At 34.2% G+C, this 70,469-nt stretch overlaps 8 protein-coding genes and 1 long non-coding RNA gene across 10 annotated transcripts; 7 read left to right on the top strand and 2 right to left on the bottom strand.

Moving 5' to 3' along the window:
- Positions 1–1,896: 1,896 nt before the first annotated feature.
- On the bottom strand, positions 1,897–5,428 carry LOC146917131 (uncharacterized). Its single transcript, XM_085721827.1, has 5 exons — positions 4,584–5,428; positions 3,169–4,394; positions 2,679–2,764; positions 2,386–2,532; positions 1,897–2,148 (listed from the first exon to the last, which is right to left on the bottom strand). The coding sequence occupies exons 1-5, from the start codon at positions 5,426–5,428 to the stop codon at positions 1,897–1,899; spliced, it is 2,556 nt and encodes an 851-aa protein (XP_085577953.1).
- Positions 5,429–12,225: 6,797 nt separating this feature from the next.
- On the top strand, positions 12,226–18,258 carry LOC146917130 (uncharacterized). The gene is made up of 4 exons (XM_085718922.1): positions 12,226–12,543; positions 12,719–12,878; positions 15,501–16,283; positions 17,239–18,258. Exons 1-4 carry the CDS (start codon positions 12,471–12,473, stop codon positions 17,351–17,353), a joined length of 1,131 nt encoding a protein of 376 aa, XP_085575048.1. The 5' UTR covers positions 12,226–12,470; the 3' UTR covers positions 17,354–18,258.
- A 3,600-nt stretch (positions 18,259–21,858) lies between these two features.
- Positions 21,859–27,086, top strand: LOC146917129 (Cytochrome P450 superfamily protein). Its single transcript, XM_085718921.1, has 10 exons — positions 21,859–22,135; positions 22,730–22,956; positions 23,418–23,742; positions 23,853–24,002; positions 24,667–24,909; positions 25,038–25,121; positions 25,295–25,373; positions 26,033–26,154; positions 26,247–26,374; positions 26,686–27,086. Exons 1-10 carry the CDS (start codon positions 21,890–21,892, stop codon positions 26,792–26,794), a joined length of 1,713 nt encoding a protein of 570 aa, XP_085575047.1. The 5' UTR covers positions 21,859–21,889; the 3' UTR covers positions 26,795–27,086.
- A 6,157-nt stretch (positions 27,087–33,243) lies between these two features.
- LOC146917128 (ankyrin repeat protein) lies at positions 33,244–38,802 on the top strand. Of its 2 annotated transcripts, none has more exons than XM_085718919.1 (6): positions 33,244–33,418; positions 33,533–33,603; positions 36,777–36,825; positions 36,954–37,061; positions 38,091–38,172; positions 38,257–38,802. In XM_085718919.1, exons 1-6 carry the CDS (start codon positions 33,370–33,372, stop codon positions 38,564–38,566), a joined length of 669 nt encoding a protein of 222 aa, XP_085575045.1. In that variant the 5' UTR covers positions 33,244–33,369; the 3' UTR covers positions 38,567–38,802. The 2 variants fall into 2 exon arrangements, with proteins under 2 accessions (XP_085575045.1, XP_085575046.1); XM_085718920.1 differs by having other exon boundaries at positions 36,738–36,825.
- A 7,624-nt stretch (positions 38,803–46,426) lies between these two features.
- LOC146917127 (uncharacterized) lies at positions 46,427–50,090 on the top strand. The gene is made up of 2 exons (XM_085718917.1): positions 46,427–49,168; positions 49,338–50,090. Exons 1-2 carry the CDS (start codon positions 46,537–46,539, stop codon positions 49,751–49,753), a joined length of 3,048 nt encoding a protein of 1,015 aa, XP_085575043.1. The 5' UTR covers positions 46,427–46,536; the 3' UTR covers positions 49,754–50,090.
- Positions 50,091–50,700: 610 nt separating this feature from the next.
- Positions 50,701–55,298, bottom strand: LOC146917126 (centromere protein C-like). Its single transcript, XM_085718918.1, has 11 exons — positions 55,123–55,298; positions 54,414–54,616; positions 54,220–54,308; positions 54,014–54,122; positions 53,749–53,909; positions 52,751–53,601; positions 52,582–52,660; positions 52,225–52,313; positions 51,299–51,404; positions 51,098–51,205; positions 50,701–50,999 (listed from the first exon to the last, which is right to left on the bottom strand). Exons 2-11 carry the CDS (start codon positions 54,578–54,580, stop codon positions 50,875–50,877), a joined length of 1,884 nt encoding a protein of 627 aa, XP_085575044.1. The 5' UTR covers positions 54,581–54,616; positions 55,123–55,298; the 3' UTR covers positions 50,701–50,874.
- Positions 55,299–57,141: 1,843 nt separating this feature from the next.
- LOC146917125 (uncharacterized) lies at positions 57,142–57,840 on the top strand. The gene has a single exon (XM_085721826.1). It carries the CDS (start codon positions 57,142–57,144, stop codon positions 57,838–57,840), a length of 699 nt encoding a protein of 232 aa, XP_085577952.1.
- A 2,132-nt stretch (positions 57,841–59,972) lies between these two features.
- On the top strand, positions 59,973–61,759 carry LOC146917124 (uncharacterized). Its single transcript, XR_015014117.1, has 3 exons — positions 59,973–60,107; positions 60,947–61,149; positions 61,291–61,759. It is a non-coding gene; the product is annotated as an uncharacterized LOC146917124 (long non-coding RNA).
- Positions 61,760–64,966: 3,207 nt separating this feature from the next.
- On the top strand, positions 64,967–69,505 carry LOC146917123 (S-adenosyl-L-methionine-dependent methyltransferases superfamily protein). The gene is made up of 5 exons (XM_085718914.1): positions 64,967–65,252; positions 66,889–67,031; positions 67,768–67,952; positions 68,839–68,952; positions 69,192–69,505. Exons 1-5 carry the CDS (start codon positions 65,016–65,018, stop codon positions 69,317–69,319), a joined length of 807 nt encoding a protein of 268 aa, XP_085575040.1. The 5' UTR covers positions 64,967–65,015; the 3' UTR covers positions 69,320–69,505.
- The last annotated feature ends 964 nt before the right edge of the window (positions 69,506–70,469 follow it).

Here is a 70,469-nt window from a genome sequence, read left to right as displayed (position 1 = left end):
GAAGTAATAAAAATGGAAACAAATAAAAACATAAAGTAAAAAAAGAAACTAAATGAAGGGAATTAATAAAAATAGAGATGACATAAATAAAATAAAAGAATGCAAAACGGTCCCTTTCAGTAACCAAATGATGTATTTTAAAATACCTCTCTGCCGAAATTCCGTCTGAGACGACGAAATTACTCGGCGTTCAAAATACGAACAAAACATAAAAACCAAGAAAAGTGGTCAAAGTTTGGGGTATGACATGTGTAAATTCCAAAGTGAATGAATGAATAAATGTATGCATGAGAAAGATCACATATGGTATAGTTAAGTTGTAACATGTGACTAGAAGTCCATATACCTATTTAAAAATGTATGCTCATGCATTTCATAGTAAACGTGACCACCAGAGAGGAGTCACGAGGTGCACACCGGAGAGGTGGCACGGGGTGTGTTTTAAAACCACCTTATCCCGTAGTGGATCATCGAGTCTGATAGATGAGTAGATACTCATCTCCTTAGTGGAGTTGCCACAACCCTCTGCGGAGCGGTATTAATTCCGGAATCATATGCATCAGCATATAGGCATTGCATTAGGAATCGAGTCCTTATAATTTTTAATAGTCTTATTATCTACTTGTTTCCATACGTGGGTTGAAATGAGATCTTCAATCCACGTATAATGTTTGCTCTGTTTATGCTTCATGTATATTTGTTATTTTCGGAAATGGTGACCCTTTCAGTGGATATGTGGGCTATACGCCATTAGATTGTGAAGATTCCAAAGGAAGACGAGCTACCACCGTGGAAGATGGTGATTTCACCTTCACGGATGAGAGAACTATTTCGCCTTGGGGGTTTAACTTAGCTTCGGGATAGATAACGTTCACGAGGGAGGTACTCGAGACCAGTCACATATTTGTTAGGGAGAAAGCTTTGAGTTTAATATCATTAATAGGTCTAGTACCGAAGTTGATTTATTTTATAACTAAAGATCAGCTTTAGGATTCTTTTTATTTTAGTTAATATTTTGGTTAGGAAATTCTCCCTCTGCGTAGGGATGTAATTGTGTCTTGTAAATTATTCCATTGTCAAACAAAGCTCTATATAACTCTGACGTTCTTTTTGAAGAGGGACCTTCAATTTATTTTGTTCTTAAAACTTTTCTTTTGTTCATTAAAAAAAACAGACACAAATTTGGTGCTGAAAAATGGGGCGTTACACATATAAAGGCAAACCAAAACAAAAATACCAAAATTAGAACATATAAAGAGACAAAACCAACAAAGTCCTACAACTTAGAATTGATAATATCCTCAAAATATACTCTTCCACTTTCAACCTCCAATATATATATATATATATATATATATATATATATATATATATATATATATATTATCGAATCAAGCTATACACGACTCAAATTTAACTTAGGTTGTTCGTGAATCAAGAGAGTTAATTGTTGAGTCAGGTTCTAAACTATTCTCGATTGGTTTGATTCATTGTCAACCTTACATGTTATAAGGAAAATATGTGACCTTATGAAATAAAATAATCATGCGAAATTACAAAATTTAAAAATATGAAATTTCTTCCCTTCATTTTTATTCAAGAATCCGGACAATTATTATGAGAAGCCTACCGTTTAAAAGGGAAAAAGAATTAGTTATTGTTCCCTTTATTTTTAGGGAAATGCTAACCGGTGCCCCCGAGGCTCTGGTTAAGGATATGAAAAAGGAAATTATATAGTAGTTAATGCATTGAAATTGTTTTTTTTTTTTTGAAGAAACTAAGCAAAACTTTATTAAAGAAATAGACAGCTCCTCAAGCACAAGGTGTGCTAAAGAAACCGTCCACAATAATTACAACAAAGTTAGGCCACGATCAGCCGAATCAAAGAAAATAAAATTACACAATTGCTTGAATACAACTTAAGGGGTTTAACCTCCAATAGGGATAATCAAAATCGAACAAAACATAGTGCGATTTCAACCACCAATACGTTTGGAGCTTCACCTTTTCTGCAAGAGCCACAAGCTGATCGGACTTGTTGTGGAAAATTCTATTATTACGGTCTTTCCAAACAACAAAAAGTACCGCAATCCAGATAATAGTAAACACAGTCCTTGAATTTTCTGAAAATCCTCCAATACCGCGAAACTGAGAAGAATGAGTGCAAATATTACCATTAAAAACCGAATCAATTCCTAACCAATTTGAAACCAAGAGCCAAATGCGACCGTAAACATCACAGCGAAAAAACAAGTGATCTCTGTCTTCGGTGTCACCACACAAGGCCGCACACATAAGTTGGGACTCATCAATAGCATCACGCCGATACAAATTATCCTTAGTCGGAAGTCTGTTCATGAATAGGCGTCAAACAAAGAGATTTACCTTGAGAGGAACCGCTCTGAGCCACAAGAAACTATCAAAACCTTCATTGAGGTTGGTATCAGTTGCTGTCAAATAAGAATATGCTGATCTAACTGTGTAACACTGAGAAGTATGGAGCTTCCACACCCACCTGTCGATCGTGCCAACCTGCAAAACACAAGAAGACACCCGCCCCACACACTCCAAGACCAGCCCCTCCTCCCATGCATGTAACCTCCTCCGCCATTTCCACGCCTCACCTCTAACCCCCCACCCTAACTTAAACATCTCTGACACCTCTAACCTCCAATCACTTGCCACAATTCCTGACGATCTCTATTATCACACGGGGCATAAATATTGGCCAAGTCGAAGTCAACATTATTAATAAGAAACTTCCCTATAACAATCAAAGAATGAGATAAATTCATCGTCAAACAAATATCCACCACACTAGGATTCCACATCGTAAGAATACCCCTGATGCACCAACTGACGGTTTAAAAGAATAAGCTACATCTTCCAACCCACACAAAGACCGACACAAAACAACATCCACCACCTCTAATTTTGTTTCTTGAATACAAAAAACATCCGGACTCTTCTCTAAAATCAACCTCCTAATCTCCCTCCTCTTTTCCACCATCCCCAAACCACGAATATTAAAAGAAACAATCTTCATCACAAACCCCCACCCCCTCCTTCCCACACCCTACTCCCCCACTCTCTATTTTTTCCCTCCTTCAGCACTCCCACGAGATAACACATGAAAGCTATTTTTACACTTAATGCCAAGAATCTCACCCACATCGGCAATATCTTCCTCCACCCCCTTGACATCACCATGAACTGACACCCAATTTTTCCAATCATTAGAATTAGTAGATGGTCCTGACCCTGCAGACAAAGAGACCCCTTTCTGTTTACCTGAAGATGATTTAGATGTATTCAAGGTCGCCTTTCTTTTTTTAGAACTTTTCAAAGAACGAATCAAAGCATATCTATCTGTTGCCGATAATCTTGCTATTCTTTTTAAACTAGTCAACGATGGAACAACCTTTCTCCTCTTTTTAGAGTGTTGACTACTATCAGAGGCATTACACTGTTTTGACTTCGGTACCTCCTTTTTGCAATCGGCCACAGGTTCTAAAATAGGCCCCCTTTCATTTTTTTGCACCTCAAAATGAACCGTTTTCGGCTGACCTGCCGAAGAATATTGATTCACTGTATCGCTTTGAGCCTTAGAACCTTCATTTGTTTTCAAAGCCCAATCATCTTTCAATTGTCTAACAAGAGCTTCCACCATGGGTTCATCTTCTTGGAAACCTTCAGGAACTGAACACTGTGTATTATTGTCATCTTCACCATCAACCAAACAAGCATCTTCAGCAAAACCAAACTCGACATCTTCAATAATACGAATTGAAAACATCCGCTCACCAATCCACACCTCTTCTGTAACATTAATTTCTTTTAAAGAAGGAGTAGAAATTAATAAACGAGCATAGTCCAGCCTATCCTTGTGTATAGTACAATCATCGAATTTGAGCAGTTGGCCTTGTGTTGAAGCCAACTCCAAAAAGAAAATATCATTCCAGGCATGAAGAGGCACCCCATAACATCTTACCCATGCTCCCCTCTCGTAATTCACAATTGAATCCAACGTCCAAGGTCTACAATCATCCAAGAAATTTCCCATAAAATCAGCCGCCTCTTTAAAAAGAACCATAACATCACCTTCGACACTCGGATGCAATACCACATTATCTCCACCTAAAGAAATAAGCTTGAAATTCACAAAACCCGCATCATCGAAAGATTGTTGAACAACAGACAAACAAAAGCCATTTTTAATTCTTACTAAAATACTTTTGGATGCCCAATTAATATCATCTAAATACGGCATGAATTTACACATCACTTTCTTTTCGACATCCATACCGCTATCAAACTCCTTCTCCACCACCTCTTCAGCCTTCGCGACACCGTTAACAACTGCTCCTCCTACCTTCCGTCCCCCCTTCTCCTTCCTCCCAGAACATTCAATTTCCCCCCACCTTTACCACCAACTCCCTCTCCCTCTCCTCTTGACTTCTAATGGCTGTCTCCTTCACCTTTTCTAACTCTAGTTTACGGTTACCCTTCCTCTCAACCTCCAACTCCCTCTGTTTTTTTCCCACCTTAATTCCACCATTTTTTTTTCTCCCTCATTACTCCACCTTTGATCTCTCTCCACTACTTCCTCCCTCCTCTCTTCCTCCTTCACAAACCGATCAAACTTAGCAACATTTGCAAACAGACGCAAATCCCCAAAATAAACATTGTTAAGTGCTTTGTTTAATTTGGCTACGTCCCGAACTTTCAAAAACTTAACAAAGCCAAACCGTTGTCCATGAATATTACGATACTGAGAAACATAAACATCCGATATAATACCACACAACTCCAAACCCTTCCTTAAATCAACATACATCAACCTATTGGGAAAATTAGTGATATAAAACATTGCTGATACCTGAGTTGAGACAATAGGAGCAATGCCCTTTGCACCTTCATCATTTGCACGAGTTCCAAATTCAGGACGTGATACTGCTGTGTTGTTATGTGATTCCACTGCTGATCGATAGCATTCGTCCTTCTGTTTCGAGCCTGCCTCTCTTGTACAAGAAAACGGACGATCACGACGGTGTGTCAATGACCGCCTACGTACATAGTCATGCAAAACCTTAACCATAGGCAGAACTGAACGCATAAACTCCCTACTGCGTGACCTGCTATCCCAGCTGCGGTTGTTGTACCTCACAAACTCTCCTTCCCGTGACGTGACTGACCCTCCATGTCCGTTGCCTTGCCGCTGTCCGTTCCGTCCGCTCTTTTCCAGTCCCAATGCTTTCCTGCCTCTGTAACTCACCCAAGTCCATTCCCCCTGATCCCCCCCAATTTGTGCCTCCCTGGCATATGGCCCCGCCCCACCCTGAAGACTCTCTGCCGGTAAATGAAGCCGGCGCGGTGGTTTCCGGTTGTAACGGTTGCCACCGCCTCTCTCATCTCGCCAGTCGCTCATCTCTCTCTCGCGTTTTTAATCGCGTTTAAATTGCGTAATTAATTTATAATAAAGTCAAAAGCAGTTTCCTTTTATGGTAATAATTCCCTTTTACGGTATGCTTAATCAGTGCCCCGGGGGCACCGGTTAGCGGGGCCCTTATTTTTATTCAAGAATCCGGACAATTATTATGAGAAACCTACCGTTTAAAAGGGAAAACGAATTAGTTATTGTTCAACGTGGTTAAATAATTTTTCTAGATTTTACACTTTCGAATTTTAAAATTCAGATGTGTGAATAGTTCATTTAACACATCTAGATTTTAAAATAGTTTACACATCAAGATTTTAAAATCTGAATGTATAAAATGCAACCTTTTATATTGCATGTGTGAAGAAGTCTTTAAAATATATCCATATATATCACTAGTAGTTCATATCAAAATCTATCATTACATAGTTTTAGTCACTTGTACGTTTAGGAGGCAGGGGCGGGGCTTAGGGAGGGGTCTACTATGTTTTTCTAGGGATGTTCGCGGTGCGGTTTGGTTCGGTTTTGAGGCTAAAAGTCATCCAAACCGCAAGATAAAAAAGCATGCGGTTCGGTTTGGTTCGATTGACTTTTAAAATACAATCCGAACCAAACCAAACCAATGCGGTTTGGGTTGGATCGGTTGGTGCGGTTTTTTCGGGACGATAGAATTTTTCGTTTCCAACATTAAAAACGTAAAACACAACATATTTTCAACAATGTTTCCGACAATGTTTTTAATTTCATTTCACGTTACATTTTCATTTTCACCAAACAACATAAACCAAATTAAAAATGTGGACAAAAATTAATTCTATTATGTAAGAAATGTAAAATACCAAGATTTTATCATTCTCTAAAAGTTCAAGTAGCACATAAATACATTTTTGAAATAAAAAGCAAAGAAGAAACTTAACAAGAGAAAAAACATGTCATTTTATTAAAGTTTCCATTGAGTTTCTACTAGTATTGATCTAGGTGACATAAATTTTAATTAGTGTTTTTATTATGTTGCGGTTTGGTTTGGTTCGGTTGGTAAAATGAAAACCGCAAACCAAACCAAACCATGCGGTTAAGTAAAAAAGTGATCCGAATACATCCAAACCAAATGCGGTTTTTTGCGGTTTCGGTTTGGGTTGGTTCGGTTTGCGGTTTTTCTATTGGATTGGTTCGGTTTTGAACATCCCTATGTTTTTCTGGTGCAGGGTAAAGGTAGAGGTGTCAAATGGGCTGGCCCGGCCTGGGCCCAAGAGGCCCGACTACATAAATGGGCCAGCCCGGCCCGGCTCAATTATAATTGGGCCGCATATTCTAGAGTCCGGCCCGGCCTGTGTGGGCCATGGGCCAGCCCGATCCGGCCCGTTTATTTTTTACTTTTAAAATTTATTCACTTTTTTAATATATTTTTTTATATGTTAGTCACTCACCACTATTTTTTTTCTAAAATATGATTGGATGAACATAAAAGTGTAAGTAATTTTTACATTAACATTGAATATTAATGAAACTCTATATTATTCATTCAATTAAATCAAATTAATAGTTTATAAACTTTAAAATTTTTAAACTTAAACTAAATTCATTCATTTTTATTAAGTTTATTTATTTAAATAATTTTTTTATTGATAAATTTTAAAATAGTTGATAAAATTTTTAACAAAAAATCAAATTAAATAGTAATAATGGGCCGGCCCAAAGCCCGATGGGCCAGCCCGGCCCCGCCCAATTTTTGTATGGGCCAAATGGGCTTGGGCCAAAAATGCCCGAGTGTGTTTTTGGGCTAGTTTTTAGGCCCGACCCAAAAATATGGGCTTTTGAGCCGGCCCATTTTTGACAGCTCTATGTAAAGGTATTTATTTGTTGTTTCCTATTGCTGCTAGTTTTATTTGTTGTTGTTTGAGTGTTGGTGTAGTCATTTGTATAAACGTTGGTTCTATTGTTTGTTTGTTGAGTGGTGTTGATGTTTTCAACTAGTAGGATATATGGTTTGTGCTCTTTGATTCCTTGATTTGTATTCATGTTCTAAGCTTTGGTATATCCTATACCTTAGATAGTTTTAATCAAATTGCATATCTGAGTTTTAGATTATGCGTGTGTAAAATAGACTTTTTACGATCTCGATGTGTAAAAATCTTGAAAAAAATGCATTTTACACATTCTAATTTTAACATCCGGATGTGTTAAAAATCTTGAAATTGTATTTTGCAATAAGAGGGGTTCGAACCATAAAAAAGATGTGTTCGAATTCTAAAATTTGAATTTGCAATAAGGGGGTCTGCTATGTTTTTCTGGTGCAGGGGTGGAGGAATTGATTTGTTGTTTGAGTGTTCGTATAGTCGTGTATTTAAACGTTGGTTTTATTGTTTGTTGAGTGTTGTTGATGTTTTCAACCGATAAGATGTGGTTTATGTTCTTCGACCTTGTTATCGATTTGTATTCTTGTGCTAAGATTTGGTATGTCTTATGCCTTAGCTAGTTTTAATCAAATAACACATCCGGAGTTGCCATATTTTCAGTTATTACTGTAAGTTGATCAATTGCACCAGAGCTCAAGTTCTCATTGCTCAAGTTTCTCCTTAGATTGATGTTTGTTAATATCTAGGATTTAATCCTTTAAGAATCATTGTCTCCCCCATTTTAAGGTTAATGATTTGGACCTTCTTGTATCTCTCCATGAGGAAATTATGTAACAACATCTTGTCAGCATTTTCACAATTCTGCTGAAAATTGTTGGAGCAATATTTGTTTCTTGCACAAACAATTCAAACATAAAATTAAAATCAAGGATGTAAACACCATATTTGTTATGGGTTCCCTCCCAAAAGCACTTCTTTATTGTCATTATATCGACACTTCAACACCTAAATTAGGATGGATGATATGACAGTAAGAATATGTCATTATCTCTCTTCCTTAAATTTGATAGAAATCTCATGTACTTCACATAACGCAATAATTTGACTATCAACTGCATCAAAATCAGTTGATAATTAAATCAATTTTCAAGTTGAACATGACTGCCAAGTTTAAATGAAATTGGAGGATGTTAGAGGCCACATTGGAAGTATTTGGAGGGCTGAGGGTTAGACAGTTGAAGGAATTTAATTTTGTTTTATTAGGGAAATGGTGTTGGAGGATGCTAGTGGATAGAGGTGGTTTTTGGTATTGAGTTTTAGTCGCCCGTTATGGCGAAGTAGGCGGGAGGTTGAAGGTAGGGGGCCGGAGTTGTTCTTCTTGGTGGTGGTAGGGCTGGACAAACTGGGTCGCCCCGCCCGGAACCGGCCGACCCGCATGAAAATAAAGGGAAATGGGCGAGGCAAAACCGGGTTCACGGGTTGGGCGGTTGGATAAACCTGTTTGTGTTGGTTAATAGTGGACGGTAGTGGGGTGTGTGTATAGCACCGATACAAACCGAACCCGAACCGAAATTGTTTGAACACAGCCCAACACCTACTTGAGCCCACTTAACCCAGCTCAGTAATACATCACCAACCCATTTAACATCATTAACCCTAACACATAACTTCATCTCTCTCAGCGCCGTTGAAGCTTGTTATTTTGCTGCTGCTTCTATTGTTCATGGACCTTCTCTATTTTTGCCGTGTTTACTTGTTGTTTGAGTTGATCCAAACTTGTTGTTGTTGTTGTTATGAGATCCAAATCCAGAACACTGGTTTTTGTTGTGAATACAAAGCATTACATCCAAATTTTCTAGATCTGTTGATTATTTTGAATAAATTTTTGTATACTGTTGAACCAACACAAACCACCCACTCGTCTGCCTAACCCGTCGGAGCCGCAACTGTTAAAACCGAAAAATCCGATGGACGGTAACGGATGGTGATATTCCAACCGTCGGATTAGGCGGATCTGGGTTTTGGGCCCGAAACCCGTCCAACCCCGTCCGCTGTCCAGGCCTAGGTGGTGGGAGGTGACACAGATTACGGATGGGGTGGCGGTGTTGGGGGTGGATTGTTTGAGGAGTGTGTGTCCAGAAGGTGGGGGATGAGGCTAACTCATTGTTTAGGTTTGATAGGTGGTTGGGGGCGGTTCCTCTATGTGTACGTTTTCGGCGGTTGTTTAACTTATATGAAAACAAATCCATTACGGTGGAAAATTTGTTTTCACTTGGTGTGGAGCAGGGGGGCGTGGAAGTGGAGGCGGAGGTTATGAGATTAGGAGGAAGAGATGTTAGAGGAGTGTAGGACTTTACTTCTTGATGTTTCTTTGCATGTTAATTTTTCATATCAGTGGTTGTGGCTTCCTGACCCATTCAGGGGGTTACTCAGTTCGAGGCGCATATCAATTGCTAATGACGAAGGATATTCCTCTTGCGGATTCAGCAGCAGAGTTGATTTGGCATAATCAAGTTCCTTTGAAGGTCTTAGTTTTTGCGTGGCGGCCGCTTCGTGACAGATTGCCCACTAAATCAAATTTGGTAACTCGAGGTGTCATCTCTTCAGAAGCATCTTCGTGTGTATTTGGATGTGGTTTTGTAGAAACGGCGCAACATTTATTTTTAACGTGCTCTACTTTTGCATCTTTATGGCCTCTAGTGCGAGATTGGATCGGTTTTTGTGGTGGTGGACTTCAACATTTTGTCCGATCATTCTTTACAGTTTGTTCACTCAACAGGTGGTGGTAAAGCTAGGCGTTCTTTCCTTCTGGGTTTTATGGAACGAGCGTAATAATCAGTTGTTTAATAATCTTGCAACTCCCATTCCCAGGTTGTTGGATAAAGTTAAATTTTTGTCTTTAGGTTGGATGAAAGCTAAAAAAGCCACCTTTATGTTCGGCACATATAGATGGTGGTTGAGCAATTTTCAATGTTTGGGCATCGACTAATGGTTTCTTATATTGCCTGACTGACTCTGTGTATCTTTAGTAGTCTCTTTGACACACCTTGTACTATTGAGACTGCTTGTGTTGTGGTATTTATATATTCCATTTTTGCTTAACATCACAATTAAATGATGTTGATTGAACGTGGCTACTAACTCAAAAAGAACTTGGAGACTATTATGTGTTTAATGAAAGTCCAAGAGCATAAAGATATATTCCCTCCGGTCTCAAATGTAAGAAAATTTTCACTTTTTAGGTTCATTCAATAATTGATGTATGTGGTCCATATTATAGATCACATACATCAATTATTGAATGAACCTAAAAAGTGAAAATTTTCTTACATTTGAGACCGGAGGGAGTATTTAACCAAGTCAAAAGGTTATATAACCATTTTTTTAAATACGCGACACGATAAAGAAAGTAGTTAAAAAGAGATAAAATTAACCCAATGATAGACTGGATGACAAAAATGTGGTCAAACATCCACTTACTTAAAAATAGAAGGGTCTTGCTAATCAGTCCCCTCAAGACAATGGTTAAGGAAACTATAAATAGAAAATTTGTCTTGAAAATATAAGTTTTGACTTTTGATTAAGTAATAATTACACTGTTTTTTATAAAAAAAAGTTACTTGTTTTGGTTGTTTAACCAATGCTCTGAGCGCACTGTTTAGCATTCTCCAAAATAGAAATATGAAAAACCATGGGCAAGTAGGCAGCCTTACAAATACACGCTTACCCTTAACTAAGTTGTATCAACAAGTTATTATCTTACCAAGTCCTTAACATAATGAAGATTTACTCCGCTTAAAAATAGGGTGATGGTAGTGGATGAATGATATAAAAGTTTATAACTTAGCCGATAAGACAACTTCGGGTTATAACTCAGTCTAGAGGGTAGACGCTTATATTAGTAGTGTTAAACCATGACTTTAAATGATGTAATATGATAGTTAAACTCCTTCAATGTATTGTAATTAAACTCCTTCATATTTTCTTCCCATCATAATTTTCTTCTCCAATCATTGGCTTATTTTCTTTTCTCTTTTTTTTTCCAACCAAATAAAGTGTAAAAAAGATCGAGACATGATAAGTTACTCCAGTTTACTTTTCTGAAAGATTAAAATTGTTTGGGTTAAATATGTTTTTGGCCCCTATAAATATACCAACTTTTCATTTTAGTCCCTCTAAAATTTTCCTTCAACTTTTAGTCCCTATAAAATTTTCAATCGCTACTTTTGGTCCCTCTTTTAAAGTAAACTCATATGTAGAATTTATATTTTTGAATAAAATTTTGCAGAAAAATTCATAATATTATAAGAATCCCTCCCTAAAAAAATTAGAATTTTTTAACAAAACATGAATTTAATATGAATTTCTATATTTTTTACGGTTAAAAATTCATATTTAATTTGTGTTTTGTTAAAAAATTCTAACTTTTTTTGTATTTTTTTTTACAATATTCTACACATTTATGCACAATTTCATTAAAAAATACAAAAAATAACTTAATAATAGGGACTAAAAGTTGAAGGAAAATTTTAGAGGGACTAAAACGAAAAGTTTGTATATTTATAGGGACCAAAAACATATTTAACCCAAATTGTTTTTATTACCCAAGAACACTTGAATTAGATGTTAAAAGATCTCTTCGCTTAACCAAAAGTCATGTGTTTAAATCAAGTTTTTTTTTTTTGGTTACTTTTATGTGTTTAAATCAAGCTTTAGAAATTCAACAATGTTAAATTTTCTGAAGAGAGTTTTGTCATCTATTGTGGTTCTATACACTTGTCGACTCAAAAGATTTGAACTCCAGACTTTACATATATTATGCATTGTCCTTATCAAGTGACCCAAATTTTTTATTTTTATTTTTAAGGGAATTGTTTTTATTTTTATTTTTATTAGAGGACTAAATTGAGTTTTCCCATTTTTTTGAAGGACATAAACCATTCTCCACTTCAGAAATTTTGAAAATCGTGTAAAACGACGAAAAACCATTACCATTTCTACGCCGTTTTGAGATTTGAACAAAGGAACTAAACCTGCAAAACCCTAAACCCTCTTCTCTCTCTCTCTCTCTCTCTCTCTCTCTCTCTCTCTCTCTCTCTCTCTCTCTCTAAGATCATACATGAAAATCGAAGTTGCAGAAAATCACATCGAAGAATAACCTAACAAGTACAACAAACATGAGAAAGAAGCTTCTCATCACACTCTCCTCCTTCCGCAAAATCCACAATTTCACTCCAAAACCCAATCACAGTAACTTCCTTCTTTTTTCTCTCATTCGCATCATTTTTACCTTTTCTTTGTTAATTTCAGTTATTCTTTCGCAATGTAACCATTTCGAATCAACTTTGAAATTGAAAATGAAATTGAAATTTAATTGCGTTAGAAATTATGTGATCATGATTATATCTGTTGTGTTATTTGACAGTGTCTTTTGAGGTTGGATCATCAAAGTTGCAGTGGCGTGGATGGTCACATGCTGCTGCTGCTTGTGTTTCTTCGGAGACTTCAGATACTCGTCCGCGGAAAAACGGGTCGAGGGTTCCTAAACATGAACGGAGAGCTATGGTGGAGTCTTTTGTGAATAAGTATTTTCTATGTTTCTTTTCAAGTTGAAGCTTTTGTTTAATGTTTTATGAAGCTTTTGTTTAATGTTTTACGATGTTTCATGCATTATGCACATTGTGGCATTTTGGCCGTTGTAACATTGACACTCTGATGGAAAAGGTGTGTCTGGTGTCTGACATGTGTCGGTGTCTGACACCAACACATGTGATTACATTCAATTAATTCATTTTTTTCAAGTTTTTACCGGTGTTGACGTGTCAATGTCGTGTTCGTGTAAGGGCTTCATAGATTTTGGCATATGAAATGTATGGTTTGTAATAGAGATAGATGCATGGATTGTTGGCCCATATCAGCTTTGTTTTCTGGTGAAATTAGAATTGGCTAAGTAACATGGATTTGGCATCTTAAGGGTATGTTTGGATGGAGGGTTTTGGAGGGGAGAACTCACTTTTCTCTTTTAATCATGGACATTATAATATTTTTTTTATTATAATTACGGACATTATAATATGGATTTGGCATCTTAAGTATTTTCTATGTGTCTTTTAAAGTAGAAGGTTTTGTTTAATGTATTGTGATGTTTCATACATTATGCACATTGTGGATTTTGGCCTTTGTAACATTGACTCTTTTCTGATGGAAGGTGTGCCCGGTGTCCGAAATTTGTCGGTGTCTGACACCAACATATGTGATTATGTTCAATTAATTCATTTTTTTTTTTCAAATTTTTATCGGTGTTGACGCATTAGTATTGTGTTTGTGTCAATGCTTCATAGAATTTGGCATATGAAATGTATGCATTCTTGGCCTATACCAGCTTTGTTTCCTGGTGAAATTAGAATTGACTAAGTAACATGGATTTGGAATCTTAAGTGTTCGTTTGGTTTCAGAGAACATTTTCTGTTTTTATGTTCAGTTTTGGGTACAAAGATGTCACATGTTTCACTCTGTATCCTGTTCTCAGTTTTCTAAGGGCCTGGTTTTATAAGGGTCTGTTTGATTAGAGGGGAGGGAAGGAGAAGACTTATTTTAGATTTAGTTGTTTGGTTCAATTTATTGGAGGGGAGCTAAAATGCACTTAGAAGAGATTTGGCTCCTATCAAAGCAGAGTAGTTAATAGCGGCGCTATAGCGGCCAATAGCGGCCGCGCGGTGCGGTGCGGTACCGGACCGCTATGCAATAAGCCATGGCGTAGCGTTATGAGATAGCGGCGCAATAGCGGCCGCAACACTGCATAGCGGTTTTGCAGTCTAGCACCGCTATTTCATTTTACGTGAAAATACAAGATTCTCCTTGGTTTTAAAAAAAAAAACAAGGGTATTTTTGTCATTTTTGTCAAACCCTAATAACTTCAGTTTCTCTCTTCCTTCTTTCATTCTTTACGGCGCCTTTCATCTTCTCACCCCAAAACGCATTTCTCGCAAAAAACGGACGATCTGTACATCTTCTCACCGTAAAACGCCGTCGTTGCTTTATATTAGATAATCATCATTGATTTCCAATGCTATGTTATGTTGGAATTATCAGTTCTTTTCTTTAGGATTTAATGTTTTGAATTTTTGTTAAGACTTTTGAATTTTGATATTATGTTGGAGACTTGAAAGCTTTCGTAATGTTTTGAATTTTGGTGGTTTGTAACTTTGAATGATTTTGAGTAAAACATTTCATAAGATTTAGGTGGTTTGTAACTTTGTGTGATTTATGAATGTGTCATGAGATTTGAATGTTATATTTAATTTTATATTAGATATATGTTTGTTTATAATTTATAGTATTATTTATATAATTTGTCCTAAAAGTTATGAAATAGCGGTCATAGCGCTAGGCGCTATCCCGCTATAGCATTTTTGGGGTCGGCCGCTACGCGCCGCTATCTGCTATTAACTACTATGTATCAAAGAATGGAGGAATTCGGAGGGGAGATAGTATTTGTTTAAAACTTGGGCTTAAATACCATTTATTTAATGTGACATCAAATGTTACTTCCATTTCTGCTTTCTTAATGTCCTCAAAAAATAACAGTTGTGTCTTCCTGGAGTGATCTCTGTTCTTTATGTTTTTATAATATATTTTTCTGTCGAGCTACATTGCTATATTTATAGACATTTAACTGACATAATTTACATACGCATATTTGGCCCCCTAAAAAAAACTAACCAAGGGCCGCGACATTATAGCCTGCATGAACAATAATTGAACTGTTTTTATGGTCATTTTTTTTTCTCTTTTCAAATGTGCTTCTTATAGCTAAACCTTTGTCTATGATCAACAATAAAATAGTATGTTTATGTAGCTTCTTTTTAAGTTGTCCTACCTTAGGGTTTCTGTTCATTTAATGGGTTAGTTCATGCTGGGATAACCAATCATGTATTTATTTCCACATTCTTGTGTTGGATTTATTCCTTGCAAGAAGGGTTCTCATTTTTATGTTGTCCTGTTCTGTGATGATGAGCTGAATCTCCCTAATTTTCTAATAGACGTGGAGAAAAGTGTGACATTCTTAAATGCTCCTTCATTATTATCTCTTGAAATAATGTCAACATATTGAAGCTCTCATCAGCTTTGGATTTTGATTAACAAGTAAATGATCTGTGTGGACTCCTGTTATTGTAGAAAGAATTGAATATATTTTCTCTCTGCAGGTATAAATCAGAGAATGCTGGAAAATTGCCAGCAATAAAATATACCCAGAAAGAAGTTGGTGGAAGTTATTATACTGTTCGGGACATCATTCAGGAACTAAAATACAAGTCCAAAGTGAAATCTTTAAATAGCATGGATGAGATATTAGTCGAAAAAGTATTAGATGAAAGTAAACTTAAAACTGCTGAATCTGTGGATGTTTCATATGGAAATATCGAGACTGCCAAAGACAGGCCTATCCAAAATGATTCTCAGTCAGTACTTTTAGATGACAAAGAGGCCGTTAACACTGGTTGTGAGCTTCTTGAAGAAAAGAGAGGGCCACAGACTTCCTCTTGGGAGGGAAGGTTGTCTTATGAAGTCGAAACCATAACTACACCAGTAAGTATTGATAAGAGAAGGGAGCAACCGGCCTTGGAAGACATGTATAGCGAAGCTTCCCATTCTAATTCCGAGGTGACAAATGACGTCAAGAGTGATGAAGCTGTATCTAGTTCCCCTTCTGATTATGTTGCACCTGAAATACACCAGCTGAAAGAAGAAATAGATCAGGTTTCTGCTCCGATAGTTGAAAAATCTGGCAGTAGTTTCAGCAAAGATCAGATTGATGATTCTAAGTCTGTAGATATAAAAAATCATCCAACAAACGAGATTAAAAGTTTTGACAAAGCAGGACTTGAGAGAGAAGTGCAAGATGGTGCACAAGACCTTCCTGGTGTGGATAGTCTACAGCATAAAAAGGAGCAATCTCAAGGGTCTTTGAAATTGGATGAGTCAAAAATGTAAGTCTAATATATTTAGATACCTATAGCTTCATTATTATGATTATTACAGTGTTTTTATTTTTATTTTCATTATCTCTTAAAAAATACCAGCACTAGTGTATATCATTTGAACCCTATGAATAGGGTTTGGTGATGTTACACTTGCATGTAGTTGAGAGTAAGGTTTTGGTGCTGAATTTCTTGAGGGATTAGCTCTCAGCATTTTCTATTTATAATGAAAATATGTACAAAGTAAATCCTATGATTATAGGGATTCAATCTGATCTATATCTAACTAAATTACATAAGAGATATACACAAGCAAATAAGGAATATTTACATAGAAAAAAATTATGAAGACAATATCTCGGTCTATAATTATATTTATTACACATAACTTACAGTAGTTGAGCAGTTAAATATTCCATTTGTGCTCCTGTGTTTGTGCATAAAACTATTGATAAACTATTTCAAAGCACCAAAATAAGTAACTTTTAGTAAATCTTCTTGCTACATTAATATACTCCCTCCGTTTCAAAATGAGTGTCGTTTTAGGTGTTTACACACATATTAAGAAATGCAATGATTAAGAGAAAGAGAATGGTTATTTTACCAAATTATCCTTATTAACTATTGGTTAGTTTCAAAAGTAATACTTTGGAAGTAGTGTGCAGAGTATTAATTGGAGGGTACAATTGAAAAGAAAAAGTTATTATTGCATGGAAACCGAAAGCGACACTCATTTTGAAACAGAGGGAGTATATTATAGCATTTCTTGAGTCTTATTAGAACTAATGTATGTATTCTATCTGGAGTTTGCATTAATGGATGGTTTTTCGTGCAAAGGATATACAACTGTGATTTGCATTAACTTACAAATTACAGATCACTTTATTTCCGGTCATGCCATACTATTCTTTCCAGTAATATTGCTATAGGATATTGAGGTTTCTTTCATTTTCCTAATATCTAGGGATAGCTCTAACAAGAGGGAGAGCAGTGTTGCAGTTGCATCAGACAAATCAACTTTGTGGGGAAATCTGAAGTCATTTGCAGATGGTGTCTTAAACATCTGGAGAAAGTTATGAAGCTTTGTGAACTTCTATGCTGCAGCTTGGAAGCACTTCAATATTTTTGCAACTCTGATGGTATGTGTATGGTTCATGAGATGCATGACTTATTCATTACCTGGCATCCTTCCTGTAAAATCTATTATCTTTCTTGCTATCATTCAACATTTTAGCCAAGTTTCTTCTGTGCTCCTGCTTGCAGTACTTTTTCAAATGGAAAACATTTGAAAGAGTTTCTAGTTCTACTATTCCATTGCCCCCATTTAGGTAAAATCAAAAGCACTTTGATTCCCAATTGAGTAAATTAGCTTCACATTGTAAATGATTTGTGAACAATAGAAAAGGAAATTCAAGATGTTGCAATTTAATCCCCTACTCAAATTGTTTTCATGGATTACAATGTTTACATATGAATTTGAGCTGGTGCGAAAGGTGTGAAGGGTGCAGAGTAGCCAAGGTCGGTTGTCACATCTATTTATGATTTTGCATTTTAGAGAGCATTGGAAGAGTATTCAACTTGAGAGTATAACTGATTTTCAAGGAATGCTATTTTTGTCCCATGGAAATGAAGACTCACATAGAGGAATTGAAGATGGTAGGGTTTTATGAAATGTAATTTTTTGAACTTCCACATAAGGTATAATGGTCACCCGTCATCCGAATTATACTTTATTCCATGCTAACTTGCAAAGCATGTGGTTAGAAACTTAGAATAGAAACTACTGTTATTTTCGGGGTTAAATCAAAAGTTAACATAGATGCTGATGGATATGCTGCTTGTTTTCGTCACTTTGTGCATTCACATTAAAACCTTTGATGTAATTGGCTTCCCATCTGCCATCTCTGAAATGTTTTCAACATTGCCAGATTAGAATGTGATGTCCAACATTTATGTTAGGACTGCCTACCATACGTTCGATCCACATGCTGCTGAATGTGTGCTTTGTATGAATTGGTTAACCTTCTTTTATTTTTTAATAATATACTATCTGGCATAGGGAACAACAATTCAGGTTATAAATGACATGTAAGGCTGGGCATTGTTGAGTTTGCTTCCCTCCCAATGCTATTAATAGCAATGGGATTTACTTTTGTGATGCAATAAATAATAGCATTGAGTTTTGAATGAGAATAAATATATGATGTTCCAAGATCAGGTACATGTTTATGATGATATTCTTTCATGGATATCCATATAGTTGAGTTGAATGAGCTTGTGCAAAGTTTTCGTTTCGTTAATTGCAATGTCATGAAAAAGCTCGTGTCTAATGTGAAATGATGCAGTGGAATGATGTATGGTTATTATTGATTTAATTTCAAATAATTGTTATTTAAATTTATTAAAGGTAAGTGCACTCTTAATTTCCAAAGAAAAGTTGACTTGAGTTATAGTTTTTCATTGCTCTGTGGCACCTAGGTTTCAAGACAATGTTGCCAAGATGAAAGTGTAAATCTGATGATACCTGAATGTAATGAGAGGCTTATATTCTTGTGTCCAACTGTTTGTTGAATTGAATAGTATATTTGTTTAGATTGCGTAGGATGCACACACAATATATATATATATATATATATATATATATATATATATATATATATATATATATATATTCTTTTGTAGCAAACAAAGATGTATGGCTTGTTACAATGTGCATCACTGATTACATCAAGTTGCCTAACCATTTGCAGAGCATATGGTAGTATAAAATAGAAAAATGACAGATATTGGTTGATTTTGTAAGATAACTATAACTCACGTATTTGGTTTATTTTAATTAACTATAAGATGCTTATATTTGATAAAATTAATAAGGTGCCTTTTACATACAATAAACCTGGCAATCCTCAACTATTTTTTTAATGTAAAAGCAATTTCAGTTTTATATCTGATTCTCGTATCTCAGTTTATTTGAATAAGAAGCTGTTCATATTAGCTCTTAACATCAGAATGCTTCTAGAAAAAATTTTAACAGTATTTTATAACTAAGCAGCTTTTCATACGTTTGCTAGTTTATTCCTTCTGGCTGGTGGGAACTGGGAACTAAAAAAAATGCTGAACTGTTTTGGTGTATACAATAAAATAAATATAAAGAGGATGTGAGAATTTGATGCAGAATATCATACAAATATTAGTCTACGAAAATCTTATCCAATCGGTTATCCATATAATAACTGACTAAATATTATTATGGTCTCATTTCCTATGTTTAAGGTAGAATAGAAACCATTTTATATTAAAAATAAGTAGAATTGATAGAGGCATTATATGAAAAGAATTTGTATTTAAATGATAAAATTACTATTATAGAAAAGAAAAAAGAAATAGAATAGAGTGAGAGGATGATATTTCCAGTTTAAACTAAAGAAGACCTTAGAGCTCAAAAAAACATTTACAAAAAGATTTACGTATATTTCTTTCCAAGGCACTAACGAAGTTTGAAGTTAAAATCTTTAGAATTCAATTACATACAAATTCAATATCTGTTTTTTTACTGCTAGACCAAACCCTTAGAATTCTATCACATGTATGTAGATACTAATAAAAGGTGAATTATGATTGGAACAATATATAAACGATAAAATATACTCTCTAATAAAATATACTCTCTAATTTAAATTGGAGTTAGATACATAATTCTTCTAATATGAAAAGAATCCGATATATTCCATCAATACAAGTCAAATATTCAAGAGTGCATGACATTTGATATACTGAAGTGTCGGTTTAAATTTGTCATATTCCTCTTCTCTACATAATGTGTGTCAAGTTTGGCCACCAAATACCAAAAAAAAAAACTTAAAGATCATTAGTGTATGGCATTGAAGCAAGAGTAGTGCTAACAACATTCTCTTTTAATCATTCTCTCTAATACTCACTTCTTTATTGGTTTAAATCATTGTAGATTTACACTTTAAAAATAGAACCCACACCAAGTGGTGAGACATACATTAATTTCATCCAATAAAAGAGCACAGTGTTAGAGAGAATATTTAAAAATGAGTGTTGCTAAGATTCATCTCAAAGCAAACTACATTGATTTGCTGACATATCTGACATTGTTTGCTTGGCTGGTTGTTGCTGGCATTTAAAATAAGGGAAATGTTAACCAGTGCCCCCGGGGCACTGGTTAAGGAAACATATATAGTAATAATGCATTGAAACTTGTGAAGTCAACTCTTTAAAGATTTAAAAAAATATTACTTTTAAACTAAAACTTTCTTTTTTTGGTTTCTTTAACCAGTGCCCCGGGACACCACCGGTTAACACAACCCGTGTGTGTATAATAAATCAGCCAATAAGCCTTCAACATTCGTTTACTTAAAATAATTTACTGCAAAACTTTTTAGGGTGCTGATTCCCGAAAAGAGGCCTTAAAATTGGGATTCTTGTTCATTTAGTGGCTCCATGATAACCCAACTCCTAGTTTCCACTTTCCAATTAGACCCATTATTTGTGACCTAACATAGCAACAGAATGTTTTTCCTCCTGAAATGGATTGTGTTTTACACTTCATCATAAGGATAAAAAAGGGTTTTGTTAACCAGTACCCGTGGCACTGGTTAAAGAATCCAAAAGTAGAAAAATTGTCTTGAAAATATAAACTGTTACTTTTGACTAACTAATTATTACAGCACTTTTTAATAAAATCTTCCGTCTTATAGTTAGCTGCTTAACCAATGCCCCGGAGGCACCGGTTAATATTCTCAAAAAAAAAGAGTAACACATATACCAAAAAATAGGTGGATACTTTTTAAATTTGTAGTCTTATATAGTGTAAGTTTGGTTTGCGGTGAATTTGAGAGTTGCGATGAACTATTGTGATTTTACATAAATTATAAAATGTAGTTTATGTAAAATTACGGCATGTTTTTGACAAATCACCAGAATACCTAAAATGTATTTATGTTGTTTATCTTTATCTATCTTATATTAGCATGTGAAAAATAAGCAAGAGACGACATATCTATGGTTTAATATTTTAGAACTCAATGTGAACGTCTAAACGATACAACTTTTAAGTTATAGTTCAACCGCAACCCTGATATAACTTATCAAATAAACATTGATATGAAGTATATCTGACTATAAAAAAAATTGCAAGGGAGACTGGGAATAATTTTTACTCATCAACCTATTTTTAGCAAATATGAGTAGATCACTCACTTAAAGAGTTTGATCATGTTATTTTTTATTTTTTTTTTGGAGAGTTTGATCATATCTTTGCTCAGTTAATTTGATTAGTAAGTTAAAAAAATTGAGGATTGGATAACTCAACTCGTTGGTTGGAGATAAATGATTAAAAGAGTTGAAGACTAGGATCACCTATTCTAGGTCTTTCCTCCTCAAATGGTAAAATGTGATTGTAGTGTTTGTGATTAAAAGAATTTGATTGTAGTGTTTGTTCAAATATGAAATATATTTTTATTAACAAAAATGTGTGTCCATCACTTGAATAAGACAAATTGTTCAATTCATTACCACATAACTATCTAACGTAAAATGGACAAGTCAAACTCTAGCTAACTTTTCTCTATGACAACCTTTCCTACTTGATGATTATACACCTTATTTTGTGCTCAAAAAATTTGCACTTAAAATATAAAATGCACACCAAAAAAAGTGCTATTTTGGACCAGTTTAAGACACCATTTTCCTTATATATTCAGATTATAACAAAATCATTACAAGGCAGATACTTCAATCTCCTTCTCTTCAAATCAAGCTATAAGCTTATAAGGAATATATACACAAAGTTCTTAATTTTGTGTATGTTTTTACTTCATCAGCAAAACCATAAGGTTATTTTCATTATCACTTTTTTTCCCAAGTGCCTCACACATCATAAAGATTCATAGTATCTATCATTTATTTGTTAAGATTTGATATTTTTGTAAGTGAGATTATGGAAGGGTCATCAAATCTTACATATAGTTGAAATTGTTGTAGGAGTATTATTAGTAGCCAAGTCTTAGATATATGTGATTCTCTTTAGATTGCATATTAAACTAAAAAAAAAATTGGATTGATATTAATTTATTAAAAAAAGTTGTTAGCTTGTGAACTTGTTCCAACTTTTTTCATTTAATTTAAATTTTCTTGTATCTTTATGTGTTCAAATTTGTTTTAGAAAAAAGATTCTGAGAATGATTTATTCATGAATTAGAAGACCAAGTTAACATGGCCCTACTAGATCTTCATAAGGTCAACTAAGCATGTTCACCAGTTACATATAAATTCTTTTATTTATTTATTGTGTTTTTATAATAATAAGTTCACATTTGCATTGAAAAAGTGATTGCCATGTTGTGTAGCACACTATAAATATTTAATTTCTCTGCAAGGTAGAGAGGTGTAATAATCTCTTCTTTTTTTCTCAATTTTATTTGAAACAGAAAATGAGAGAAAATATTTCAGAAACATGGTTAGTGATGATCATTGTGATATTGTTCACTGCAATATTTGCAAAAGTAATTCAAATCAAGAAAAGGAAGGAAGAGAAAAGCATAGGAAGATTGCCACCAGGAAGGAGAGGTTGGCCTTTGATAGGTGACAGTATCAATTGGTACAATGCTGTTGCAAGTTCTCATCCTCCTCAATTTGTTGAAGAAATGGTGCAAAGGTATTTACTAGTAATATAAAATTTGAGTAAATATACAAGTTGGTTCTGAAATTGTAGAGTTGTATCAATTTAGTCCTCACACATTATCAATATTTCAAACTGAATTGAAATTTTGCAATTTTAAAGATAATTTTGGGAATGTCGATAATGCGAGGAACTGAATTGATACAGTTCTATACTTTCAAGGACTAATTTGATAATGCAAGGAATTTGTTAGAAATGCCTTGTAAAAATCATTCTAACCATTGTTTATAGAGGGAGGGACTATAGTACTATATCATAGCAGCATTTGAACAGATCTCTATTGTTCCGCGATATGCTATGAGTATAAAATATTGCCAAATAGAGATTATAGCGGCATTATAGCGCTGTTGTGTCGAGAAATTTAAACAAACTTCTAGTTTTTTCTATCCACAATCACAACGCTGTTTTCTAACAGATAAATCTTCCATTTGGCTTAGGTATGGTAAGATATTTTCATGCAGCCTATTTGGAAAATGGGCAGTGGTGTCATCTGATCCGAGCTTCAATCGTTTTGTAATGCAAAATGAAGGAAAATTATTCATGTCAAGTTATCCAAAATCTTTTAGAGATTTGGTTGGTAAAAATGGTGTGATTACAGTTCAAGGAGAGCAACAAAGGAAACTACATGGAATCGCATCCAATATGATGCGATTAGATAAGCTTAAGTTCCATTTCATGAATGATATACAAAATGTCATGATCAAAACTTTGAGCAATTTTAAAAACCAACAAGTCATTCTTCTCCAAGATGTTTGTAGAAAGGTAACAATCCATTTTCTTTCTAACAACATTTTCATTTTCAATTATGAGAAATTTATCAGATTTAGTACAAGTCACTCATTTTGAACTAATGTGTACATGATTTAATGCAGGTAGCTATAAATTTAATGGTTAATCAACTATTAGGGGTTTCAAGCGAGTCTCAAGTGAATGAAATGGCTCAGTTGTTTTCTGATTTTGTCGATGGTTGTCTATCCGTTCCCATCAACATCCCTGGCTCTTCATACCACACTGCTATGAAGGTACGATGAGTAAACTTTTAGACCAATGATATATAAAGAGAGTAGAATTGCAAAATGAAAACAAAAGAGTGTTAAGAAGTCGGTATTTTTTAGCTACATAACGTTGAACTACATTTCAAAGAAATGAGTTTATTGTTCTCATGATCATGTCCTTCAAGAACCATCTTATATGAAGTACTTGAAATTGTCCATTTCAAATAACACTGCAAGCCATAATTAGGCGCAAATTTTTCTCGTCTGGCTTATTGATTGTTATGCAAGTAAATCACCATTTTAGTGCTTGAAATTGTAAGATTCTGTCAATTTCGTACCTCAAATTTAAGAAATAGAAATTCAGTCTCTTAAATAAATCAATGCTGGTCAATCTAGTCCTTTTTCTGAATTTAGTACCACAGTTTTAAGGTTCTATGCTTGTCAAGATGCAGCAAAAGACTACTCATTCAAGTCAATATGTAACTCTTTCATTGGTTTTGATTAATGTAATTCTTTCTCGACTGTTACAATTTCAAGTACTGAAATGCTGATTCGTTGATTGTTATGTTAATCGATTAATCTTATAAGAGTTTTTCTATCATGTGCAAATTTGCACGTGTTAATTAAATTACTTAGGCAAAATATAATTCTAGATTAATCGGATATTGATGTGACATTCTTTGGATATCAGGCAAGAGAGAAAATCATAAGTAAAATAAACAAGATCATAGAGGTCCAGAGACAAAATGGTCCTCCAACAGAAGGTAATAATGGTGTACTTGGAAGACTGATAGAGGAAGATAGTTTGCCAGATGATGCTGTTGCAGACTTCATCATCAATCTTCTATTTGCTGGCAATGAAACTACCACAAAAACAATGCTTTTTGCAGTCTATTTCCTTACTCAATGTCCTAATGCCATGAAGCAACTTCTGGTGTGTATACTAGAATTCATCTTTAAATTGATTTTCCTTATTTAGGTCCTGCATAGTTAAGCTACTTAATTAAGTGCTCATGTCCTAATGCTTTCTTACTAATTTCTGCATATAATTCTCTTGGACAGGATGAACAGGATTCTCTAAGGACTAATTTTGGAGAAGAATTTCTTACATGGCAGGACTATAAAGCAATGCCATTTACTCAATGTGTAAGTGATTAACATTTTTGGCTATTTTTCATAACAGATTGTCTTCAACTCAATTTTGATGAGGTAGTTCATCTCATAAATATTTTTCAATTGAAAGATATTAATTAAATTTATAGTTGGCATATTCAGTAGAGACCAGTTTGTTAAGGTTTCATTGTGTCTTCCACTAACAGGTCATTGATGAAACACTTAGACTTGGTGGCATTGCAATTTGGTTACTTAGAGAAGCTAAAGAAGACATTCAATACCAAGGTACACAATTTTGAGAGTGGTTGATAAGCAAGTTCAATGTATAAGAACTTATATCAGTATCCACTAATATGTTGATTATTGACAAGTCATTATCTATAATTATTTTAATTCTCTCAATGATTAAAATAACTTAAATAAATAATGTTTTGTCAACCTATTAGTATATGCAAGTATAATCTCTATTACGTTGAAAATGATATCATTTAATATTAGTACATGAATGAATATCCAATTTGGTCATGAAAATGTTGGACCGCATCAACATAGTCCCTACACCAACAACATTTCAAAATGATAAATTGAAAAATGTTAATCAGATTCGTCTCTCCATTGGTGTATTCGCACGAACTATAATGACATTATGTTGGTAATTTTATAGATACATTTGAAAGTTGAAACTAAGAGAATAATGTCGGGGATGTCATGAATGTATTTGATAACATATTTAGAGTCTAGACAGAGAGTTCGACCTGATTAATATTATACAATTTTAAAGATTATTTTGAAATATTAATAATGTGGAGGACTAAATTGATACTTGATATGGTCTTACAATTTCGGGACCAAATTATATATTGACTCATTAGTGCAGCTATGATATGCATGTAAAAGCTTAATACAATAAAATTACTGACAAAAACTCATCTATTTTTGAGCAGATTTTGTTATTCCAAAAGGATGTTTTGTGGTTCCATTTATCTCAGCAGTTCATTTAGATGAGAAAGTGTACAATGAAGCTAAAAATTTCAATCCTTGGAGATGGATGGAACCTGAAAATGAGGTTAATCCACATAACATTTTAGTGAATAATGTATATAATTTTGTACTTTTATTTCAATTTTTTTCTTAATTGTTATGGTCTTATTTATGAAGGAAAAGAGAAATTGGAGAAGTAGTCCATTTTATGCACCCTTTGGAGGAGGTGCTAGATTTTGTCCTGGAGCTGAGCTAGCTCGCCTTCAAATTGCTCTTTTTCTTCATTACTTTGTTACAAATTATAGGTAATGCCTCTCTCTCCCTCCCTCTTGACCATAGCAAACCTATGAAGCACAGACACGAACACCAGACACGGCACGGATACTGATACGCCGACATCGTTAATAATTTGAGATCGGTGGTTAATGGATTGTGACACCTTGTTATATTCATTAGTCATCCACCAAACATAATTAACTACATATTAGATCGGCGTTAACCATCCAAATTATTGTCGATTCTGTTGTAAAATTTGTGTTCCACTTGTATGACTTGTAGTTGAAGCATAATCTATCAAATTTGATCCTACCTAACATGTTTGAATGATTTACAACAGATGGAAACAAATGAAGGAAGATAGGATGTCCTTTTTTCCCTCAGCTCGGTTAGTGAATGGCTTTGAAATTTGTCTAACAAAAAGACATGATAATAATCAAAGAAACTGAAACATATGTCACATGTTCATCTCAAAATCCTCCAAAAGTTCTCAACTATTTTTTCAGTCACTGTTGTTTTCTCTGACTACATGTTTTTTCTGAGATACTCTCTCAGTTGTTGTCACAACAATTATGTGTTTCAGAGTTTATATTATGTTTTTATGTATACATAGTATATTATATAATATTTTTTTATTACTTGTTCATCACCCATGTAAGGGTTGTATACTTGTATTGTATAGTATAGTACACACCAGCTAAGACTTAAGGTGTTTTTTTTTTCAATTCATTTTTTCCTCCATAATCCAATGTTTATTATTTGTGTAAAAATAATTTGTTTTTGTTGGACTGTCTCTCTTTTCTACTCCTTTTATATTAGATTCACTAAAAAGGCACACATAATTTTGTTTTGAAAAGGCCAAAATATGAAATACAATCATGACATAAGAAGTGTTAAGATTGAAAAGATACAAATAAAAAGGCATCAAAATTGCAATGCCACCAAACCAAAAATAAAATTGATAATCAACTAGTAGATAAAACCATTGTTAAATATAAGTGGTTGAATGCTCCACTAATTGTAATCATAAGAACAACCCTTAACTTTAGACTTAATCTATGATCATACCAATATTTTAACCATTTCGAAATGTGAACTTGATAGACGATCTTGATTACCTAAAAACTCATAGTTATTATGCAAATTGACCATGCTGCAATCTAACCAAATCGAACGAAAATATTCATCTACTTGCTTTTTATGCGATATCAACCTATAAATTACAGCACATGACAATGGCTATTAGAAAATTGCTGTTCACACATTCCATATGGCTGGGACACACATGTAAAATACGCTTTTGCCCCCTCGGCAGTTAACTGCCGAGGAATTCAAAATGCGGCTGCAGTTAACTGCCGAGGAATTCCTCGATAGTTAACTGCCGAGGATTATGTTTCGTCAGATGAAACAGGAAACCTGCTCCCCCTACACACTATTTTCATCAACTTCCATACCATTTCATCCAATCCCCCCAAATCCAATAATTTTTTTTTCATCAAATCTTCATCCAAATGATTCAAGCATCAAGAATAGGAGCTATCAACACACTCTAGACGTAAAAAAACAGGTATTGAGCATTTTAATCGATTTATTTTTTGGTTATTGTATGGGTATCTACGTCAGTCACGTAGAACTCTGGCATGGGGAATCTCGGTAGTGTACTGCCGAGGAAAACCTCGGTACCTTACTACCGAGGAAAACCTCGGTAGTTAACTACCGAGGAACACTTAGGGAAAAAATTTGGTGCGAAAAAATGGCAGCTACTGCCATTTTTTCAAAAAAAAAATTTTGTTTTTTTTTGTTTTAGTTCATTATGGCATTGATGTTTATGCATTAGTTAGTTGTTAATTCATATTTATGTGTTGTTTAATTATAGTAATGACCGAGAACGCGGAAGATGTTTCGGAAGAGACAAAACGTAATTTTGTCCAAATTTCCGGAGATGTCAAGCCGCCTAAGGTTGAAGTCAAACCAAACATTGAACAAGCTTCTAAATATGTTAGCCCCGATGTCGTCCCACTTCAAGCCCACGAAGTGGACACGGCTAGGTTTTTTTCTGACGACATTAAGTTTCAAGATAGAGAAGAATTGCTTGGGTGGGTACGATGTCAAGCAAATAAGGCGGGATTTACGTTACACAAAGATCAAGCTTGATCCATCCAATATTGCGCCTAGTGTGTGAAAGGAGTGGAGCTCACAAAGTGCCTAAAAAAAAACCAAAGCATGCGACAACGGGCTCAAGAAAATGCGGGTGCTTGTTCATGATTAGTGGATATCAAAGTACGCAAACAAAGGAATGGGGATTGAACATTCTTAATGGAGTTCACAACCATGCGATGGAGCCGGCTTTAGAAGGACACATTCTTGCCGGTAGATTAAAGGAGGATGACAAGAAGATTGTACATGACTTGACCAAGAGCAAGATGCTTCCAAGAAATATTTTGATACACTTGAAGAACAAAAGACCACATTGCATGACAAATGTGAAGCAAGTGTACAATGAACGTCAAAAAATATGGAAGGCAAATAGAGGTGACAAGAAGCCGTTGCAATATCTAATCTCGAAGTTGGAGGAGCACAACTATACTTATTACTCAAGAACACATGGTGAAAGTAATACAATCGAAGATATCTTTTGGGCTCATCCAACATCCGTTAAGTTGTTTAACAATTTTCCAACGGTTTTGGTTATGGACTCCACCTACAAAACCAACTTGTATAAGATGCCAATGTTTGAGGTAGTTGGGGTAACTTCGACCGATTTGACATATTCGGTTGGGTTTGGATTCTTGATGCATGAGAAAGAGGAAAACTTTGTTTGGGTTTTAAAAATGTTGCGTAAACTTCTTACTTCAAAGATGAATATGCCTAAGGTGATTGTTACCAACAGAGATGGGTCTTTGATGAAAGCAGTTGGAATTGTTTTCCCGGAAAGTTATGGTATGAATTGTTACTTTCATGTGCAAGCAAATGTTAAACAAAGGTGCGTCTTAGATTGTAAATATCCTATGGGAAAAAAGGATGGGAAAGAGGTAAGTAATCGCGATGTTGTCAAGAAGATCATGAGGGCATGGAAAGATATGGTTGAATCGTCCACTCAAGAGTTATATGCAAATGCATTAGTGGAGTTCCAAGATGCTTGTAGTGATTTCCCACCTTTCCTAGCCTATGCCATGACCACCTTGAATGAAGTGAAGGAGAAAATAGTGAGGGTATGGACAGACCGTGTGTTGCATCTTGGTTGTAGATCCACCAATAGGGTAGAATCGGCTCATGCTTTGGTGAAGAAATATTTAGACAATAGTGTGGGTGATTTGGGTACTTGTTGGGAGAAAATACATAACATGTTGTTGCTTCAATACACTGCGATACAAACAGCCTTTGGTCAGAGCGTTACCGTGTTGGAACATAGATTCAAAGATGTCACTTTGTACTCCGGCTTAGGTGGTCATGTGTCTAGATATGCTTTGGACAACATTGCTATGGAAGAGTCACGTTGTAGGGAAACGTTGTGCATGAACAAGGAAATTTGTGGTTGTGTTCAAAGGACATCTTATGGCTTACCATGTGCATGCGAAATTGCAACTAAACTCCTTGAAGAAAAGCCAATTTTATTGGATGAGATACACCACCATTGGCAAAGGTTACGCATGGGAGAAGAAAGTAATGAACTTGGTTTTTCGGTGGATGATGAGTTGAAGGGTATTATAGAACGTCTCAAGAAACTCCCTTTCCAAATGAAGCTTGAAGTCAAGGAGGCTTTGCGGCAATTGGCATTTCCTGAAACCACCATGATGTCTCCACCACCACAAAAAGCAACAACCAAGGGAGCCAAGAAAAAAGTGGACATTGCGAGGTCTAAAGGAAGAATTACATCCACTAGCCGGATCCCTTCTTCTTGGGAGGTTGTTGATTCCCAAAATCCGGATAGTCAACCGTCACCATCACCAACAACATCATCATATAAAAGGAAAAAAGGTGCTCGTCTTGGTAAAGCACCAATTTCCCCACTTCCACCACCTTCTCGGTATCCAAAGCCTAAGGCTATCCCGGTTATGAGGCCTATTGATTATATGCCACGCTTCATGCTTCCATTTATTGAAAAAGTGGTGGATGTTATTGACGATGGACATTGTGGATTCCGGGCTATAGCCGAGTTCATGGGCTTAACCGAACAAAATCATCTCATGATTCGTACACATCTTATTCAAGAATTAAAAGATCATAGAGATGATTATGTTGAAGTATTTGCGGGTGAGGATCGTTATAACTACATTTTAAATGGCTTACATCCTCCCGCAAATACAAAAAGTTGTGCACATCTTGTTGATAAGTGGTTGACTTTTCCGGACATGGGGCACATTGTTGCCAATTATTACAAAAGGTGTGTGGTTGTGTTGACAAATCTTGAACTTGGTAACTCGGAATCTTTTTTTCCACTAAGAGGGCCACCACCGCCGGGTAAGCAAAAAACTCCCATCATGTGCCTTGGGGTAATTCCTAATCACTTTGTGCTTATTTACTTGAGGAATGGTTGTCCACTACCTCCATCATCTACGGAGTGGCACAATCACAAGAAACAAGATGTGGTGACTTGGGAAGATGAGTATTTGGATCAACATGAGTTGTTCCGAAAGCTCATGGCTATTGAAAGTGGAAACAAACCGCCGAAACCACAAAAGGAATCAAACAAAGCGGCGCCTATTTTGTTGGACACTCCCGAAAAACCAAAGCAACAATTTGAAGTTATTGCGGAAGATGAGGAAGATTTTATGTCACTTGATCTTCTCCAATCACTTGGCAATTAACTAGGGATTTTTTTGTCGGTGTTAGTCCTTTTTTTTGGTAGAAATTACACCGACGTATATTTTGGGGTCAAAATTGTAATGCCAATTTTTTGTGGCCAATATATAAGTAACATTATGTAAATGATATTGATATATATGATAATATGACTTTTATTGACTTGAAACTAGTGCAATACTTATTTATAGCTTATTAATGTTTACGCATTTGATTTATTCGTTATTACATTCCATTTAATTTTGTTCTAATCTATGATTATTTTGTTAAAGCTTTTGTCAAGTGAAACATGTCAGAGGTTGCAAGAATTGAAGGTCGTGTTAGGTATTGCGCGTTTAAAAAGACGGTTAAGGTTATGATAACACCGACGGACTCTATTGATGATTTGAAGACACAACTTAACACTTATTTTGAGCATCTTGGTGAAAATCAATATACACGTCACTTGTCTGCTCTAATGCCAATGATAGACCTAGGAGAAGATAGAGATGAATTTGCATGGAAAACGGCAAGCTATATGCCTTGGCTTATTAAAGACGATAGCGACGTCGGATTTATGTTTAGGAATATGGTGGAAAATAATGTATTATATATATATGTTCGTTCCATATGCAATTGTAATGAATGTAAGTAGGGATTTAATTTAATGATGTGTAATGATGTGTAATGACTTGTAATGTGTTGTTTGATTATGGACACTATGTTCCGTTTTGATGAATTTCAAACTTTTGTGTGGTTTGAACCAAATGTCGGTTTGATTTAATTATGGACATATGTAAAAGATATGGTATTTTTCTTGTTTATGACCGAGTTTCATTGTTGTATAATTTGAATTGCATATGGAAATGCTCTGGTAAAATTACAGGTAAAAACTGGCCGAAAAATGGCTTGGAAATGCTTAGCATTAATGCAGAACCTGTTGTCTGCATAAATGCTTTCCTCGGCAGTTAACTACCGAGGAATTTCTCGGCAGTTAACTGCAGCCGCATTTTGAATTCCTCGGCAGTTAACTGCCGAGGGGGCAAAATCGTATTTTACATGTGTGTCCCAGCCTTCTCTAATGTGTGAACAGCAATTTTCTAGCTATTATTTATCAACCCCGGTTAAGCATCAAAATAGTACATCAGATCATAATTTACCGCAAACATGTATTATATATTTTGTGCTATGGTTGACTAAATTTTGCAAGGTTAAAATCTTGGATCAAGTTCTTGTTTTTTTAATCTTTTATTTTGTTGAAAAAATTAAACTGACTTGTAGATTAAACCATAAACTAATTATAATTTTGGTTAAAAAAAAGTAGCATTACAAGCCTAACCAAAAACGGACGACTATTCCGATGTCAACCGATAACCAAAATCGAACCAAATAGAATAATGGGTTAAATAGTGTTTTATCTTATGTCATTTGAACAAATTTTTGTTACCTTATATGAAAAAAACTTTGGATTTCAACCTTGTAGTTTGAAAATTGTTTCGTTTTGTACATTCGTAAATTCTAACTTTACATAATAGATGATATGATGGAAAACCAAAGTTTTCTAAAATTTCAGGAATCGAAAGTACTTTAAATTTTTAAATTTGATTCTATGAAATTCTAAAACTAAATAATCTTCAAATTACAAGATTGAAATCCATTTTTTTACGTGCGAAACCAAAATCCGTCTACATGATAGGAGAGATAAACACCATTTAACCCCAAAATAATTGATGAAATAAAACATGAATCATTTCTAATGTTTTTTTTGTTACAATTAAGTCTTTTTTTTATACAATCGGGGACTAATTTATATTCAAATATTTAATTAATACATTTTTAAGATGAATTTGATTCGTAAAATATTTATTGATTCTTTTTTTAGGGATAAAATATTTATTGATTCATTCACATTTTTAGTAAATATATCACAATATGAAATATTCTTCAAAAAAAAAATATCACAATATAAAATATATATTATTTTTGAATAAATATCAATATAAAATATTGTTTGGCCTATAAATAAATAACTAAAAGACCTAAAAAGGAATAAAATGAATTAAATTTAGAGTGAGAAATTGAACAAATATATGTTCTAGAAGCCTCTTCTCGTTTTACCCCTTTCAGTGTCTCTCATACAGAAGAAAGAATCATCTTCTCACAAATCGATTAATCCATTCTCTCTCTATCTATCTTCTTTGTCAAAGACAAACACAAAATTCTGCAGAAATCGTAGTTGATTATGGCAGGAAGAGAAGTTCGTGAATACACCAATCTTACCGACCCCAAAGGTATATATAATTCTCCTCAATTTTCATTTTTTTTTTAATGTTTTTACGGTCTTTATTGTCTAAAGTTTTGATTTTTATTGAATTTTGGTTACTGGGTATGTGTTAATTTTACAGATAAGAAATTGGGTAAAGGAAAAGATAAGATTGATGATGAAGACGTTACTTTCCAACGCATGGTTGCAAAGGTTAGCGCATTGATTCACCTTCTCTTCTTTTTTTTTTTATTGTGGTTGAAGAAATGTTTATAGTTATATTGTTTTAATTCTTGTTTTTTTGCTCATAGTTTTGAACATTTTTATGTATAATTGAATGATAGAAGATATACTTACTTACTTGGTACCTATGAAGTACTAACACAGACGTGAACACCGGACACGACACTGACACATTAACACCAGTAAAAATATAAAAAAAAAAAAAAAATGCATAATTGGAAGGAATTACATGTGTTAGTGTCGGACACTGACATGGGTTGGTGCTATAGAGATTGGTACCATATGCTAAGAGATCAACCTTTCACCTAATGAGTGAGGAGATATATGTTTTGCAATCGCGGTTGGCGGGAAAATTCTGCCACGCTATGGAGCTGCAATAGCTGCTAGCTGACAGCACTTCAGTGCTAAATAGTGTATCGCAAAACAACATTTTGTTTAGATTCAGCTGCACGATAGCGTCACTATTGGACAACACTTGGCGATAATATGAGAAATAAAAAAATAATGAGGTAGAAGGTTTAGAATAAGCTTTGTAATTTGTAGGAACCTCCTTTGAACTCCCTATTAAGAATGTAGCAAATTGGAGCTTTGTTTATCCTTGCTGGTTTTCTTCTTTGATTGTGTATTCGGGGGACTCTTTAAAGCGTTGTGGAATTGTAAAGATCCGAACTACCAATTAATGCAGTAAACAGGAACCAATGGGAATGAAGGGATTTCTGTATTACTTTCTCAATGTAAATAGTAATCAGACCATGGGAAGGGAAATATGGATTAATATAACCCATTACATGGAAAATGATAAATCTGCTAGAAGCCATACCAGGGAATAGAAGGTACTTAGAGAGAAGGTACTAGAGCTGACATAATTCCACTTCCACCCACTTCTTTTATCAAACTTCCTTTATATATTCCAATCATTGACATATTTTCGACCGAGGTGGAGGCTGTACTCTAACTCAGTCTGGTGATTATAGCGGATGAGTAATAGCATTGTGATGGCGCCGTCAAAACCTCTCATAGAAAACAACGGCCCCAAAATCGAAACCGAGAAATCTCTAAAGAAGTCAGACTTGTCAGAGGGAGCAAGATGAGTGGCACAAGAATATTCGAAGCCAAAAAAACCACAGTAAAAACTAATTGGTATTAGTGGTAGCGGTGTTGAGTCTATAGACTTAACGCCAGGTTCGAATGCAAGGAACATATCAGGTGGATCCAAATCGTCAAACAACAACACTGATAATCACGGTCTGGTTCTTGCACTTCCGAGACCAGAGTGACAACAACGTAATCAGAATCATCACAAGAGAATATGGCAGTTGCAGTTTAAGCCCCAAGATGCATCTCCGAACATCATCTATGGCTTTCTCTTCCTTTAAGTTCTTCTCCCTGACTTAAGGTACTGCTGGGTCAGGAAGAAACCTGTCCGAACCAGGAAGAGCGTCGTTCAACGTCTAGGAAGTATCAATCTCCTCTGGCAACAAGGTGACAATTCTTGTACACATGCAGATCAATTTCTTTACATGATTCAGTTTTGGGAGTTGGGGAGTTCCTTGATGAAAGTACCGTTGTAATGGTTATGGACCTTAAAGATCTGAACTACCAATTAATGCAGTATAAGGGAACCAATTGGAATGAAGGAATCTCTGTATCACTTTCTCAATGGAAATAGTAAATGATACTATGGAAAGGGAAATATGGATTGATAACAAGTTTACAGGAAAATAAGGAACTAGAGCCAACTTAATCCCCCAACCACCCACACACACACACACCTATCTTCTCAAACTTCCGTTATATATTGTAATCATTGGCATATTTTCTGTTAGCAATTCTCTGAATGGATCAATTGACACATGTCCCTTTTCTCTAATCAATTTGTTGGCTCTACTTTGGCGATGCAGTTTTTCTTCTATTTGTACCATAACAAGTTGTTTTTTTGGGTTTATCTTACGACATAAACAGTGTTTAGTGGAACTTTGAAAGTTAGTTTATGATATGTCTATAAGTATTGTTCAGTTTACTTTGATAAGCTCTCCAAGTAGATCATTGTAACCAAGGTAGCCAGGATCGAGTCCCATCTCGTAGGATCGCACGATCTTACGTGCCTCAGCCACTCCGCCGTGCTTCGACTTTGCTCTGGGTCGTTTTTGGTCGATTTCGTGGGCAGATCGAGTTTTTTTGGCCAATATTGTATAAAAAACGAGATCTGGACATTAAAGTAGATTGAGAAGAGAAACACGGTATAAGAGAAGATGCAATCAAGATCTGCAACTCTTGTTTTCTGTTTCTGCTGCGGCAGCTCTATGGGGAAGAAGAGGACTAGGTCAAATTAGGTTAAACTTGTAGAAGGCTTATCTCTTGTTTGGGCCCTAAGGCCCAATACCAAAATACCTTACCTTTTATAAAACACTTACATTTTTAACAAAACACGTGACTTTCAAAAAGAAAAATTGCAGTACTTTCGTTCTCTCACAAGAAATAAAATAATAAAATACCTTCTTTTAACAAAACACGCCACCTTGCTCTGAATGCACAGGTCATGATTTTATAAATAAATAATAAATACCATGCCTTCTATTTTAGAAAAAACAGTAGTAAATGATATAAAAAATGACAAACTATTATTAATTAACTTAGTTTGATGTTGTGAATTATAAGTTATTTTGTTTATGTATAATAATTTTCATGTTTTCGTGTGTATGTATGTGAAGTTACAACTTTGCCTTTGAGTAGGTTCTTACGAACCGTGTTACGTTCCCCGACTTTACATCCCTTCACCAGCCAATCGAACCTACGTAGGAACTCGATCCTGACTACATTGATTGTAACCGCTTATGTAGGGCATACCTATTGTATTGTCATCGATTATTATCCATCGGAAGTTCTATTTTTACAACCAAATAAATGTTGAAAACTCAATTACATATTTCAGCATGTATATATCCAAAAGTAATTAGCTCATTGAATTGGAGCGCTTGTGACATTCGTTCTCAATTGATGGGTGTTTAGTTGTTTACCAGAATGCTTTGTTTGTCTGTTTTTTTAATCTTTCAAATTTTTTTTTTTGCAATACGAACGATTTTTCTGATAACGTGCCCCGACAGGGATCTTGGCTTCCTCTATTGGCTGGTTGATACAAGCAGATGCAAGAAGTTGCTGGGGAGCGTGGAGGTTATCTTCATGGGCGAGGCGGTATCATACTTTTTCTCTAGCTTTTGTGTGTTTCTGTGTTGTTTGTGCCCCCTCACCTCTTGCTTTCATCTGGTGCTCTTATTATATATGTTAGTCTTGTTGTTCTCTTTTAAAGTTTAAGTTTGCAGCCTTGGACAGTGACGATCTACTATATCTCAAGGAGCAAATGGAAGCTGAGGAAGATGCAGAACGCCTCCTGCGTCGCACTGAAAAACGGGCATTTGCTGCTTTTAAGATATCCTTTTATGTTCATTTCCTTTCTGTAGATAACAGTCCCATGTTTCTTTCACATACATCTTGGAGTCAGACACAATTTTTTGTTCCTGGAGTCTGTGTTCGCTGCTGCAAGTATATTTCTTACTTTCATTTTTAGTGAAATCATCTAAATTTCTTAAAACTGCTTGAAAACGGTGAATCACTATTTCCAGAATTGAATATATTTATGATCCAGTAAGGGGAGGTGGTTTACAGTTATCCATTCATTCAAACTAGTATGTTTGGTCTGGTTTTAGAAACTGTGCTATGAATTTACTATTTTGAGACCAAGATAGCTATGCAAGTACACAGTGTAAAGATAATATTTAGGAGTGGGATCTTTCTTCTAGCATGATAGTGCCTTTTAAATCTTTTATTTGAGAAGGTCCAATAATTTATGATTTATCTTCTTACCATCCTCGTTTATTTTCCTTTTCATTAGGGATTGAAATACTGGTTTCAATTTTGGAGGTCAAAAGTGATCTAGAGGTTGCAGAATTGATTATATCATGTTTGGATGATTTAAAGTACAATTGATTTTGCTTGTAGAATTGATTCTATTTGAAGCTAGAATTTGTAGCACAAAAGCTACAAATCAGAATTTAACAATAACTTTGGGCCAAAAGCTACAAATTCTAGCTTCAAATAGAATCCACTTTAAGGAGAAGTCTGATAAGTAGCAATAACTTATCAGGCAAACTATTTAAGGAGAATTTGTAGCTATTGGCTTAAATTCTGAGAGAGATCAGAATTCTGTTAAGATTGCTACTTATCAGGAGATTGAGAGAGATTAGATTTTTTTATCGTGGACAAATCTTAATAGGAACTTGAATTACTGAAATGCATATTTTAAACCACATGAAACCAAAGCTTTTTTAACACGTGATTCATTTTCCTTTTTCCTATTTCATGGAAGCACTGTTTTAAGTTTTTTTTTTTTTTCAGTCTATGCTCGTTTTTGCTGGAAGTTATATATATGTATTATTTGGTTTCCTTTACCATTAGATACAGAGCGGCAAGTTTAGCAGATTCTTCACCTGCATCAGTACCTTTACCATTACGTGTTGAGCCAAAGCCAAAGAGTGGGATCAGGTTGATCTTTTTCCACCCCAGCTTACCCCTATGCCTGTTTTCTGGTTTCAGTGTATTCATTGTATCTATATTTTTGCAATACAGGCAGCAAGATCTGCTGAAAAAAGTTGTTGAGATTAAACCTAAGCGACCAAGGTTTGAAGGCAATAAGCCAATGCAAGCTCCTAGTGATGCTTCTATTACTAATCGACAGCATGATCGTGATAAGTTCAAAGACAGCAAGCAGTGTTTGTCAGGACCAAAGAAAGTTGAGGAGCGATCTTTGTCTGGATCGAAGAAAGTAGAGGAACACCCAGTGTCAGGGTTGCATGAAGGTGAAACTAAGCCTAAGGTTGATAACTCTGCCGGGGGATTACTAGGCCTGGCATATGCTAGCTCAGATGATGATGAATGATTGATGATGCGCTTGATGGTAGATGGCGTTTTTCAGTCATTGTCTTTGTAGTTTTAGTACAGAATGTTTGACTTGTTTAGAGGAAGTATTAAATTGTAGTGAAGATGGCTAAAAAAAAGTTTTAAATGTATGAAACATTTAGGAAGAAGGTTGTAAAAGAAGAAAATCAAGAATTGGAACATTACTATACAGCTAGATATAACTTATTAGATACAATTTTGTATGTGTTCATTGAATCCCTGATGTGCCAGTTTTTTTTTATCTTGCCATGTTTTTGAAGCATGTACTGTGTAAATTGCGTTCTCTACTCAGCTCTTCTCAGTGGCCCTTAGAAGCTTTGTGTAGTTTGAAACCATTGACAATGGTTGCGATGTATATTTGCCGGGCTTAACTTGATTTTATTTAAAAACTTATCATCTTGGTGTGTTCATGTGCATGTCCGTGTTGCTTCAAAGCTTTGCCATGGAATTGTTTTCGATCTTATTGTGGCATATATAACTAGTGACAGTTTAGCAGATATTGTGGCATATATTGGTTCAGCTATCGTAAACTATACTTGGCTGAAATTTTGTAAGATATTTGATGGATTAAATCATAATTTCTTTTAATAAAAATCAGTATCTAGATTTATAGATGTGAAAAGTTTATCTAATCATTGTTGCAAAGTCGTATTAATATTTTGTGGATGCATGTTCAGCTATTGCAGACTTAGTTTACTATGTATACGAATGAAATTGTCAAAATTTGCTGCATAATAATAAGAGAAATGATATTTGTACAACTACTTTTTGACAACTCTTTAAACAACCCTCTCTCTCATACTCACATGTGTTTTTTATTCTCTCTCTTCTTCTTTCTCTCTCCATTGTTTTTGTCCAATCACAAGAGGAGAAAATTGGTTGTCATCAAAGTTGTCTAATTTGGGTTGTACAAATATCACTCCTCTAATAATAAAGGATGGCTTGACAGCTACTGCAGTGCAGCCTTTATTATAATTGACATTTGGATGCAGCAAATTCTTATAGCAGTTGCGGCTGATTACGGTCACAATAGTGTGTGCGCTTAGGACTTGGTAATGATAGAACTTCGTTAAGGAATTGCAGTCGTAGAGATCGTTAGATTTTAATATAGTTTGAACTTCATTATTTCTTAATAATGTTAATTTCTTTACCTTTTAGTTTAAATTGTTTGAACTACTTAATACTTTTATTTTATATCAGTTGAAATTTGTACTATTTTTTTTTCTTCCAATTAATCCTTTTGGTTCTTGTTATAAGAAGAATTCAACAAAAATTTGGTTCTATTTTTAAAAAAAACGTGACAATTTATAAAATTTAGTTATTGTTTAAAAAAATTGTGTCTCGTGTGATGTTTATCTTTTTGATATTATTGGATATATTTTAAGTTTCACAATTTTTTATAACGATATATTTGTAAAAAAGTTACAATAAATAATTGCATTAGTTGTTATATTTTTTAGTGTTTCTTCTTATAATAATGACCCAGGGAATATTTTTTATCAAAATTAAAATCAGTTTATACATCTTTAAATCACTTTCCTAGCTGTGAAAACCTTTCTTTGTTAACAATGCATACTATTTTATTATAATGTGTATTATATGAATACTTTCATTTTAGATAACATTCCTTCTGATAATATAGAAGATTAATGTTCAGTCTCATTTATGAGTGTGACATCATCATTTACAAAGTTACAAAAACAAAAAGCTTTGTTTATTGAGTAATGATATTTTGACATCCATTTGATGACAACTTTGTTGACAACCTTGTTTTTCTCACTTCTTATTGGTCAAAAACAATGGAGAGAGAAAAAGGAAGAGAGAGGATAACAATATCATGTGAGTATGAAAGAGAAAGTTGTCCAAAAGTTGTCAAAAAGTGGTTATCAAAATATCATTACTCTTGTTTATTTTGGCCTTTCGCTGTTAGTTGAAACTTGAAGCTTTCAACATATTCCATTCTAGAAATTTGACATTTCAACAAGCAATCTAAATGCCAACCGGAAACAAAACCGAAAATATAGTGATTCCTTTATAATCTAGAGTATCTACTACCTGTTATAATAATTTTATGATATTTGATGTGACACACTACTCGTGGATTTGGAACGAAATTTCGTGCTTCATGCACCGAAATTTACTAGTGTGTAAAAGTCCCCAATTATTCTCTTTATTACAGTTATCTTTTTAACTCAACATTTTTTTTTATAAATCTTTTTGAACACAAACATAAACATAAAAAAATAATTTTGCCAAATACTCAATTTTAGTGAGAGAAACTTTGTCTTCTCTCTAAGTTTTCTTCCTCTTTCACACATCCAGGAGGGGTGATTTTAGGTCAATTTTTGACCTAGAATCACCCATGTGCATCTCTTTTCCCCTTTCTTTCAATCTTAATAAGTGATCTCCACATACATCAAGTTTTTCTTTTGTGTTTTTTCGTCATTTCGTCGTCTTAGTGCGACGTTGTGTTGTTCGTCGTCTTGTGCGGCGTTGTTTGATTTCGCATCTTTTGTTGTGCGGTGTTCGTTTGCTTCGTATTGAAAGATCAACTTCAGACAATCACATATTCAATCAATGATTTGGGCGTCAACGTTGCAGATCCAGAAGCATGAGTATTCTGGTGATTTAGATTTTATCATATTATTTGTAGGCATTTTGCCGTTGAATGCTATTAAATTGGGTGCTGTGAGTTTGTTCGCAGATTCACCCTTTACGTTTTTAGCGATATTGATCATGTTATTGGCTTTGATGTATTCTATCAATATGAATGAATGAATATCCTTTATTTTTGTCAAAAAAAAAAAAATAAACATAACATAGCATCCATCTACTTCTCATCCTTTTTATTATTTTTTTTCCTTTATATACTAAAAGTATTATTCTAAGAGTCTTGATAACGAGTGTATTGCAAACGACCGATAAGGATTTACCAATACTCATCGAATTTTCTCTCCAAATAAACTTGTTGATTCCTACTGAACCAGATGTACCATGCAATAATGGCCACCATTTTAAATTGTGATCTGCATTTGCGATTGTGAGTATACTATTATTGTTGTTGTAGCCTTCATAATGGCGTCGCCCTGCGAATGCGGCATAATCTTCAATCACGTGTACGGTCGCGTAATCGCATCGAGAAACCAAATCTTCTCACCTATTATGAAAATTTCAGAACCCCAATCACCTTAACGGTCTCCCTATCATGTACTCCCTCCGTCCCGGAATATCTGACCCAATTTTTTAAAAAAAATGTCCCAAAATAACTGAGTCATTTCAATTTTCAATACAACTTTCATCATTTCCAATACAATATAACTTTAATTAATACTACTTTCATCATTCCCAATACAATATATTTCACTTTCCCCTTTATTTATATATTTTTCTTAATCTATGTGAAAAACCAAACTAACTCAGATAAAACGGGACGGAGGGAGTATTATTACAACCATCTTCCAATCAGTATTTTTAAAGTAAACTTAGACTCTCCTATAGTGAGTAAATGACATAATGACATGGTGGGGCCAAGTATGTGAAAAATGATAGTAATTATTTCACTGGCTACTATGTGTGTGCATTGCAGCAATTGCAATGACCATAGCAAAACCACAACCACAATTTAAGTGTTTATCCAAACTTGCATGACATGGTGTTTAAAGTCATAATGATATTAACAATCAAGTGTTTATCCAAACTTGCACGATCATTCTTCGGCATATAATGGTTGAAACTTGAAACCCATGAGCTGCCACTGAACTATAAAAATGAATAATTCATAAAATTACCACTAAAATTAGTTTAATCAATATAATTAAAATATTATAATCAATAATTTGAAATTAATTACTATAATCAAATTTTAGAATAAATTCTTGAAGCGATTTAACTAGAATAATTCTCTCTAACTATAAACTATTATGCCATTCATCCAAACCAATACTCAATACCTAAAGAAATACAACTCCCATAAATCAAAATCTCCATTGTTCATTTAATTTATGGTAACAAAATTTGAATCACAATTCATAATAGCTTATTAGACAAAATGACATACTATCAAGTTACAATTTACAATCACTTCTACAATCAATTCATTCCTAAAAAAGCATACAATCATTTCTACACCAAAGCATAATAAATCAGATTTTAACTTCTAATCTGTGGATCTTCGAATAACCGGTGCACTAAAGCTATTACCAACATCAACAAAAGTTTGAAGCCCACCAGTTGTCAAGCCCTGACAATAAGCTTGTAAAATAATCTTATAAGCCCATGAGAAAGAATTATTACCAACAAGATCAATGATGTGTGGTTCAATGACTTGATGATATGTTACACCGAGCGGAAGATATTCAAGTCACTTGATGATATTGGTATTATTCAAACATTCCCCGCAAAAAGGTCTCAGAAAGGGCATTTACCTCCTAATTTTATTTAGCAAACTATTGGCAGATTATATTTCATATCTCTAATTTCAAATTGTACTTTTATTAACAAAATGACAAACCTATTTTATTTTGATTTATGACTAGAATTTTCCATTTATATATTATATTATATGTGAATCTACAGTTAAAACTTTGTCTAAACTACTCTATAAAATTCCTATTTCCGTCACTGACCACACAGATTGAATTGAATAACGGAACAATTTCTCAATAATGAAGGGCACACTCATTTGGATTTAGTCTACGAAACTAGTATTAGTCAAAGTTGACCAAAATTTTCATTTGTTTGGCTTTTTGTGAATCACAATCCACGGTTCTTATTATCTCCCTAACCCACCAAGAGATACAACCTTAGTTTATTTATTTTTAACCTTTCCAAATGATTTATACAAGGAAACTATGGAGTGCACTAAAGACTAACTAATCATTTCACTGAACATAGTTTATCTTTAACCTTTCCAATATGAATAGATATACACACTCTATTCCGAATTGAATATAAATAAATAGAGTAGTTGAAAAGTTGATATATAGACAAAATTTTAAACCGTATACATCAACATTTCAACTATTTTTGTTTGTTTATATTTCACTCCTAATGAAGTATATATACAAGCACACATATACTTTCTCCGTCATTAATTATAAACACATGTGAAGAAATATATTATCTTTAAATATGTCATTTTCCAAGTTGCTAGATGCATTTATTTAACCACATACATTTTTCAACTCCTCCTGTCATTCATACTGGATTGGGTTTATGTGCAATCGGAAAATGATGTTGTCATGCAATCAGTAAGTTCGAGATCGTCTGACCAACAATTCTTATTTCAACCTCAAAAGCTCACATAAAAAATGCTAACAAGAGCCCTAACTAGAATTAGTAAAAATATCCAAAGTAAAAATTTTATGTTAGAAATAATATATTCAACACATTCAAGTTTTAAAAAACAATTTTTTCTACATGAAAGTTATAAACTGTTTTCTTTTTTAATGCTTAAACACAAATAAAAATAAAAAAGTTGTCTTAAAATCTGAAACACCTGATTGCATACGGCCATGACCAAAACAATTTCTCAATCGTGAAGGGCACTCATTTCATTTGGATGTCAGTCTACGAAACTGTCAGTCAAAGTTGACCAAAATTTTCATTTAATTGGCTTTTATCGTATCACAATTCACGGTTCTTATGATAACAACCATAGTTAGATAAGAATCTTATCTAACTACCCCACCAAGATATACAATGTTGGTTTTATTCTTGACTATCTCTTCTCTTCCGATTATTATACTAGGAAACTTTTTTCTTTGTAAGCAATTATACTAGGAAGGAAACTATGCGGCACACTCAAGACTAAAAATAATCATCATTTTGCTATACTTTACCTTTCAACTTTCCAATATGAACATATATATTGGTTTAACAATAATGCTAATAACTGCTATAAAAATATTGTTTAATTTTTTTTATCAGGAGGAAAAATAAAACTAAGCAGTGCCTGAAAACTTTAGGGGAGTCGACGAACAAGATAGAATCTAGTTGCGGATGAGAGGTCCATATCTTCAAACTATCAATGTTGTCAATCTCATATTTAGTCAGCCAATCGGCACATTCATTTGTCTCCCCTCAAGATGTGGGAAAGGAAACTAACTAAGGAATAGTAGAACTTTCTACTAAGTGAAAGAATAGTGGCATGAAGATGAAATTCATTCTGATGGTCATCAACAATCAAATCCAAAACCCCTTGAGAATCATATCAGATTCTAAAGTAATAGATCAATAACCAAGATCTCAAACTAGTTGAAGACCTTGCAAAATTTTTGAAAGTTCAGCAAATAAATTAGACGCTCTACACATGAACCAGAAAAACCTTAAATACAACTTATAATAAAATACGGGAGTATAAGACATTTTTTAACTTTTTTTTTAACAAAAGACATCTTACAAAATTTGACATACACCGATAATTTCTTAACAAAAATTACTATATTTAATCAATAACAATATATAGAGGCAACACTCTTTTGGGCTTGAGTTTTTCATCCACTTTTACCTTTTCTTTAAATTATTTGATCATTTTATCACAGCATTTCAATTATCAATTAAAAAAATTAGATTAAAATAGGAATGATTCACAACCATAACGAAACAATCCACAACAATAGTAACAATATTGAACACTATAAATAAAACTTTATTTTGACCTTTTATAAAAATAAAAAAAAATTATGTTTTGGAGCGACATTTTTTCCTTCAATTTTACCCTTCATTAAGTTATTTTTTAACGTTTAATCGTGTCTTGTCAATAAAAGCGGAAAAACCGACGCATTAATTCCCGTCTTGACGCCAATTTAACAATAAAGAATGTAAATACATTATCTCTCTTATGATATTAATAATTATAAGAGTAAATATATAAAATTAACACATATTTTTGACTAATTTATTAATACAACAATTTTTTTTATTACTCGCGATTCTTGTTAGAAGTTCCTATAAATAAAGGGTGAAGAGGGTATTTTTTTATTGTAGTTTTGGTAAAAATATTTTGTTGTTTTATACCTTAATAATATATTACTTTTTTATTTTTGGAACTTATTAATTTATTTTAGCACCTGCAAAATATAATTATATTAATATTAGTTCCAATAACGTGTGAAATATTTGATTATAGTCTTTCAAAATGAGCAATTCCAAAGTAATTACGAAAACTAATTTTAATATAATTTTTTTACAAAAATTAAAACAAAACACCAAAGATCACAAGTGAAAGGTGATGTATTTTGTAACCAAAAATAAAAGAAAGGGATGTATTTACAATTGCAAGCACTTAAAACAATAAAAAAAATGTTTTATGTAGATCAAAAGAAAAATTATATATTTCAACAAGAAAATCATACTTAAATAACTGCATTATATATTCTTAAGATGAAATTCTAACGAATGTCACTAGGACACTTTTAAACAGTAAATTTTTATGAAAATTGATGTAATCAATACATTAAAAATCGATATATTTAACATTATAAAAAATAATTTCTTATTTTAAAATTTTAAAGAGTGTTCTGAGGCACTCGTTAACATTGACAAAACCTTTCTTAAAAAAAAAAAAATGAGTAAACCATCAAATTGGTCTCTATCTTTGTAACTCATTCTCAATTAGTCTCTGACTCTATTAATATTTCAAATTAGTTCATATCTTTGCCAAAAGTTTCACAATTAGGTCATTGTCTTTATGTTTTTGTCACATGTTGAAAGACCAAATTAAAAAACTTTTAACAAAGACTAATTTGATAATGACCTACGAAGACAAAGACCAATTTAGTGGTTTCCGCTAAAAAAAACTATATATTACAGTTTATATAATGTCCCGAAGTTTCAAAGCAAGCAACAATTTCCAACCTTCTTATCATCTTCCTCTCTTGTCTTTGAACTTTACAAACATGAACTCATTCACATGCACACATTGAAAACCAGAAAAACAAAGACACATAGATGACAAATTCACTATCATTTCACTTTGTTCTGACTTTGTTCCTCTTATTATTAAACCAAACAAATTCTCAGTCTCATATATATGATCAAGAACACAAAGTCTTGTTAAACATTAAACAATACCTTAACAACACTTCTTTCCTTAACCATTGGACAACATCATCAAATTCCAATCACTGTTCTTGGAATGAAATCACTTGCACAAACACAAATGATTCTGTCACTGGAATAACACTCTCACAAATGAATATCACACAAACAATACCACCCTTTATTTGTGATGAACTCAAAAGCCTTACACATGTTAACTTCAGTTCCAACTTCATCCCTGGTGATTTTCCAACACTTTTCTATAATTGTTCAAAGCTTGTTTACTTGGATCTTTCTTTGAACAATTTTGATGGTATCATTCCTAATGATATTGGAAATTTGAGTACTAGTTTGCAATATCTTAATCTTGGTTCAACAAATTTTCATGGTGGTGTTCCTGATGGGATTGGAAAGTTGAAGGAGTTGAGAGAGCTTAGAATTCAATATTGTTTATTGAATGGTACTGTTTCTGATGAGGTTGGTGAATTGTTGAATCTTGAGTATTTGGATTTGTCCTCTAATACTATGTTTCCTTCTTGGAAATTGCCTTTGAGTTTGACCAAGTTGAACAAATTGAAGGTTCTTTATGTTTATGGCTCTAATTTGATTGGTGAAATACCTGAAAAAATTGGAGATATGGTTTCTTTGGAGAAGTTGGACATATCAGGAAATGGTTTAACTGGTGAAATTCCTAGTGGTTTGTTCATGCTGAAGAATCTGAGTGAACTTTTTCTTTTCAATAATAAGCTTTCTGGTGAAATACCTGGTTTGGTTGAAGCATTGAACTTGACTAAATTTGATCTTGCCAGGAACAATTTTGAAGGGAAAATACCTGAAGATTTTGGAAAGCTTCAAAAGTTAACAAAGTTGAGTTTATCTCTCAATAATTTATCAGGTGTGATACCAGAAAGTATAGGCCATCTTCCGTCTCTTGTCGATTTTCGTGTTTTCTCGAACAATTTATCAGGTACTATTCCTGCTGAATTCGGTCGCTTTTCAAAGCTCAAAACTTTTCATGTTGCCAACAATAGTCTTATTGGAAAGTTACCTGAGAATTTATGCTATTATGGTGAGTTACTCAACTTAACAGCTTATGAAAATAGTCTTAGTGGTGAATTGCCAAAATCACTAGGAAATTGTAGTAGGTTGTTAGACTTGAAAATTTATAGTAATGAATTTACTGGTACTATTCCTAGAGGTCTTTGGACATTTGTCAATTTGTCAAATTTCATGATAAGCAATAATAAGTTCAATGGTGTGATTCCAGAAAGATTGTCTTTAAGCATTTCGCGGTTCGAGATAGGTAACAATCGGTTTTCTGGTAGAATTCCATCTGGTGTATCTTCATGGACTAATGTGGTAGTTTTTGATGCAAGGAAGAATTTCTTAAATGGAAGTATTCCACAAGAGTTAACATCACTTCCAAAATTAACAACTCTTTTGCTTGATCAGAACCAGTTCACTGGTCAAATTCCATCGGATATAATATCGTGGAAGTCCTTAGTAACTCTTAATTTGAGCCAAAACCAACTTTCTGGACAAATTCCAAATGCAATTGGAAAATTACCTGTCCTAAGTCAACTTGATTTGTCAGAAAATGAATTTTCTGGCGAAATTCCGTCTCAACTTCCACTCCTCACCAATCTCAATCTATCCTCTAATCATTTGATAGGAAGGATTCCAAGTGAATTTCAAAATTCAGGGTTTGATACAAGCTTTTTGGCTAATTCTGGTCTTTGTGCCGATACACCAATACTGAACATCACTTTATGCAACTCTGGTATTCAAAGGGAAAACAAAGGATCATCATGGTCTATTGGTTTGATTATAGGCCTTGTGATCGTAGCAATCTTTTTGGCTTTTTGTGCTGCTTTCTTGATTATCAAAGTTTTCAAGAAAGGAAAGCAAGGTTTTGATAATTCATGGAAGCTTATTTCCTTTCAGAGGCTTAGTTTCAATGAAACAAGCATTGTCTCATCAATGACAGAACAAAATATCATTGGAAGTGGCGGATATGGCACGGTATACCGAGTTGTTGTCGATGGTTTAGGCTATGTTGCTGTGAAAAAGATAAGGAGTAACAAGAAGTTAGACGATAAACTTGAGAGTTCGTTTCGTGCAGAAGTTAAAATACTAAGCAATATTCGTCATAACAACATAGTTAAACTGTTGTGTTGTATCTCTAATGATGATTCTATGCTTCTTGTCTATGAGTATCTTGAAAAACAAAGTCTAGATAAGTGGCTGCACATGAAGAGTAAGTCCTCATCATCGACTTTGTCAGGCTTAGTACAAAATCAGGTGGTTCTTGATTGGCCAAAGAGATTGAAAATAGCTATTGGTACTGCTCAAGGTTTGAGCTACATGCATCATGATTGTTCACCACCTATTGTACATAGAGATGTTAAAACAAGCAACATACTTTTGGATGCTCATTTCAATGCAAAAGTTGCTGATTTTGGTCTGGCTAGGATTTTATTCAAGCCAGAAGAACTTAACACAATGTCAGCTGTGATTGGTTCATTTGGCTACATTGCTCCAGGTGAATGAATTACTTGCCAAACTTTTTGTTTCTTTACTAACATATTCATTTTGTGCTTTCAAATTTCATTACAAAAGTGCAACCTTAGGCCTCATTTACTTGCCAACCTTAGGCCCTATTGGTCTCCATATGAGTTTATACTTATGGTTGTTTGATATTTGAATTGCAGAATATGTTCAAACAACAAGAGTTACAGAAAAGATTGATGTGTTTAGCTTCGGAGTTGTGCTATTGGAACTAACAACTGGTAAAGAAGCTAACTATGGAGACCAATACTCGTCTCTTTCAGAGTGGGCGTGGCGTCACATTTTGCTAGGAACCAATGTAGAAGAGTTACTTGACAAAGATGTGATGGAAGCAAGTTACATGGATGAAATGTGTACAGTTTTCAAACTTGGTGTCATGTGTACATCAACATTGCCTTCTAGTAGGCCTTCCATGAAAGAAGTGTTGCAGACATTGCTTAGCTTTGCAGAGCCATTACCTTATGTTGAGAAAAAAGTTGGCCACTACTATGATGCTGATCCTCTTCTTAAGGATTCAAAAAGTGACACTAGGTTGGATGTTGATGATGATGATATGTGACAATCTTAGTTCTTAGAAATGTACTTTAGTCATGATTCTAATGATTTTTAGGTAGCACTTTTCCTACATATTTTTGTATTATAGATATATTTTTATAGAACCTTTAATATGCACTAAAAGAGTTTGACAATGCATGCCAAATTCTATGTTAGTGACAATTCTAGTACATGTACATAGGATAGTGGGGTTAGAAATTAATGAATCCAGTTGCAATTTGAGGTAGTGGTTTTAGAATGGAAAATGAATAGGGAAATACTGTAATTTGTTAGAGGTTAGTTGTGTGGAAACACAATGTCTTTTTTTCAAAGTCAATGGTCAATGTTTGCTGCTAGCTGAATTCTGTTTTGTTATGGTGTTCCATCTTCTCTCATGATGTAGATATGAGGCATTAATACATGTGTGGTGTTCCACTTCCATCTTCCACATGATGTAGATGCAATGCATTAATAAATGTGTAACTTTTCTTTATATAAAAATAGGGAGACATATTGTATTGTTATCTAAGATTGCAATGAGAATCATCTACCTTGTTTAATTTATGATGAAATTTATCCCCTTCATCCGTCTTTATTATAAGAAAATATTAAAAAGAATTGGAGTAGTTAATTTGATTCGTAGATTAAATAATTCTTGATCAGATTATATTTACCTCACGCCTAAACTTTAGATTATTTGCACCCTTTTCCCCGAAATTTAGGTAGATTAACAAGAAAAAAGAATTCAAATCACAAACATGTGTGCCAAAAAGTCCAACCACATGCTTTTGGTCAAAAAAAGTCCAACCATACGTGTCAAGCTAAGACCAGTCAAAGTCAACATGTATGCTTAATTAAAGTGTGAACATTTTGGCTGGTTAGAGCCTTTACAGTTGAACTTTTTTTACCTTCTACAAACTTGGAGATAATACTTATACAACCACATAATCATAATTCAGTTAATTGCATCAATTAGTACTAAAAATTCAGCCATGTTAGCTAATTTCATTGATGATTGATTAAACATAATCATTGCTGACTCCTGGATGTAAGTACTTAGTAGTATATATTTATCACTTCAAATAATTAAACACTTTTCACATGTCAACTCCATTAGTAGACTAAAGATAAAGTTATAGAAAGGTTTCAATATTCAGAAGCTATCTCAAAAAGGTCTTTGTATTTATCTGACACAAATGATTTAGCCTTCATGGTTGGTTTCCCATCACTTCCAGGAGACATGCACTTCACACCAATGACAGTACTCAAACCTGCACAAACAAAAGATATGTTATCTACATTCTACACACAGTAAGATTAGGCCAAATCCAATTCTCTAAATATAACGAAGAACTACGATTGTACTCACTCTCGTGTACACGACCATACACCATTCTTTCCCCTTTCCAATATTCCAAAGGCTTTGTCCTGAACCTGGTGCTTCTCCTGACTCCAGACTCCCATGATGTACCGGCATCTAGGAAGATGGAATAAGAATATATAACTTAACGACAACGAAAAATCTTCAAAATTAATGAACGAGAATATGAGATAACTGGGAAGTACAAACCTGCAAGGCTCTTCCTCAGAAGTCTCTTACCCTTGGACCCTTTTCGCGTACATGATTTAACTCTTTTTTGCCCATTAACAGGTGCCGCAGAACCAACTGCCTTTTCCTGTACCAGAGGACAGTGATTCAATTCTAAAAGCAACTGGCCGTAAAAAATAATATTGTCGTCAATCAGACAGTCATCTAGAATAACATTCTCAGGCTTATGTATATATTTTTGTAAAATCTTAATTCATAAACCAATTAAACCCTATTACATTTGTGATCTAGCATGATCTGGTAGGAAAAAAACAGCGGCAACCAAAGGTGTGAAATTCTGTCACATGTCATTACTCATTAGAGTGAAGACTTCTTAAAAAATAATATATAGATAGATTATAGTTCAACTCTACAACATCTATTTTCAACCTTGAAATTTATAAGATGACTTCTGTTTGCCTTTAAATAGGATAGCATGAATCAACCCAAAAAAAAAAAAAAAGGATAGCATGGAGGGAACTTAATGTGCTGGATTGCAAATCAAATCTCCTGGCCTTCAAACAAATGATCTAATAAATTACACTTGATCAACTTGATTATATAATTACCCATTCCAGCAAAACAAAAAACTGATAGTATAGTATTATATAATATTAATAACTTTATATCCTAGGGGTATACCCTTGGAAACATGTATATGACCACTGTATAGCAGTAATCATTTATTTTGAAGGTTGTGATGATGATGGTATTGATTGTGTAAAGGGAAAACCTCACATAATTTATAGGGAAATGATAAAGTTCTTCAATGCAATAAATTGTGTTGATAAATGTTACTTATATAATCATATGTTAATATGCTATTATTTGATAAACGGTTGAATTGTAAAATATGCCAACAGTTTAAAGATTGAGGAAAATAAAAGAAAACCAGCAAAGCTAGAAACCTGTAAACACTGTTCTGGACCATCATCTGATCTTGTAGACCTTTTGTCCATAGAATTGGCTTGATAGGCAACTGGATTTGATTGATCAGCTAATGCATAACACAAGTGAGTTAGTGCCATCAAAGGTACATAAACACCAATTTAAAACCAAATTCTTCTCTGATTCATATCAAAGGAAAACCTATGTGCAGAGTTTATTGCATTGTTATATAAGTTCACCATCAAAACAATAACAATAATCGAGTATTTTCCCACTATGAATGGCCAGCTACATAGTCATAAAATAGCATTGAGCTTTTTGATAAATAAACTTAGAGTAAGGTCTCTTCTTATAAAATGTTGTGAATATAAACTTACTTAGTGGAAGCTCCGAATTGAGATTCGCATCATCTGTTGGTATAGAAGTTGTAAATTCCTGCATGTTTTCTTCCAGTATCTATCATAATAAACATTCATTCAGATTTCAAAGCTAAACCTTCAACAACAACTTAAGATTATTAAATTAAAATACTTAGAGGTAACATACATTGTCATCAAAATGATAAGGTTCATTTGGCTCAACATTTTGCCTTCCTACTGTGTCATCCACCCTTTTTCCCATACCACTGCGACCAATATCCACATCCGTGTCAACACCAGGTTCATTCGAGTCAACATTAGCATTGAACCCAGGTTCGGCTGAATTATCAACCATGGACTTTTGAGGAGTAATGGCGCAATTTTTGTCAGGATTGTCCACAATATCTTCAATTATGGGTGCATTAACTTTATCTGATGGATTCCTTGAATTGTGTTCCTTGGAATTTTCAGAAGTCTCCAGAATTGTATTTGCCTCACCAGCAGCAATAACATCTTCGATTATAGGTGGAGTCAGCTCATCTGATGGCTTACTAGAACCAACAATATCAATTTCCTGGTTTACCATGTGAATTGGTGAATAGTTTCTTGTAGGTACATGATCAATTTCATGAGCTGAAAATGGATCCGTAGATAGCTTTGACCGTGAAATGTGCTTTTGCAATGATGACAATGAAGCAAATGGACTTTTTGGTGGTGTGGGTGAAGCTAATTGCTTCTCAGCGCATCCTACACTCCGTCTAAGAGGTGTCTGAATATTCATTCCTTTCAACCAATTATCTACGTCAGAAAAAGCCTTTCTTTTGCTTGGCTTCGACAAAGTCCCTCCCAAAGATTTCAGATCAATTGGTTGGGTATCTAGGAAGTCTGGAACAGATAATTTCTCGAAAACAATCGATTTGACCTGTAACCTCTCCTGCAAAAGATTCATTGCTCCTTCACCCTCTAGTTCTTCAGAATCACAATCAAGCAATCCTTTCAAAATGTCATTCATCTTATTCTCTTCAATAGCTGGTGAATCTGTCACAATCACGATCGTTTTGAAGTACGAAAAATAGGTGACAAGAAAAGGTACTGATATCAAAAGAGAAAAGAACAACAGTAGAAGAATCCAAAGCACAGGGATAACCAAGCCCGGCCAGATTTTACAGAGTAGAATTCACTCACCAGTTACTTCATTATCCAATGATGCAAGAGAAACTTTGCCTTTGTCAGTGTTATCACCAACAGGATCAAGACTGTCGGATTCAAATGCCTCTTGGGAGGATAGGACATCATCATTATTGTCCAAAGCTTCTGTTGAAACCCTATGTCTGTATCTAACTGGCCTGACCAATATAACATCAAGAACAAATGAAGCAACCAATAGAGAATGACAAACAACATAAACACAATGCAGGTTGTTTGTTGAAGAAGTATTCATGGCCGTTACCTCCGATTAAACCCAGGAATTCCCGGTCGACGTTCCCGTGGTTTAGTTGAATCCTGACTTGGCTGAGATGACACAATACCCAACTGCTTTTCTATTTCTCTTTTTGCATCTATCAAATCAAAATGCAGAAGTTAACAACAAGACAAAAAAAAAAAAAGTAAACGTATATTTGGCACAATCAAGAAAAGAAACAAACTATTCCTTACTTTCCAACCGTTCATGGGCCATGAAGAATTCCTCGGGATCTGTCAGTTTTTTCAAGTCAAGAATCGGTAGCAAATCCTCAACAGAGGGCCTGTCAAAGATTGAACATGTGAGAAACATGTATACAACTAAAAAAATAAAAAAAATCAGCACTCATATTAGTAAAAAACCATCATAAACATTGAATAAGCTTTACTTTTTGGTCGGCTTAAGCGAGAAACGTGGGCGTGCACGATTGAGGCCTAAACCGGGTCTCCGTTTTCTAGGTAATTCTTCATCCTCTTGAGAATCAAAAACATGATTTCCCACATCTTGAGTTGAATTTTCTGTACAGAATCCCAAGTCGTCCTCTAACATTGTCATGGCCTGCTCTACAAGTTTAGTGGGACTTAACAAGGCCTGTACAAACAAATGACACAAAGATCACAATTATCATTATTGCTCCAAAAATGATCAAATTACGCATATTCAGAAATTTAGTTGATCACATGTAAGTTATGCAATCCCAATAAAAATTTAGTTTATCGCCTAGAGTACCCTTCAAACGAAGGGTAGTTTTGAGCTACTATCATTAAATATGAGAAAAATTGTTAACTTTTGCTTATATTTATTCTAAAAAAGAAACCATAAGTCTAGTATGTACCTTTTAGTATATCAAAAAAGAAACAGTTTCACAAATCAAACATTGTAGAGAGTTGTCATGTCCTTCATTTTTTAGCAGATCAAACACAATGCGAGTAATTTACTAGTTTGATTAATAGTACATTAATTTAAATGGTAAATTGAAAAGTAAAATGAACTCGGTTTCCATTACCCTAAAATTTCTACTACGCTAATAATAATAATAATAATGAAGTAAAAAGAAATGGAAAAAGGAGCTGAGAGAGAGAGAGGAGTTAGCATACGATGAATCTGAGATCGCTGTTGTTCTACTTGGTAACAGTGTTTACTTTGCTTCCAAATTTAAGTTTCCATTTTTACCCTTCACTCTGTTGAGACTGTTAAGCAACGAAGATGAGGAAGATGTTTAGTGACTCGTGTTCAGTGAAGAACCGCCATTTTACACACTTTTTTGCGTTTCCAGTTTTTAATTCATCTAATGTAACGCCAATTTTTTAATTATGTAATTTATCAATTGATTAGTTGAAATAAATCCATTTTAATGAGTCTTTTTTGGCTAATATATCTTTGATAATGCACAATATCTTACTTACTAAAGCTTATCCCCTAAAGCTAACTCTAACCCTAATATTTTCCCCCCATTTTTCCCTCCACTTTTCTAAGCCATTGAATCTTGCACATTTAGGCGTCATTCAATTTTAGTCATTGATCATATTTCATATTTATCTTTTTTATTTTCCGAAACAACTATTTCATATTTATCTCTTCTATTTTTCGAAACAACTATTTCATATTTATCTCTTCTTCCGAAAAAAATTGGCCCTACAACTATTTCATATTTATCTATAGCCCTATTTTTCCGAAACAACTATTTGATATTTATCTCTTCTTTTTTCCGAAACAACTAAAGCTAACCCTAACCCTAATATTTTCCCCCCATTTTCCCTCCACTTTTCTAAGTCATTGGATCTTGCACATTTAGACGCCAGTCAATTTTAGCCATTGATCATATTTCATATTTATCTCTTTTATTTTCCGAAACAACTATTTCATATTTATATCTTCTATTTTCCGAAACAACTATTTCATATTTATCTCTTCTATTTTCCGAAACATCTTACTTACTAAAGCTTAACCCCTAACCCCGTGAGACCCGTGCGATGCACGGGTCGGCGTTCTAGTTATTTCTATTGTTGTGAACTATTCATATTCAATGAAAATATAACTAAATTTGTCATTGATATTTTAAATAATATTATAAAAACTGATACTAGAATAGTTTAAATAAAGAATAAAATATTACCAAAAAAAAATAGATGAAAAATTTAGCTCAAACTCATATATTCTTTTTTTTATTTTGCAAGCAAGGATATATTATTTTTTGGGTAAAATATGTTTTTTGTCCCTATAAATATACCAACTTTTTGTTGTAGTCCTTCTAAAATTTTCCTTCAACATTTAGTCCTTTAAAAAATTTCATTTTTTAGTTTTGGTACCTCTTTTAAAGTAAAATCATATGTAGAATTCATATTTTTGAATAAAAATTTTCAGAAAAATTCATAATATTATAATAATCTCTCCCAAAAAAAATTAGAATTTTTTAACATAACACGAATTTAATATGAATTTTTACATTTTTTACGGTTAAAAATTCATATTTAATTCATGGTTTGTTAAAAAATTCTATTTTTTTCTGGGAATTTTTTTTACAATATTCTACACATTTCTGCATAATTTCATTAAAAAAGTACAAAAATTAATTTTAAAATAGGGCACAAAAGTAGTGATTGAAAATTTTATAGGGACTAAAAGTTGAAGTAAAATTTTATAGGGAAAATTGCTTGGATAAATTGGGAGTCGATTTGTACTCCAAAGGAGGACGGAGGGTTGGGGGTGAGGAGGGTGGGTGCTTTTAATATGGCGTTGGTGGGGAAGTGGTGCTGGAGGATGTTGGATGAAAAGGAGGGGCTGTGGTATAAAGTTCTCAAAGCCCGTTATGGTGAGAAAGGGGGGCGGGTGGAGGAGGGAGGACGTCACTGTTCTCCGTGGTGGCGGTCGGTAGGTAGGATTAGGGAGGGGTTAGGTGAGGGTGTTGGGAGGTGGTTTGATGATAACATTCGTAGGAGGATAGGTGATGGTAGGAATACTTTATTTTGGCATGATAATTGGTTGGGGGAAACACCTTTACGTTGTAAATTTCCCCGCCTTTTTGATTTGTCTGTGAGTAAGGAGTGTACGGTGGAGGATATGAGTAGGGCAGGATGGGAGGTTGGAGGTGGGGGTGGGAGTGGAGGCGGAGGTTAATGGCGTGGGAGGAGGAAAGTGTGAAGGAATGTTCTATGTTACTTTCTAATGTTGTTTTGCAGGCTAATGTTCACGACTCTTGGATATGGTTATTAGATCCTTCCCATGGTTACACTGTACGGGAAGCTTATCGCTTTCTCACTGATAATGGTACCGTTGTGGATAGGACTCTGATTGAAGATGTGTGGCATAAGAGCATACCCTCTAAGGTGTCAGTTTTTGTGTGGCGCCTTTTTCGGAGTAGACTTCCTACTAGAGACAACTTGGTTCATCGGCGAGTCCTTTTGTTAGCAGACTCGGTTTGTGTGACAAATTGCGGTCCTTATGAAACCGCAAATCACTTGTTTTGTGTCTGTACTACTTTTTGTTCGCTTTGGAATCATATATTGCAATGGTTAGACTTATCCGTGGTGTTTCCAGGTGACATTTGGCAGCATTTTAAACAATTCTCTAATTTGGCCGGTTTGCCTAGAGCCACTCATTTTTTCCTGAAAGTAATATGGTTCGCTTCTGTTTGGGCTATTTGGAAGGAAAGAAATAATCGTGTGTTCCAAGAAACGGTTTGTGATTCTTCTTCCTTAGCTGAAAAAGTGAAGATGAACTCTTTTATGTGGCTGAAATCTTCGCAGACATCTTTTATTTATTCTTATTATGACTGGTGGAAACACCCAATCCCTTCCATGGGTGTTATTGTGTAATTGACTGTAACTTTTTTGTGGTGCTCTTCTTCAATAGCACCCTACTGTTGTATCTCGGTTGGTTGGTTTACCTTTTGCACGTCTTGTGCACGGTAAATCACCATTGTTCATAATATATAGGGTTAATTATGTTTCTAGTCCCTATAAAATAGCGACCTTGTAAGTTTAGTCCCTACTTAATTTTAATAGCATTTTTAGTCCCTATAAAAAAAAATTTACTTATAATTTTAGTCCCTGCTAAAACAAAGTTTGATTAATTATCCTTAAACTCTTAAATTTTTGAACGATTTTTTTGAGACAAGATTAGAACACTATGAAAGGTTCGTTTACTAAAATTTAGAATTTTCTGACATGAAATGAATTAAATATGAATTTTTTAAAACGACAAAAGTTAAAGATAAAAAGTAATAAAATCTGGATGTAGAAATCAAATTTTGCGATAATTTTTTGTGGACGAACTTTTAGTAATGTTCTAAACATGTCTGCAAAAAAATATTCAAAAATTTAAGAGTTTAAGCATAAATTAAACAAATTTGAATTGAGTAGGGACTAATACTCAGTGCAGAAAAACAAAATTAGGGACTAAAAATGCTATTAAAATTAAGTAGGGACTAAACTTACAAGGTCGCTATTTTATAGGGACTAGAAACATAATTAACCCTAATATATATCTCATTTTAGCTTGTTCAAAAAAAAAAAAATTATAGGGACCAAAACGAAAAGTTGATATATTTATAGGGACCAAAAACATATTCAACCCTTCTTTTTTTTTTTAGGGAAATGAAGGATATCCCTTACTCCTTAATTTTATTAGGTTGCAAACACTTAACCCTAAAGATTTGGAGCCAAATTAGCAACAATTAATGCTATTGAGTTAACCCTAAAAAATTTGGCTCTAAGTCTTTGGCAATTTGAATTTCAAATTACTATTTTATTGGAATTGGAATAAACCTATTTCAAATTAATTTGTTTTTTTTTAGGTAAAATTAATTAATTTGTTATTTGACAATTACTATTCCCCAAACAGATAATATTTCCAAAGCCCTCTTCACTCACGCTAATTCTTATTCTTCTTCTTTTTCTGTATTTCAGTTTCTCTTTCTTCTTTACCCCTTTCAGTTTCTTTTTATGTATTTCCAAATTTTCTCTTCACTTCCTCTCTCTCGCCGTCTCCTCTATGCCAACCATCTATACTGCTTCCCTCACACACTAACACCCCTGTTTGAAACTCTCTCATCTGTCTAGCTTCATTCCATGACACCTCTATTTCTCTCCTTCTCTCCCTCTCCCTCTCCATGATCGTACTGCCTTACCATGGCCAACCCAATTGGTTTCTGATTTCCCTCTTTCTTTCTGCTTTAATCGTCTTCCGCTTTCTTCAATTTCATTGTTTTATTTGATAGTTGACTGTATTCCTTGAACGGAAGATCTGATGGATCGAAGACGGCGGCAGAAGGGTGATTGTTCGATGTAGAATACCTATCGTGTAAGTGGGTTGCGAATGTTTAATTTTAATCCCTTTTTAATTACGTGAATTAAGAACTTTGTTTGAATTTGATTATGATATCCCTGATTAGGGATTGAAGATGCTACTATATATTTGATCTTAATTCCACATCTATGATGTTGTTGTTGCTGTAATTTTCGTGATTATGATATCCCTGAATTTTCTTGCTTCAATCAGTTTTATGTTTTTAACTTGATTTTCGTGTTGATTTTAAGTTTGTATTCCTATTTGGTGATGTTTAATTGTTGATTACAAGTTTTTGTTGATTTCTGATTGTATTGCAGCAGGCTTTATTCCTTTTCACCTGTGTTTTAAAACAATTTTAGCATCAACGGCCCTGCTTTCTTCGCTATACATTCGGGATGTATGCTTTCTTGATAAATCCCTCGCGACAGGTGTAAGTTTTCATAGTTCAATATATTATATGTCCTGATTTTTTCTGTAACCCTATTCTGTTTTTACTTTGAAATTCGAAGTATAAATCTTATAATATGTGTAAGTTTCTTTTTTTTTAGGATTCAGTGTTGGACTGCAATTTTTCAACTTTCTTTTCTTTCTAAGATTTCTCTTAGTTGAGTGAGAAGATATGTAACATGAATTCTAATACTTGATACTTCAGGACTGCCCTTTGTCATTTCTATTAATACTGTTGCTAAGCAGTGAGTAGAGTATTGTGAAACTAATGACAATTTTCGTTTGTTACATGTAACAGATACACCTTGGGCTGAAAGAGAAACCTTTGTATGTCAGTCCTTTTATGGTATGCAAATTATGCTATTAGCTATGCAGATTTTAGGACACTTTGGTTCAAATTGCTATTTGTTATATAACTTATATCTATGTATTGAGAAATCTATGTACTGCTTCAAATTGTTCTGCAACTTTTATTTGGTGTCCATGTTTCTTAACAAAACTATATGTTTCATCCATTAATATTGAGTGCATCGATACATAACAAAAGATGAGTTGGGAATAATACTATGACAATAATCATCACATATCATGGATAACATTAGATGGTTAGCCTACATGGTTAACTTCAATTAATACATAAAAATGACTTTAGATTGTTTTTCTGCATTAATGCATTTTATCATTTTAGTATATTTTGGAGTGAATGCAAAATCTGATTTTTTTTTTTTTAGCTTGACTATTGGTATTTTTAAGCAATAGTCACTAATTGCATCAAAGCTGTCAACCAAATGAAAATAAGAGGTGCTTTATTTGTGTTAAGTATATGCTTAATGAAAATTTATAGCATCCATAAAGATAAATCATTCCACTTAATTGTAATTAAGATTTTTGTCTCCCACACTTAATTAATTATGCAGACTATTTATCATTGCCTTTTTTTGTCAGATTACTCATTGATTAGTAGTAGCTAAAACGTGAAAATGTATGCCTGCTGCGGCTGATGTTAAGGCTAGAATAGGGGTTTCCCATTCATATTGATAACCATTAATAGCAAAACTCTTTTACTCTCTTTCTTCAATCAGTTTTTGTGAATTGTTCCTGAGCTTATCAACTTTAATCTATATGCATTTCTTTAGATGTTTTTTTTATTTTATTTTCGACTTTAACTTTTGCATATCTTAACAGCTCTATAAAGAACTACTATCTCTTTTCACTGCTTCATTAAGAGTCGCATCAAAATATCTTAATGGTGTTGAATGTTGTTCAGTACATTTAGCAAAGCTACCAAAAGAGCTGATGTATGGTGTTGACAATTTAGCCGAGTCATAAGGAGGATTGTCATATGGGTAGGTGATTCGGCTGAGTCACAAAGAGTGATTCAATTTGAGGTAAGTAAATTACATAGATGTTCTACTCCTAAAGAACTTGAAGCTCTTGAAAATTCAATGTCACATTGAGAAGTATTGAATTTCATGAATTTTGGAGGTTTACTAATGCAATAATATCTCATGATTGTCATATATGTGTAGGTTCACTAATTCAATTTTTGGAGGTTTATATTGCGAGAGAAAGATATGTCAATTGTTGGAGTTTCAGGACTGTTTTTGCAAGGCATTTGGCAAACATGTATAGAGGTTTTTGCTTCTTTGTTGAAGTTAAAAATACTGAAGTAGGAAGGAAGATAATTTAGTTGTTGGGTATACTGGTTTATGCATAAATGTAGCACGAGATATACTCAATGAGAAATGAAAAAAAAGTGCAGATCATGCAATGCATAAGAGCAATGGTGCAGGCGTCAAATAAATATTATAAGTGTTTTTTTTGTTTTTGTACAAGAATACTATAAGTGTTTATTAATTATGTATGTATAGTTTGTGATACATTGGTGTTGTACTTTAAGTATTTGGTGTAGTTCAAAGTTGTAAATATTCGTGGAGGAAAAGGTGTATGATGTAAACCTCATTAGACTCATACTATTGTGCCTTAACTTAATGAATTTATTTGTTGTCTTATTCAATTTTTTTTTTAAAGAAATAACAAGTTTGATTGTATAATGATAGATGTGGAATAGACTTTTAGGAAAGCAGAAGTTTTCAAATATGAGACCCTTACATTTAAGATTTAACCAAAATTAATAAGATCTTTTTATCAAGTAAAATTTTAAAATATAAATAAAAATTGGAGACCTTATTTAACACCAACTTTTTATTTTATTTCTATGATATACTTTATACAATACTGACTATATTATACAGCTTATAAGACCCGTGCGGCGCACGGGTCATCAATCTAGTATTCTATTAATATATTGTTGTAGACAAACATCAAATTAAATATATTTCATTTTGAGTTTAATTTATATACACAAAAGTTGTACACGTGTATTTAGAGATGTGTTGCCATGTAATAAAAAAAAAAGACGTGTTATCACATCATTTAATACGTTAAAAACATGTGATTTGTCATATCTCATTAGTTGATGTGACAACACATCATCGTTTATAAATTAAACCTAGAATGGATAGTTTTATTAGTTGAGTTAGTGTAGTTAACTTGGTGTATGTGGACGGTGTCCGAGTTGAAGGCGTGCAACATGTTAGAACAACAATGTTTAATCACTCTTCGAGTCACTTCAAGTCCATTGGTGCAGCTCGCCCAAGTGTGGAGGGCTTACAGTTTCGCAAGTTATCATATGTCGATGCAGGGATCTTAACAAAGCCGTTTTCGTTGGAGGAGGTGAAACAGGCTGTTTGGGATTGTGACAGTTACAAGAGCCGGGGTCCAGATGGCATTAGTTGTGTTCCTTAAGGAGTTTTGGCAATTGTTAAAAGATGTGATTTTATGAGATACAATTTTATGTAATAAAGCGGAACACTCCCTCAAACTCTCCTCCTCTCAAGCTAACAGACGGCGTCTCCACACCCACGCCCCTCCCCCATTCGCCCACCCTTGCCTCTCCATCTCCTCCACCGAAGTATCCTGGTTCACGGCCAAATCAAATAGGCGGGCAAATTTAATCCTCAACAGAATTCCCCCAACTCAATTGTCATGCCAGAACATCGTGGGACGACCATCACCAACCACCCTACATGTGTTGTCGTCAAACCAACTCCCAACTCCCTCACCAAACCCCCCCTCCCCCCCCCCCCAGACGTTACACACCGTCCTCCCAAAAAAAAAAAACAATGTCTGGCCCCACCTCGCCATATCTAGCTTTAAAACACGGTACCAAAGTCCCCTCCTTATCAATCAACATCCACCAACACCACTGCCCCAACAAAGATAAATTAAAAACACCCAACCACCTAACCACAACCCTCCTTATTCCTCACGACCCCCATCCCCCACAAATTTTGTTGATTTAAAAAAAAATAGATTCTATAGAAGAAATTATACCTGCGGGGGCCTAGAAAAAGGAAAGAAAGTAAACCATAATGGAAGACATGACATATTTCAGAAGTACCAGCCGGCCATCAAAAGAAAGAAACTTATTATTCCACGAGTTGAAGGTTTCCAAAAACTAATCTTCCGAGCATCCCCACCAATAGGCTGACCCAAATAGACAAAAGGAATGGATCCTCTTTTACAATTTATCACCGATGCCGCCTCCGACAACCATGAATCCGGAATATTTACATATGTCAGCATACTTTTATGGAAATTCACCTTCAAACCTGAAACCTCCTCAAAAACAAGCAACACCGCCCGCATGGACCGGACATTCAACCAACTCTTTTCACCAATTTTTTTTGGAGAGATTTTTACAATATTCTACACATTTCATTAAAAAATACAAAATTTGACTTAAAAATAGAGACCAAAAACAGTGATTGGAAACTTTATAGAAATAAGTTGAAGGAAAATTTTAAAGGGACTAAAACCAAAAATATATTTAACCCCTGTTTCTTTGATAAGGATATTGTTTCTCTTTTATACAAGGGAATAAGTATGGGGTATATTTGCTAAAAAAAGAAGAGCAAATAGTCACTTTAGTCCCTGGCTCTGCTCCTCGCTGTCACATAGGTCCCTGACTCAGGATTAAATACAAACAAGTCCCTGACTCTACACTTCCGTTATCACTTTAGTCCCTGCCGTTAAAAAAAATCTGTTAAGTGATGATGTGGCACACTGACAAGGAGTATGACGTGTCACAGGGACTAAAGTGAACGTAAAAAATGGTCACTTTGGTCCCTAATCGAAAATCAATATCCTGAATTTACTGTTAGATCCCTGACTGTGTATACTTACTGTCAGTTAGGTCACTGAATCGAAAATCAATATCCTCAATTTACTGTTAGGTTCCTGACTCTGTATACTTACTGTCAGTCAGGTCCCTGATAGTAAACACGAAATTAGGGGTCAGAATCCAAATGCACATCTGAATGAACTACAAATGCTTACATCTTTCATGCCAACTTCAAGGGGTCCGATACCAACTATGTGATGTTTGTTAGTTTATTTATATACCGAAATTGCTAAATTATAAGCACAACTGTGGTGCGATATTTTGTTTAATATTTTGCTGAATCATTATGTAATGACTTGTTGAATTATATGCCCAAATATGGTGCAATCTTTTAATTACTCTATGGTTGACATTAATGACTTAATAGTTATGTTATGGAAACATTTGTTATTAAACTATGAAATCATTTTTATAAGTGTTATAATAATATTTTGATATTTAGCACAAATACCTTAGTGTTGAGTAAATAGCATGTTAAACTAACAACTTGCCAAGGATCTTAGTGAAATTTTGTGTTTAATGTCAGGGACCTAACTGATAGTAAGTACACACAGTCAGGGACCTAACAGTAAATTGAGGATATTGATTTTCGATTCAGGGACCTAACTGATAGTAAGTATACACAGTCAGGGATCTAACAGTAAATTGAGGATATTGATTTTCGATTCAGGGACCAAAGTAACGATTTTTTTACTTTCACTTTAGTCCCTGTGACACGTCATACTCATTGTCAGCGTGCCACATCATCACTTAACAGATTTTTTTAACGGCAGATATTAAAGTGATAACGAAAGTGTAGAGTCAGGACTTGTTTGTATTTAATCCTGAGTCAGGAATCTATGTGACAGCGAGGTGCAAAGTCAGGGACTAAAGTGACTATTTGCTAAAAAAAAAAGTATGGGGAGGTATAAAAAAACTTTGTAAGTAAAAGGGGAGGTGTGAACAGCAATCATCGGGAATTTGATAGAAAAGGTGCGAAGTGAGGCAGAAACCGCGAGCTCTGAGATAATGGAGGAAGAAGAAGAGAATGCAGCGGCGGCAATGGTGAAGTTAGGTTCATACGGTGGTTCGGTGATGTTGGTGGTTCCTGGAGAGGAATCAGCTGCGGAAGAGACCATGCTTCTTTGGGGTATTCAACAGCCTACTCTTTCCAAACCCAACGCTTTCGTTGCTCAATCTTCCTTGCAACTCCGCCTTGACTCTTGTGGTCACTCTCTCTCCATTCTTCAATCCCCTTCTTCCTTGGTATCCCTTTCTCTTACTCTCTTCTTCTTGAATTTAAGGTTATTAGTTAAATATTTGATTTTGATGATTGTATGAGTTTTAATTTGATGGCCCATTTGTTTTTTTAGCATAAACATGATGACCCATTTCATGAAATACTATACTATTGATTGTTATTGCTTAAAGTTAGAAACTTGCAGTGGTAATTGATTTGCTGTTTTTGTTCTGCTGCTGGTTGTGTTTGTAGCTATAATTGAGGATGTAGTGTCTATTTGGATTGACTTATTTGAAATTATCTAATGTCATGACATATGAAATTGTTTGAGAGCTTATGGAAACAACTTATGACATGTTCATAAGCTATTTTTCAGCTTATATTCATAAGCTCTCCAGGATAGCTTATGAAAGCAGCTTATAACTTATATGAAAACAGTTGACTTTATTTTATCTTTATTACATAAATAGCTTATTAGCCGCGCTTTATTAAGCTGTTTATCCAAACAGGACTTTAGAGTATGTGATTGTGTGTCTGTGTGTGTGGTTCTTTGAAGCATGAGTGCCTTTAAAAAGGTGAAGTACCCGTACCTATGCAACATAGGTGTGGTTGTGTCTGTGTGATGATAATTGAGGATTAGAGTTTGTATGTATGTGCTTGTGTGTTTGTGTATGTGTGCATGTGTTAGTTTTTTCTCTTCCACGTGAGCCAATATTGAGTCAAAGTTGAGTTGTTGTGGAATGCTATTTTTAAGGGAAAAATCTTGCTGAATTGGTCCACTTCTTTTCCCACTTATCCCATAATCTGTTTAACGCTCCCTCAAAAATTGTTACACGTTCTCCAGACCTTGTGATGGGCAAGGCACTATAAAGTCAGAAACGTATTCACTGTTTCACAGTCACTAAACCTGCTCCTCTCTATAGCAACTGCACCATCGAGTTTGAAGCGAGTAAAGGTTTGGAATAGCGAAATAGTCCGGTGATAGCAGCAGCAAGCAGCAGCAGTAAGATCTTTCTCATCAAGCAATGGCTGGAGGTTAGTGCTCTAAACTGCTTCCGCTTACTGGTCTGGTTTAAACGTAAACTGCTTCCGTGCGTTTAAACCAGACCAGTAAGCGGAAGCAGTTTAGATTGTGGTAACCTCCAGCCATTGCTTGATGAGAAAGATCTTACTGCTGCTGCTTGCTGCTGCTATCACCGGACTGTTTCGCTATTCCAAACCTTTGCTCGCTTCAAACTCGATGGTGCAGTTGCTATAGAGAGGAGCAGGTTTAGTGACTGTGAAACAGTCAATACGTTTCTGACTTTATAGTGCCATGCCCATCACAAGGTCTGGAGAACGTGTAACAATTTTAGAGGGAGCGTTAAACAGATTATGGGATAAGTGGGAAAAGAAGTGGACCAATTCAGCAAGATTTTTCCCTTAAAAATAGCATTCCACAACAACTCAACCTTGACTCAATATTGGCTCACGTGGAAGAGAAAAAACGGAAAAAACTAACAGCATGTGCTTGTGAGAATGTGGATAAATGCACGTTAATGCTTAAGCAGCTTCTTCTTCAGCCCGTGTCTTTCTGAAATACTGATTATTAATGGTAAATTGCCATAATACATTCATACCATTGTTGTATCACAATTCACAGTTATGGCCTTTTGATTCAAGGGCAAGCCTGGAGTAACTGGATCAGTGATGTGGGACAGTGGAATTGTGCTGGGGAAGTTTCTAGAGCACTCTGTTGACTCAGGAATGCTTGTTCTACAAGGCAAGAAGATTGTTGAGTTGGGATCTGGTTGTGGATTGGTTGGGTAATTACAATCACAATCTCATTGTTATTGTTGATCAGTTTTTTGTTGTACTAAAGGCTATAACTCTTTGGTAGTTTTTCTTTATTTGCTTTTAGCTTTTTCACAAGACAAGATAGGATTGAGAATAAAATCACTAGAGAGAAAGTTTTACTATCTCTCGTACTAAACAAGATAGGATAAGGAATGAGATAATCTTACATGATTTGGTCCATATGTGGAGAAGATTTGTAGAAACACCATTAAGGAGAATAGATCACATGGAGGATAATCAAATGGTTGAAGGTAGAAGGAATCCAAGGAATAGTATAATCAGTGTTTTCAAAAAGCGGTTCTAGCAGCGCTATAGCGTAGCTGAATTTGAACAAATTGCAACTGTTACGCAATCTGCTATTTAGTACTGAATGATGTCAAATAGAGGCTATAGCAGCGCTATAGCACTGTAGCGTAGCAGAATTTAACAAACCGCTCTTTCCCGTGATCTGTGATTGGCAGCATTGTGAATAATATAGGTCAAACCATTACAAAAGGTTAAGTTATCATTGGATTGAATTCATGATAGAATATTACAGTGTCATTTGATCAATTTAGCCAATAATGAGAAAAGGATTTTCTAATATAAAAAAATACCATGTCGACTTTAACTGTTGTTAGGTTGTTGTCTAGAACTGGTGAAGAATTTTTTTATTAGCTTGTTCTCACTCAGTCTATAACGCTCTATTTTTTTTTTCTTCCTTAGTTGCATTGCAGCTCTTTTGGGTGGAGAAGTCATTCTTACTGATCTGCCTGATAGGATGAGGCTTCTCAGAAAGAACATTGAAACCAATATGAAGCATATTTCTCTGCGCGGTTCTATAACAGCAACTGAACTCACATGGGGAGATGATCCTGATCAAGAACTCATTGACCCCACACCTGATTACAGTAATAACCCTTCCTTAACCCTTTCTAACAAGTAATGAACTCGATGTGACATGTTGCAGTCATTTGTATTGCTGTCACTATCAGCATCTTAATTAGCGTTGTTGATCTAGGATTGTGGAAAATAACAGTTTGTTCAAATTCCACTACACTAAAATGCTATTGCAGCTATCTAACAACACCGTGTACTATATAGCTTGTTGCGGAACAACAATGGTTTGTTCAAATTCCGCTACGCTATAGCCACAATTTGACAATAATAATCTTAATCCTCGTTAGTTTATAGTTAATTGTATCTTTTACCCTTTCTCTTATTTGCATATGTTGTTCGATATCGGAAATTCAGGTCGCATACCATACTTTACTATCTTTCATTTTTAATCAAATATATTCTATCTGTACAATATAAAGAATTACATTTGATTAGAAATATTCATTTGGTATCATAATAGAAGTAGAACAACATATGTAATCATTTATACCTAATATGCAAATATTCTATCTGTACTTTAAGATTAGTATGATTACATAATGTCATTACAACTTATACCTTTATGATCCCCAAAACAAATATTCACTTGGTATCATAATAGAAGTAGAACTTTGCATTATGCTATTTTAAAAGAATTTTTTTTTGCATTATGCTAGTGGTACGAGTTACAGACCTTGAATTATATAGCTCTTGCTAATGTTATGCATAAAAAATGTCCATTTTAGTGTTTTGGTCTAATGAGAATTGAATGAGAAGATCACTACAAGATACTTTGAAAACATGTTTTGTTCTTCCATTTTCTGTTTTCTCATTTAATTACAAAGCTGCACCTTGTTTACAATTTGTTTCCTGTTTTTAAAGATGTGTACATGAACTCACTGAGTTTGTTGTTTTCAGTACTAGGATCTGACGTGGTATACAGTGAGGGCGCTGTCGTAGATCTGCTTGAGACACTTGGTCAGCTCTCTGGACCTAACACAACAGTTTTTTTGGCTGGGGAACTCAGAAATGGTAAGGAGTGCATTCTTTTTTCTGCTATAGTGCAACAGGGTTTGAAGAAATCACTATTGTTTCTGATATTATTAAGTACAGTATGTTTAATAAATACTGCGCTATATAACACTGCTGCATAGCTAATTTGAAGAAACTATTATTTCCTGCTATCTGCGATTGATGATATTTGTTTTTTCTTTCATTTTCGGACCACAATCTTAACCAGAGTTGTGAAAAATAATGTTTTCTGATTTCAGATGCAATTCTTGAGTACTTCTTAGAAGCTGCAATGAACGATTTTACAATTGGCCGCGTGGATCAAACACTGTGGCATCCTGATTATCACAGCAATCGTGTTGTTCTTTATGTTTTAGTTAAGAAATGATTAAGAGTAGTTTTGTGTAATGCTGGTAGCATAGCATCATTATTCTTTCTTTCAAGTTTTTATTTTAATTTTTTTTAATATAAACCTAGAAAAGTTTGTGATGTTGTGACATTTGAAATTTGAATGGGATGAGACAAGCATAGGTTAGTCTTCCAATTAGTCAAATAAATATTCTAAGTTATAGAAGTGATGTTGTAATTTATTCTTTTCCGTGGGTATTCTTTTATTTATTATTATTTTTTTAGTTTTTAATTTTTTATGAAATTATTATTTTTAATCCAAGTAAGACATAACCTACCTTCCAAAAAAAAACATAACTTACCTGTTTTATAACAATTTAGGACATTCAATTCTTGTTTCTTCACTTTTTTTTTTTCTCCTTTTTTCCACCCTTTTTACTCTCCTTTCTTTCTATCTCCATTTTCAGTCATACTTTTTGTACTGATTGGCTTGAGAAAAAGTTTTATAATTAAAAGTTAAAACAGAAAATGGAAAAAGAAATGTTTTTCAATGCAAAGGCTTTTCTCTCATTTTTGTTCTTTCTGTACTATAGCCTACTTTTTTGCTAATCCCAAAATGAATCCAATTTTCAGAGCATTGGCAAAATTGCTAAAAAAAATCATGTTTCAAGTGTACTCCCTCCGGTCACATTTATAAGCAAAACATTAATTTTTAGGATCATTGAATACTTAATGTATTTGGTATATATTATAGACCAAATACATTAGGTATTCGATGAATTTGAAAAGTAATTTTTTGCTTATAAATGTGTCCGGAAGGAGTATGTTCAAATGTTGAAAGTGTATGTTCAAACGATGGAAAATGTGTGTTTTGTTTTCCTTCTCCATTTACCCAACAGCCAACTACTCAAACCAAACACTAACTTGTTTTTTTGTTTTTTGTTTTGGAGAATGTTAACCGGTGCCCCCGAGGGCCGGGGCATTGGTTAAGCACCAAATGAAGTAAGTTTTTATTAAAAAGTAATGTAATTATTATTTAATAAAAAGCGACAGTTTACATTTTCAAGACAGAAAATTCTATTAATAGATTCCTTAACCCGTGTCCCGGAGGCACCGGTTAACAAGACCTTTTTGTTTTTTTTTTATACAAAAATGGTTTTTTTTTATTATTATTATTTACAAAAATTTAG

Source organism: Medicago sativa, chromosome 6, assembly GCF_051527215.1.
Source record: "Medicago sativa cultivar Bolivia chromosome 6, Bolivia_mono, whole genome shotgun sequence".
NCBI lineage: Eukaryota > Viridiplantae > Streptophyta > Magnoliopsida > Fabales > Fabaceae > Medicago > Medicago sativa.
The sequence above is the reverse complement of the archived record's forward strand: the minus strand, read 5'-3'. Positions and strand labels throughout refer to the sequence as shown.

Bases quoted from the DNA above. Each gene is read 5' to 3' on its own strand.
- LOC146917126 (XM_085718918.1), bottom strand. From the start codon at position 54,580: ATGACAATGTTAGAGGACGACTTGGGATTCTGTACAGAAAATTCAACT. The intron at 54,309-54,413 runs GTAAAGCTTATT...AATCTTTGACAG, and splicing joins TCGCTTAAGCCGACCAAAAA to GCCCTCTGTTGAGGATTTGC. The intron at 52,314-52,581 runs GTAAGTTTATAT...GTTATGCATTAG, and splicing joins CAATTCGGAGCTTCCACTAA to CTGATCAATCAAATCCAGTT.
- LOC146917123 (XM_085718914.1), top strand. From the start codon at position 65,016: ATGGAGGAAGAAGAAGAGAATGCAGCGGCGGCAATGGTGAAGTTAGGT. The intron at 67,032-67,767 runs GTAATTACAATC...TTTCTTCCTTAG, and splicing joins TCTGGTTGTGGATTGGTTGG to TTGCATTGCAGCTCTTTTGG. The intron at 68,953-69,191 runs GTAAGGAGTGCA...TTCTGATTTCAG, and splicing joins GGCTGGGGAACTCAGAAATG to ATGCAATTCTTGAGTACTTC.
- LOC146917127 (XM_085718917.1), top strand. From the start codon at position 46,537: ATGACAAATTCACTATCATTTCACTTTGTTCTGACTTTGTTCCTCTTA. The intron at 49,169-49,337 runs GTGAATGAATTA...TTTGAATTGCAG, and splicing joins ATTTGGCTACATTGCTCCAG to AATATGTTCAAACAACAAGA.
- LOC146917129 (XM_085718921.1), top strand. From the start codon at position 21,890: ATGATTATACACCTTATTTTGTGCTCAAAAAATTTGCACTTAAAATAT. The intron at 23,743-23,852 runs GTAACAATCCAT...GATTTAATGCAG, and splicing joins TCCAAGATGTTTGTAGAAAG to GTAGCTATAAATTTAATGGT. The intron at 25,122-25,294 runs GTAAGTGATTAA...TTCCACTAACAG, and splicing joins CAATGCCATTTACTCAATGT to GTCATTGATGAAACACTTAG.
- LOC146917128 (XM_085718919.1), top strand. From the start codon at position 33,370: ATGGCAGGAAGAGAAGTTCGTGAATACACCAATCTTACCGACCCCAAA. The intron at 33,419-33,532 runs GTATATATAATT...TTAATTTTACAG, and splicing joins CAATCTTACCGACCCCAAAG to ATAAGAAATTGGGTAAAGGA. The intron at 33,604-36,776 runs GTTAGCGCATTG...TGATACAAGCAG, and splicing joins TCCAACGCATGGTTGCAAAG to ATGCAAGAAGTTGCTGGGGA.
- LOC146917130 (XM_085718922.1), top strand. From the start codon at position 12,471: ATGAGAAAGAAGCTTCTCATCACACTCTCCTCCTTCCGCAAAATCCAC. The intron at 12,544-12,718 runs GTAACTTCCTTC...GTTATTTGACAG, and splicing joins CACTCCAAAACCCAATCACA to TGTCTTTTGAGGTTGGATCA. The intron at 12,879-15,500 runs GTATTTTCTATG...TTCTCTCTGCAG, and splicing joins GTGGAGTCTTTTGTGAATAA to GTATAAATCAGAGAATGCTG.
- LOC146917125 (XM_085721826.1), top strand. From the start codon at position 57,142: ATGGCGTGGGAGGAGGAAAGTGTGAAGGAATGTTCTATGTTACTTTCT.
- LOC146917131 (XM_085721827.1), bottom strand. From the start codon at position 5,428: ATGAGCGACTGGCGAGATGAGAGAGGCGGTGGCAACCGTTACAACCGG. The intron at 4,395-4,583 runs GTGGAGTAATGA...ATGTTCTGGGAG, and splicing joins GTAGTGGAGAGAGATCAAAG to GAAGGAGAAGGGGGGACGGA. The intron at 2,149-2,385 runs GTAAATCTCTTT...CATTCTTCTCAG, and splicing joins TCAGAGCGGTTCCTCTCAAG to TTTCGCGGTATTGGAGGATT.